We start from the raw sequence: 70279 nt of genomic DNA on the forward strand, positions 1-70279 counted from the left end.
CAGCGGCTCCCCGGTGCCTGGAGCCCCGCGGCCCCTGAGGGGGACGGTGCCCGGTGCCACCGCCGGTTCCCGCCGCTCCCGTCAGCTGCGGCCAGCCGGGACCTGGGGCTGAAAGCGCTGCTCGGCCCGGCCCCGCTGCCAGCACGGACCCCAGCATGGAATAGTGCAATTTACTCTAATGCAGCACTGCCAAAACATGATCCAAAAAGGATAAGTTAAGCACTAGACCTAATCATTACTACAAAAGGTTGCCTCTAGTGATTAAGAGGGATACATCACCAGATACCCTAATCCTTTCCCCTTCATCCAGATCTGCACATCAGCTGGGGGAAGCTGTCCCAGCAAAGCCCTGCAGAGCCACGGCTGGGAACGGGGACATCCTGCGGTGCCTCCACCTTTGCCGGCCACGAGGCTTGCGAGGGCGCTGTGAGAGTAGCCCGGCTTGGACAGTGCTGCGGGAGCATCTGACAGAACTTCTAGTGCAGGGACACCTGATTTCATTCTCCTCTTGGTTTTCTCCCCAAGCCTGCCCAGGCCTCAAGGAGGAAGCAAAGGAGTTGTCTTGGATCCTACACCCCCAGACAGGCCCAGGTGTGGCCTTGTCCGGATTCTAAATGCCAAAGGTAATACCTGTTTCCCCAAGGAGCGGATACGTAGATCCTATTGCTAACAATACTTGATTAATGTGTGGATACACAGATCCAATTGCAGCCTGTGTCCTTACAAAGCTGAAGACAAGGCAACAAGATACTGCTTGAGCTCTGCAAAAAGCTGTAGCTATGCAGAAAGAAGTAGTTGGTCTGTAACAGGGTATGTGCATGAAGCACTTGTAGAAATCAGCACATTCAGCAGAACAGGCTAACTGCAAAAGCTAACCACTGGCTATTTGAGCAGACAATCTTAGAGAGCATGCACAGGGAACAGGGGTGAGAAGTTCAAGCCCGAGGAAGACTTAGGAGCCTTCATCAGAAACAACCACCAGGAGGCTGATGACCACCTCATGCAGAAACCACGCATGTGCTGCAAGGGCTTGCATAACCATGTCATTAGAAAATGTGTTGCAATAGGAAGGATAGGAAAGTAGAATGTGCACATTAAGGAAAAAAGTATAAAAGCTACTACTATGGGAACCAGTGAGGACGAGTGAGTTTGTGGTGGAGTTATCCCCCTCACTCCCACCGTTGAATAAACAAATACCTGCTCTGCAGGCCTTATACTATGGAGTACTGTTTTCTGGCCTAGTTTTGGCGCATCAAAGTGCACCAGTAGGGTTGAGTTGCTGAGCACGTGCACAGTTCCCTGCAGTGCCTCCTGTTCCTGGTAGCTGTACATCCCATTGTCTCCTCTGCAAAAACACAGCCCATGAAAACAAGGCAAAGTTCTTACCTACTTCTCTTTTCCCACAAGACTTGTTTGTCCCAATGTTTTCTGAGAGGACTGCATTTCCCTCTCCTCAGCTTTCTTATTTCTCATTCCACAAGAGAGCTGAAGGAGTTTCTGGCGTGTGAGTGCCACATCTCTCTTTCCCTCTAAAGGCTCTGCCTCACGGAGCCCTGGTGACCTGCCAGTGCTTTGGCACGGGAGGCATTCATTCCCTAAACACGAGGGCAGTGGACTTCAGCTGCAAAGCCTCTCTTTGGAACGGCATTGCTGTTACCCTGCAGGCTCCACGGGCACGGGGTTTGTGTGAGCAGGGCGATCACAGCCCGTGTCCTGGAAACAGATCCAGCAAAACGAGCAGATCCTGCTGTCTCCTGGTACTGCTGATCCCAGCAGCAACTGCCCTGGGAGTTCCTTCAGGGCACTTCACTCAAAGGGCTTCCATCACTTTAGCACTTGTGAGAACTTGTTGCTTCCCAGTTCTGCAGCATCCTTCTGGATTTTGGAGCACTTCAGCACTTGGGTCAATGGCCCTTCCCTCATCCCTGCCCTGCAGCAGTTACACTCACTGTTCCCTCGCCCTTGCTCCAGACCCTTTGCCAAAGTGCTGCCAAAGGCAGCGCAGCTGGCTCAGGATCCCTGGTTGCTGCTGCTCTCCAGGATGACTTTCAGAGGGGCACTTGGAGCGCTCCCTAAAGAGCTCCCGGTGGGAGGGGGGTGGATTTCTCCTCGCCGGGTGGCTCCTGGCTGCAGTTCTACGCTCAGGGGAGTCCCGTTTTCTCAGCAGGCCTCTGCAGCGAGTCTGTAGCCAACGTGTGGCTCTGCTGCCATGCCAAAGGTGCCGTTCCCTTGCCCAGCCTGGCTGCAGCTGGGGGATCTGCTGGGCATGGCTGGGGATTTTCATGGCCAAAATCCTCCAGCGTCCTCACGTCTACATCTGCCCATTGCTTTGGAGAGCACAAATCACAGAACACTCATCTCAGTTGACAAACGTCATTTATTGCCGGTTGCTACACCTGCGCTGACAATATAAAATGATACAAATCTCAAGTTAAAAAAACTAATTTATTTGATTATTACAACAATCAAACAAATATCAACTTCTTTAACAAAAATTAATTTATTGCAAACCTCTACAACGTACTATATACAAAGATCAATTAGGTGTTTAACAACTTAATTTATTGCATCATACTACAACTGTACACCCATATATAAATACTAAAATATCATATCGCTCTCTAAATAGTCCTATGCCAAGAACTCAATCAACAGAATTATACAACCACATACATATTTAAATAGAAATGAATACATATCTAAACACCACAATATACAGATGTAAATATAGATTAAATATGACATATTACATACAATACATATAAAAATAGATACATCAAACAAACCTATCTGTAAATAGACAACTGTACCAATCTAAATATCCATACAACTGCATCAATACAAATACACACCTATACATCTCGACACATGTAAATACAGTTAGATACAGAAATAGAATGAGATACATACAAAACTATAAAAATAGACATAATATACCTATACAAATAGCACTATACCTATTTAAAGAGCCATATGTCTACAACTACATCAAGAGAAATAGATACTTAGAAAACTGTATACATATGGAAATAGAACTAAACACAGATATAACAACATACATACAAAGCTAAAGACATATATATAGAAATATGGAACTACAAACATGTATGTATATATCTGTACATACATCTATACATAGTACATCCATAAATATAATCATACACATATAGAATTATACCTATAAAAATATGTATGTATGTAAATATCCATACAATTATCACTCTCTATGTGCAACTCCATACATCTATAAGCAGAACTACAAGCAGAGGGATTCCAGCCGCCCCATCTTCAAAGCCTCTCCCTCGGTTGCTTCCTCCCGTGCAGAGCAGCTCTCCTGGACGGGGACAGCAGATGGGACACCTGGCAAGCAAAGGGAACACTGAGTCCGGATCGGGACGTTTCCCTTGGCAGCACCTGCGCTTCCATCAGGGAAGAGGAAATCTCAGAGCCTCCCCAGGAGGGTTAGAAAGAAAAACCAGGCCCAGTGGGCCAGGCTGTGGCGAGCGCAGCCCCGGCGGGACCGTCCCGCAGCCCCGGCAGCGCGGCACAGCCGGCACCGCTGCCGGGCCCTGCCGGCACAGCTGCCGTGCCCAAGGACAGCCCCTGTGCCGCCCGGGGCAGCCGCGCTGAGCGGCCCCAGCCGGCCAGTGCCCGCTCCTGCCCGGCCGGCCAGTGCCCGCGGCCAAAGCCCACGCCAGCCTCACGCCCACCCTGCCTCAGCAGCCCTGGGGCCTCACCCAGGGTCTCGGGCGGCAGCACCGGGTCCCCGTTCGCTGCTCTTGCTGGCGGCCTTCAGCTTCTTCCTGCTGGTTCTCGTCAGTCCTGGGTCTTCTCAAGGACTTCAGGGCAGCTGTGGCAAAAGTGGAGGCTCTGGAATTGGTTCCAAGGGCTGGCAGAGCCACAGGCCCGGACCCCACTGTGCTCCCTGCTGGCCCCCTCCAGCCCCTCAGCCCCGCCATCCCCTTGGCAAACCCACAGCACCCCCAGTTCCTTCAGCCCCTCAAAGTCCTCTCACCCCTGTCAGTCCCTTCAGACCCACTGAGTGCCCTTAGACCTGCCGTCCTCCTCAGCCTGTGCCACTTCCCTGTCACCTCAGCACACCCACACCCCTCAGCTCCACCATCCCCCTCAGCTCTCCCAGTTCCCTCATTCCCACCACCCTCCTTAGCCTGTGCCACTTCTCTGTCACCGCAGCCCCCACCATTCCCCTCTGCTCCCCCACCATCCCCTCAGCCCCACCAGCACCTCAGCATCACCGTCCCTTCAGTGTCACCTCTCCCCAGCCCCTCTGGCTCACCGTCCTCCAGCAGCTCCTCAGGGCACCGTGCCTGCGGCCACCGGCAGCTCCCACCGCTCCAGGGACACCGGGGCTGCAGCTGCTGCTCCGCCCGGCCCGGCCGCCAGCTCGGAGCCAGCACAGGAAGAGGGGACAGAGGGGGCACAGGGGCAAAAGCAAGAGGTGAGAGAGGAAGCAGAGCAGGGAAAGAGCTTAAAAAGCAGCCTATATTTATTCAAATATCAACCTATCTAAAGCTCCATATACCTATAGCTATATAAATATAATTACGCCCATTTATAACGATATACATATATAAATGTAACTGCACATCTTTAAATGCAACTGTACATCTATAAATACAACTACATATAAAAAAAACCTATATACATCTACAACTACAAATATATATTTAACTACTCAGATCTGTAACTACAACTATCTAGACATTTAAATACAACTACATAAATCTATAAATATAACTACATACCTACAAATGCAGCTAGAGACAGAGGGATTGCATCTGCCGGATGGTCACAAGCTCTCCCTCTGTCTCTTTCTCCCATGCAGGACAGCCCTCTTGGAGAGGTCGATCAGATGGAATCTGGGAAGCAAAGGGAACACTGAGTCAATATCGGCCCTCATGCACGTTTCCCTTGGGCAGCAATTGTCCTTCTATCAAGGACTGTAAAAGACGGCCTGAAAGGGCCATCACTTGGGAATTCACTTGGGAATTTGAAGGTTGCTCTTTAAAGAACAGGGATCCTTTCAAGTTTTCAAAACCTCCAAAGGTTTGAAGTATCCCAATAGAGTCTCAGCACCCGCAGTGCAAATGGCACCCACGAGAGCTTGAAGCACAGACAGTCCCAACTCCCACACAGAAGCCCAGCCTTGCTCTTTCTCTGTGCTGACAGAGACACCTCAGTCCTCACTGAAATGGCTGAAGCTGACGGGTGCTGTGAGCTGAGTTACGAACCAGCACCGTTCCCTGCCATCTACAAACTGCCCTCTGCAGTGAGCAACAGCTCCTCCAACACAACCATCAGCTCTGGCAGGAAGAGCTGGGAGGGAAAGAGCTCCCTGTGAGGCCTGCAGGCAGCACCAGCTTTGCTCAAGAATGCAGATCCAAGGTGCTCCCTCTCTCCTATTAGTTCTCGCTAATCTGGGGTAATTTAAGTTTTTCCTTTCCAAATCATAAATACTTGTGATTTATTATTTGTTTGGCCTCTGCTGCTTGTATTTTTAATGTGTCTCACTAGAGCCATCAGCAGACTGGTACTACATTGATTTAATGCTCTGAGACAAAAAGCTTAGACTTCTACACTGACTTCTTGCTGAGGTTTTGCTCTCTTGATTCAAGAGTCCCTCAGTGTTGCTTCCAGAGTGCTGTCACCCTGCAGCAAACTCATCCACGGACTTCAGGACAGAATTGGGACAGCCAGGTTGGTGACACAACTCCCACAGGTTGGGTTTATTCACTGCTCTCTGGCCACAGCACTCGGTGTCAGTGCCTCTGGAGAAGCGTGGAGGGCAGGGCTCGGCGAGGCTGTGCCAGGGCAGGATTTGACCTAAAGGCACCAGGGAGCACCAACCCTGCAGACAAGAACTCACCTCTTCTCATCTCCCTTCCTGCCAGAGGCAGGCTCAGAGCAGCCGCCTCAGAGCTCTCTAAAGCAGTGTGGGCTCTCTCCTTACCAGGCTCCTCGGGCTCTGGGGAACTGTTCCTGCAGCTCTCGGTGCCAGGTGAAGCTCCCTCTGCTGCAGCCCTGTTCCCAGCCTCTCCTCCTGAAGACTCGGCCGCAACATTAGCATTCCCCTTGAAAGAGAACCAGAAAGAAAGAAACCCAAAGATCACTCCATATTTTCTTGGAATCACATCGGGGATACAACAGCTCTTCTCCACTCCCAACAGCAGGGGAACGCTGCCCAAACCATTCACGTGACAATTGTTTGAAACTCAGGATTCGTGTGACCAAGGTGCAACTGAAGCTCTTACAAAATGACCTTGGAGGCAAACCATGAACTCAGAAAACCAGGAGACACCAAGGGAGGGGACGTGCCCTCACACCCTGAGCCTGGCTTCTCCCACCAGCTGTAAGAAATCAGCCAGCAGGAAGCCAGGGGCCCTCCTGCTTCCCAACACGGCCGTCGGCAGGGGCAGAGCTCGCTGCCAGCACTGCCCAGGGCTGGGTGCTGCCAACCTGCACACAAAGCACACATTTCTGCCTGGCACTCTCACCACCCCCACCCAGCCGCTCAGACCATCAACCACAAGGCGGTGCTTTTTGGAGCCCTCTGCTGCTGTCCCATATGGATGATCCGGGCAAACATTTATGGACCTAGGGTATTTCCAGCATCAAATTTTCCAGTGCCAAAAGTCTGTAAATCTGGAGGGTACAAAAAAAACCAACCCAAAAGACAAGAAAAGCCAGACGACCAAGTTGTGTTTCCTAATTCCACGGAGGAAGGAAATGCCCAAGATTAACCACCTGCAAGTTACCTTTAGACAGAAAGATATTCTCACTATGACCACTTGCAGAATATTCATCTCCTCTGCAACAGCCTGTCCATCAGAATCTTAAAGATTCTAAAGATGGTTCAGAGCCTGCAATGTTTCCTTTTATTAGGGAATAAAATGCCTTTGAAAACTGCTGTGTGGGAGTTTACAGAAGACAGAAGACATCACACTTGAGAATAACATATTGGTAAATCCAAAAAGCCCCACTCCCCACCTTGAGTCTGCCCTTCCTCAACCAGAAATCTACTGCAGGCAGTGGGGCTGCACATGACTAGAAAGAGACATTCTCTGGCCAACATGTAGAACAACCTGCAAAAAGGCCTGTGCCAACACAGACACTCCAGGCAAGTCTGGGAAGAGGCAAGAGTTAAGAGGAATGGGATTCCTAATCCCAAGACTGCATCTGTCAAACAAAAGGAGCAGAAAGCTGCAGCTCCAGCCCATCCCCAAGCACGGCTCTGGCAGCGCCTGCACGCTCGGCACGGCTCACACAGCAGCAGCAGCAGCAGCTGCAGCCCAGCCCTTGCTTTGCCTTGGCCTTCCCAGGCAAAACAGGCAGAGCCCACGTCTGCTGCTCTAATAGAGGCACCTCTCGCATGCCCCTCCCTGCAGGGGACACTTTGCCTTCAGTGGCAATTCTCCCCACACTCTTCTCTTCTTTCCCATCAAACAAAGCCTCTTAGAACCTACACAGCATCACCACAAAGGCCCCTGCACCAGGGATTCTTCCCAGCAAAAGGAGCACCCAAACGTGGCCAGCACAGGATCACACCTCTCATCCTCACTAAGGGGGGAGACTTTGTCATCCCTCTTCTTTTAGAAATCTTGCTTGATCAACAAGAATTCAATCACTAAATAATCATGAAATCAACTAAAGAAGCCTTTGCAGCAACGTTCAAAAGCTCTCAGCCCAGCCCCTTCATTCCCATCCAGTGGGGTTACCTGAGCAAAGGGAGACCTTTCAGCCATGGATCTCCTGATCTCCCGAATCATTGCCTCGACCTGAAGGCCCAGATCCACTGAAGGCAATTCCTCTTGCCCAGGTGCACTCCGTGTCTTGCTGGAGGCCTTCCATGCTGCACAAGCAGCACTGCCAGGAGGAGCACTGGAGGCTGAACTGCCCGGTGTGGCTGCAAGAATCCAAACACATTGGTCAGGCTCCAGAATGTGGCTTTGGGACACAGAGCTCTACTGCTGCCTTGCAGCAAACATCACAGGAAGCACACAGGAAAACCAGACAGAGATTCTTCTGGCTTTCCAGGTCCCCCTTCCTAGTAGGTTTGACAATTTCTGTCTGAGAATGACAGAGCATTGTGGGGAAATACTTCAAACGGTCACTTTTCACGACCTTTTGGAAAAGCAAAGGGAGAACACTTTTCCTACCTGATGGCTTGCAGGCTGGGGACTGCTGCTCCGTTTGGAGCTGCTGGAAGCTGCACGGCGGGATCCTGAGCAGCTCCCGCCCGGCCGGAGGCGGCCGCTCCGTGTGGGGCTGCTGGAAAGCCCAGGGCGGGAGCCCGGCCGGCGGCGGCTGCAGCCCGTACAGCTCCTGGAGGCGGCTGGGCCCCTCCCGCCTGACCGGCAGCAGCGGCTCCCCGTAGAGCCCGAGGAGCTCGCAGCGCGGGATCCTGGGCACCTCCCGCTCGGCAGGCAGCGGCCGCTCCCCGTACAGCTCCTGGAAGCGGCTGGGCCCGTCCCGCCGGGCCGGCTGCGGCCGGTCCCTGTGGAGGAGGTGGAAGCCACAGGGCGGGCGCCGGGCCAGGAGCGGCCGCTCCCTGGGGGGCTGCTGGAAGCGGCTGGGCCGCCGGCTGCGCAGCTCCCGCCCGTCCGGCAGCGTCCGCTCCCTGTGCAGGAGCAAGAAGCCGCTGGGCGGCCGCCCCGCCGGCAGCGGCGGCCGCTCCCGAGGCAGCGGCCGGAACCGCCCGCGCCCCTCCGGCCCCGCCGGCCGCGGCCGCTGCCGGGGGCGCTGCTGGGAGCCGCAGGGCGAGCGCCTGCGCCGCTCCGCCCCGGGCACCAGGCGGTGCTTGTTGGCCGTGCTCCGGCGCCTGATGCGCAGCAGGAGGTGGGGGCGGTCGCGGCGAAAGCAGGGGTTGCGGTAGTGGAGGCAGGCCCCGGCACCGCCCGGCACAGCCGCGCCAGCCCGGCCCGGCACCTTGGAGAAGCCGTAGCGGTTCAGCTGGCGCACGACGCTGCGGAACTGCGTGGCTCTGAAGGTGCGCGGGGCCGGCCCCTGGACGCCGGCCGGGCTGAGCAGCTCCTGCTCAAAGAGGGCGCGGTCGATGAGCAGCCCCCGGCCCTGGGTGTCCCAGCGCACGGAGCGGACGCGGGGGCTGTTGGCCAGGCGCCACAGCTTGGCGGGGAAGGTGCGGGCGTCGAGCCCGGCGGGCAGCGGCAGCTCGGCCATCGCGCCTGTCGCCCACTGGCGCCGCAACGGCCGCAGCGCAACGGCCGCAGCTGCAGCGGCGGCGCGCGGCCTGAGGGGGGCGCTGCGCTCGGCCCCGCGCGGGAACGAGCGGCACAAAGCCGGGGCTGCGGGCACAGCGCGGGCGGGGCGTCCCGGGGCGCTGCCCGGCACGGACCGGACCGGCACGGACCGGCACGGACCGGCACGGACCGGCATGGACCGGCACGGACCGGCATGGACCGGCATGGACCGGCACGGACCGGCACGGACCGGCATGGACCGGCATGGACCGGCACGGACCGGCATGGACCGGACCGGCACGGACCGGCACGGCACGGACCGGCACGGACCGGCACGGACCGGCATGGACCGGCACGGACCGGCATGGCATGGACCGGCACGGACCGGCACGGACCGGCATGGCATGGACCGGCATGGCACGGACCGGCACGGCATGGACCGGCACGGACCGGCATGGCACGGACCGGCATGGACCGGCATGGACCGGCATGGCACGGACCGGCATGGACCGGCATGGACCGGCACGGACCGGCACGGCACGGACCGGCACGGCACGGACCGGCATGGACCGGCATGGACTGGCACGGCAAGGCACGGCACGAACCGGCATGGCACGGCACAACACGGACCGGCACGACACGGACCGGCACGACACGGACCGGCACAGCACGGCACGGACTGGCATGGCACAGCACGGACCGGCACGGACCGGCACGGCACGGCATGGCATGGCACAGACCGGCATGGCACGGACTGGCACGGCACGGACCGGCACGGACCGGCACAGCACGGCACAGACCGGCACGGCACGGACCGGCACGGCATGGACCGGCACGGCATGGACCGGCACGGCATGACACGGGAAGCCCCTGGCGAGGGCTCTGGGAGCAGCGGCGGGCTGTGTCCCCACGCTGCATGCCGTGCCTGGGTCAGCATCGGTGCCAGAGGGAAAGGACATTGCTCTGTGTTGGCTAAAGAAAGGATGAAAAAGGGAGATTAGAAAACATTGGTTTTGCCTCCTTTTCAGCAGACCCGCTGTTGTGTTCTCGCCATCTCTGCCTGTTGTTGGCAGATTTGGCACATTTCTCATGATTTGGGGTCAGCAGCAGCAGCAGCAGCAGCAGCAGGAAGGGGCAGCAATTTTGTCAGCATTGTCATCAAAGCTGAAGTGCTGCGCCATGGACGGATGGTGCTTTCCCCAAGGGATTAATAGCCTGCAGCTGGAGTGAACTCATGCCGGTGTCTTCCCAAAGGGAATCACATTTTCTTTTCTCTGGAATCACTTCTTTTTTTTTCCCCAGTCTGGGGAGAGTTCCAATGCAAACCCCTCCTGCAGCCAGCTCTTGTCAATGCAGACACAAAGGAGATCTTGCAATGGACAGAGCCTCCCTAGAGCTGGTGTGGAGAGGTGAAGGGGGAAGCGTTGTCCTTTGGTCACTTGAAGTCTTGTTGGGGAGCTGCTTGTGCTCTGGGGGACGGACACAAATGATGTGTATCCAAGCCTTGCAGGTTCATTCATGAGCTTCCTGACACACCACAGAGACTTAGGGGTTTTTGTGTTGAGGCAGAACTTTGTGTCTGGGAACGTTTTGAAATGCTTCCATTCTTTTTTTTTTTCTTTCTGCACAACTATTGCCATAATCTTTTGCTTCCAGAGAATCTTTTCCTTCTTTTTCGGGCACTTGCCTCTGCTGGGCTCCCAAATCAGGCCATTTCCCTGGGTTGGGTTCCTTCCCAAGCAGAGGAGTAGCCCATGGCCTCCGTCCTCCAAGTGGAACTTAAGGAAGCGCAGGGTTTGCTGTTGTGGGAGAGGAGCTCCTCTTTCCTGCCTGCTTTCCCTTTGGGACAGGCTGGGCTGCGTTCAGTTGATAAAGGGAGGTTTAAACTCTGAAGGAGCTGCGTTTCAGACCGCTCCATCCTCGAGCTCTTCTGCGGGTGTCCTTGGACAAAAGGCCTCTTGGTGCGTGAGCTCCCAGGGGGCAGGTTAAGGAAGGAGGTTGGTATTTCAGGACTGGCGCTGCTGAAAGCAGTTGGTTTGCGGAGGAGCCCGGAGCTGGGAGTGGATCCTTTTCTCACCTGCGGGCAGAAAAGGAAGCTGCAAAGTGGGAATTTCATTGGCAGAGATGGTGAACAGGAGTGTTTTCCAAGAAATGGGCTGGCAGAGAGGCAGGTCTTGTGCTGAACTGGCTGTGTGTTTGTTTGGATGATGGGGAGGGTCAGAGACACAGACACAGACACCAGCTGAAGGAACAGTGTCATTTACTCTAATGCAGAAGTACAAGGAAACAATCAGGAAAGGACAAGCTAAGCAGTGGAGCTCATCATTGTTACAAAAGGTTGCCTCTAGTGATTAAGAGGGATACATCACCAGATACCCTAATCCTTTCCCCTTCATCCAGATCTGCACATCAGCTGGGGGAAGCTGTCCCAGCAAAGCCCTGCAGAGCCACGGCTGGCAACGGGGACATCCTGCGGTGCCTCCACCTTTGCCAGCCACGAGGCTTGCGAGGGCGCTGTGAGAGTAGCCCGGCTTGGACAGTGCTGCAGGAGCATCTGACAGAACTTCTAGTGCAGGGACACCTGATTTCATTCTCCTCTTGGTTTTCTTCCCAAGCCCAGCCAGGCCTCAAGGAGGAACCGAGGCCAGATGTGGCCTTGTCTGGTTTCTTGATGCCAAAAGGTAAAGACACGTTCCTTGAATGAAGGGATGCACAGATCCCATTGATGGTAATGCCTGCTAAGGAGCAGACCCGAAGAACATTTGGTCGGAAGGGCCATCTAGAGGGCAACTTTGGCTCAGGGCCTGTTGTTGAGGCCTCAGTCCTTCAGTGTTTTTGTGTTGCAAATGAATGCCCTGGAGGGCTGGAAACGAACAAGTCTCTCTTGAGCACGTTGCAGACAGGGAACGGGATTAGCCCTGCCAGGCCGGGCTGGGGCCAAGAGCAGAAGGCCGGCACGCTGCGTTTGCCCACAGGCAGCCGTGCAGAGCAAGGAGGCCGCTCCTGCCCAGGGGCTGAGGTGCCCGAAGCTGCCTCCCTGCTGCGCAGCTCTGCGGGGCCCGTGCTGCGCAGCGTCCTGGGCAGCCAGGGCAGCCCGGCTGCCTTGGAGCACCAGGAGCGTCGCAGAGAAGCTGCGGCCCTTTGCTTTGGAACTATTTCTCCCAGTAGTTCTTCCGAGTTCTTCTTTGGACTATTTCTTCGAGTCATTAATCCATAGATTCTGACGTGTTTTCCTTTCTTCTTGCAAATTTAAGACATCTTTTTGAGAGAAGTGACTGACGTAGCTTCTGCTGCTGCTGGTGCTTTAGTCTGCAGGTCAGGGCAGGTGATTTTAACCAAGGATGGAGTCCAAAGGTAACGTTCCAGTTTCGCCAAGTCAATAAAACCATTTACAATGGGGGTACTGATGCTGAGCAGCTTTCCTAGTTTTTGGAAAGTTGCAACCTTAAAAAACCCAACAGGTTTTCCTACCTGAGGATACCAGCAGTAGTAAGATGCCAATTCTTTGCAGCTCTTTTCTGTATCTTTGGTGCTTTTAAGAGTTCCTCAGTCCCCAGCAGGAAAGAGAGCACGTGAGATAATGTAAGTGATTTGAGAGCTGTGTGTTGTGCCTTGCCACATCAGCGTTTGTGACAAGCTGGACACCCCACTCGTAGGTCTGTCGAGTTGAATTCACCCTAATTGTGTGCAAAAAGCAGCCCAGAGGTGCCGAGAAGAGTGGGCTGATTGCTGTGTGGGCAGAAGACTTTGGACAGCAGTACATCTTCACTCTCCCAAGTTGGAAAAATATTTCAAATCTACATTAATTGAAAATATTTCTCAAAATTTATCAAAAGGTATCAAATAATACATACTAATTTATCATCTATTCAATTTATCCTATATAGTATGATATACTATATATTTTAATAGATATAATAAATAGAATATGTAAAATATATACTTGATCTTTTCCTAAGCCATTGCCTGTGGGGCTTATAGACCATCTCCTAGCAGTGCTACATTTTTGCCTTCTGGTCCTACTTATTATAGCATCAGTTCCCCTGCGAGTTCCTTCAGGGCACTTCAAAGGGCTTCCATCACTTTAGCACTTGTGAGAACTTGTTGCTTCCCAGTTCTGCAGCATCCTTCTGGATTTTGGAGCATTTCAGCACTTGGGTCAATGGCCCTTCCCTCATCCCTGCCCTGCAGCAGTTACACTCACTGTTCCCTCGCCCTTGCTCCAGACCCTTTGCCAAAGTGCTGCCAAAGGCAGCGCAGCTGGCTCAGGATCCCTGGTTGCTGCTGCTCTCCAGGATGACTTTCAGAGGGGCACTTGGAGCGCTCCCTAAAGAGCTCCCGGTGGGAGGGGGGTGGATTTCTCCTCGCCGGGTGGCTCCTGGCTGCAGTTCTACGCTCAGGGTGATGCCTTTTTCTGGTCTTAAAATCAAGAGTCATACATGGTTAGAAGGGAAAAAGGGAATTTACCTCAGTATTTATTTTAAGCATCCTTAGGTGCACACGTCCAGGTCATATGCATCGAGAATTACAGCAGTGGAAAAACTCAACTGGGAAGTACAGGGACAACCCAGAGAAAGTAGCTATGTGTGTAGAAATGGGACCCTCAAAACCCAGATTTGCAAGATTTGTCAAGAGACATCCATGACGTGGGTTCAAGCCCTGCCTGTAGCCTTGCTGAGAGTCCGCATACAGCCAAGGCGAAGGGACAACATCAGTCCCTATGAAATATTATATGGCAGGCCGTACCAGGTTCCACATATCCCAGGGGAAATTCATACGAGAGGTAAAACTGATTTGCAAAAGTATTTAATGGCTCTGAGTTCCACTTTGCAGAAGCTCCAGCGATTCGTTGTGTTATCCAAACCAATAGGATTGGACACAGCTGCTCATCCGTTCCAGCCTGGAGACCGGGTCTGCATCAAGTGCTGGGACAGCGACCCCTTGCAAGCCAAGTGGAAGGGACCAGTCCAAGTTTTGCTGACCACTTTTACTGCGGTCAAGGTTGCTGGCAAGGGACCGTGGATTCACTACTCCAGGGTGAAGAAAGCTTCTGCTCCCAAAATCACCAAGAAGACAGAGACTGATTCAAATCAGAAAGATGCAGTCTAAACTGTTTTTTACATGTTTGCTGTTTGCCCAACTGGTAACCATGGTTCAGGGTTCACCCCATGATTTACATAAGACTGTGGTCCAAAATGTGTCCAAAATTCTTAATAAGAGCGATTGCTGGATCTGTACTCAGTTACCACCCCTAGATGGGAAGGGTCACTGGCCATTGATTGGCATTTTAATGGAAGAGAACCGCACTGAAACGTGGGAACCAATGAATAGCACCCTTCTGCCCCCATTACCCTGAGTGGCCTGGTAGAGCGTGCAGACTATAAGGCTCCTTGTGCAATTGTAAACGCCACAGGAAAAGCCGTTCTTCCTTCATATTGTCATCAGACCCATTTCAGGGAAATAACAGACCCAAGAATTGCAGCAAAGATGAAAGTGACAGGGTGGAGACTGGCTCAGCCATTTGGGATGGGGTTGTATTGGATATGTGGTGATAAGGCCTGGAAAGTTACACCCGTGAACAAAGACCAGGCTTGTGCTATTGGGGCTGTGGTCCCAAATATTACAATATTTGACCATCTTGAAAAACCAAATGAGAAGAAAAAAAGATCTCTTAATCCCCTCATTGAACGTCCCACACTTTTTCATAGCATAATCAGAGCCCTTGTACCCGCTTATGGAGTAGTTGAACTGGAGAGAGCAATTGTAAACATCTAGGCTGTCATTGAACGTATTGAGCAGCACACTGCAGCTGCAATTTCAGCCTTACAGGAGGAAGCTGACAGTCTGTCCCGTGCAGTTATGCAAAACAGGATAGCTCTCAATTTCATACTTGCTGCACAAGGAAGTGTATGTGCTATTGTCAATACCTCTTGTTGTTCTTATGTGGACCAAGGTGGAAGAATTAAGAAAGATTTAGATGAAATTTGGAAGGGAACTCAAATTCTACATGAAGTAGTTTCTAGAAATAACACCTTAAAATTTGATCATATTTTTGATACCCTCACCTCATGGTTACCAAACTGGGCCTAGGTAAAAGAAATATTCATAATAGTTGTAATTGTAGTTATTATCTGTGTAATTTCCTGTGGAGCAGCCGGTTGTGTAAACCGGTTCTGTGGTTAGAAAGGTAGAGTAGAGTAGAGACTAGACAAGGTAGAGTTTTGTTAGTCTCTAAAAGGGGGGAAATGATGCCATGAAGATTTTTGCCTTTTCTTTTTTACCCGTTATACCTTTTTACAACTTCTGTATTCCCAGTGCTTTTTGCCTACATTCTTGGACTTGTTAGTCAAGCTAAGAGGCTAAACATTTTAGAAGCTTTGTAGCCAGGGATCAGTGTGCCCCAGACCCCAAGGTCCTCTCCAGAACATATTCTGTAAACCAAGATAGAACCATCCAGGGGAAGGTTCCTTGGGGAGGGGGGGCTCACTTGAGTCTCTCATTGGGGAATCTTTGATAGATCTGCTAATTAATAACACCTATAATGTTATACCCAATGTTGGGGGGAGAAGAAGAGGAGGAGAGACACAGAGACACAGGAAAGACTCGGCGGGGTGCATCTCGATGCATATGACCTGGACGTGAACACCTACGGATCCTTAAAAATAAATACCAAGGTAAAATCCCTTTTCCCCTTCTAACCGTGTATGACTCTTGATTTTAACACCAGGGAAAGGCATCACGGCCTGCGCTGTTGCCTGCTGTGCTCTGAGGCTGCTGCTCCCCACAGAGGGAACTGCACTGCCGTGCCAGAGGAGACAAAGAAGCTCCAGCTTAAGCCAAACTGAGCTGGGTGGCTGGGCTGGCAGGAGTGGCGAGGGTCAAGGGGATTCCCAGAGCTCATCCTGCTGCAAGGACGAGCAAAAGTGGCAGTGGGAAGCCAACAGTGAGGAGAGCTGAGGCCTGGAGGGCAGCTCTTGAATGACGCTCAAATCTCACCGGACCTCTGAGACATTGCTGTTCTTCTGCCAGCGAAAGGATGAGTCCCTAAACCTGGGGCTCGCTCCTCCTCGTGGTCAGGGGCATCAAGGAAGGCTACAGTGCGACAGAGACTGCCCTGACCTGGCAACTCACTGGGGGAAAAGAGGGAGCACTTGTGAAGTAAAGGCAGGTGGGGCAGAGAACTGTGCAGAGAAGGGCTGAGCTAAAGCTTGAGCAAGATGAAAAATGTCATTTGGGGTCATCCCAGATTGATTTCATTTCACAAGTTATTGAACAAGTTTATTTTGGGCGGGGGGGTGTCATGTTTTCCCCTGGAGGCGTGCACTCTGCAGGCTTGAGCTGCGTTGCCGAAATGCTCGGGCACGTCTCTGCTGCAGCTCACACCGGTTCTTCTTTGGCTTCTTCCGGCCCGGTGCTGAGCCGCAGCAGAGCCCTGGCGGAGCCCAGAGCAGCCTCAGCATCCACAGAGCCCGGCTGCAAGGAGAGAAAGCAGAAACCGCCCGTCAGCTGAAGGCTCCCGTCCCCCTTGTCCCAGCCGCCCGCGGTGCCCAGGCCGTGCTGGCCGTGCTCAGAGCGGTGCCCGAAGCCGCCCGTCCCTGCTGCCTTTGGCAGGAGAGCAGGAGGGCAGGACACGTGCCCAGCCTGCAGCCGGCTGTGGCACAGCCACCTCCTCAGCAGCTGCCCAGAGCGGGATGCTGCTGCGCTCGCTGCCATCTCCCAAAAGCCCTTATCCCAGCCGTGCCAAGAAGACGGGGACCCACCGCACGCCACCCGCCGCCGGAAGAAAAGCTGCTCCCAAGCCATGTCCTCGGCCTTCTCCAAGGCCACGTCCCATCCACGCCGCAGCTGCTCCCAAGCACTTCCCGATCCAGACTGGACACCACCTACAACGCTTCCTTGAAGAAAAACAAACAACAAATTAAAGAAAAGGCATTACAGACAAAAAGGAGAAACAAGAAAAAAGCTAAAAAATCTTCTCTCTGTCGGGGGCCTGAGCAAGGCCCAACCTTCCCTACATGCTGGGGAAAAACCCACCCACGGGCGAGGGAAGCCCACGCTTTCTCCCTTCCCCCCTGCACTGCCCCCCAACAGGCACGGCGAGCCCAAAGCAAACAAGGGGAGGGGAGCAGCCCAAGCCCTTCCTTTCCTGCAAAACAAAGCAGCCCGTGCACAGCTCCTGGAGTGCCACCTCTGCTCCTGCCATGGGGCCTTGTTTGTGTCGGGCTGGCTGCCCCAGCCCCAGCCCCAGCCCAGGGAACAGTGGGTGGTGGGGGCTGTTGGCAGGGCTGACTCCCATTTCGTAAGCACCCCAGCCCATCCCGCCCACCCTGCCAAAAAGCAGCTTGGCAGCCGGCTGAAGGATTGGTTGCCTCCGCCCCAGCAAAGGGAGGAACCTTTGCTTCCTGGCCAGGCCGTGCAATGCCCAAATCTGGGAGCATCCCCCTGGGTGTGGACTCATCTGTAAATTCGCTGTGGAGCCTGGCTTTGAAGAAGGTGCCACAATTGAAGTCCATCATCTTCAGCTTGCCAGGTGGAGGAAGAGCTTGTCATCCTTGATGTCACCCTCCATGTCTCCAGCAGCAGCAGCCGCACCTGGCACAGCTTCTCCAGGGGCTTCTTCTTCCCTGGGGCTGGAGCAGGCTGTCAGTGCTCTGCCCAGGGCCCCGGCTGTTGCTGAAGCAGGACAAGCAAAAGCAGCTGGCACAGGGGCCACCAGAGCTGGGAAGAGCAGCTCAGCTCCAGCAGCAGGGCTGCGCGTGCCCAGCTGAGGAGCCCTGCGCAGCGATTCAGGCAGGACAAAAACTCTGCCTTTCTTTGCTGCTCCTTGCCAAGGCGCGTGTGCAGCTGGAACTCACCGGCTCCCTGGCTCAAAGCGTGCGTGTGGCTCTCTCCCTTCTCCTATGGCACGCGAATATCCTGCATCCAAGGAGCACAGGACAGGTCTTCTAATGAGGGCCTTTCCGAGGAGAGCACGGATAAACACCGTCGGATGAGATCCTGGCACTCTGCGCAGAGAAAGCAGAAAGCACCAGTCAGTTGCAGAAGGCTCCTGTCTGCTTTGCCCCACTCTTGCCATGGCCAGGCCGTGCTGCATGTGCTCAGGGCTTTGCCTAAACTTTGCCATCAGTTCTTTCTTTTGGAGGAGAGCAGGACATTGCCACCTCCTCAGCAGCTGCCAGTGTGGGATGCTCCTGAGCCCGCTGCTGCCTCCCAGCACTGCTATTCCCCCCGTGCTGCAGAGACGAGGATCCACCTGGAGAGAGCCGTCGTGGGAGCGAGAGCCGGCCCCAGGTGCTGTTCCAGCCCCTCCTGAAAGGGTGCTCCCCGCAGACCATCTGGTGCAGCACGATGCCCAGGGACCAGACGGTCGCTGCCTCGCCGTGGTACCAGCCCAGGTGCGTCCATTCCGGGGGGCTGTAGGACGGTGTTCCTATGGAATAGAGATGGAGTTCTTCAGGGGGACGCTGCCTGCTCCCAGAGCCTCGCCCCAGCATCCCCGGGCATGCGGGGGCCGCAGCAGCGGCACGCGGCCTGACCCGCTGCCCTCTCGCCAGCACCTGGGGCTTGTGTACAGACTGGGGGTTGGAAAAGAAGCCGCCGGTGTCGCAAGAGGGCAGCGGAAGCCCTGGCAAGGCCCGAGCATTCCATGCAAAGGAAAAACCCACTTGGTGCTGGGGAAAAACCACGCTTTCATCCTCCCTGCCTGCACTGCCCCAGAAACCATTCTTAAGCCAAGGCAAGCACGGGCAGCAGAGCAGTCTGAGCCCTGTCTCGCCTGCACACCAAACGGGCTGGAGCACAGGTTCTGGCCCCCCCTCTCTGCTACCCCCACCCACGGGTGTTTCTGTGGCGCTGGCTGCCCCAGCCCCAGCGCCAGTCCTGGGCAGAGGGGCTGGCAAAGGCTGCCAGCAGGGCTGGAAGATGGCCCCTCAGCCAGCGCCGCTCAAAAGCAGCAAGGCTGAAGACTCCGGCTGCCATGACTGGCAGCAAAAGGGAGAATCCCCCCTGCCACAGCCGCCTTGGGCTGTGAGCTGTTGGGCTCTGAGATGCCGCTCCCAGGAGCCTCCCCCTGCGTGGGCTCACCTGCAAAGCTGGTGTAGGCTGCGGCTTGCAGGTAGGTGCCACAGCCAAAGTCGATGAGTTTGGCCTGCCCGGTGGCCAGGTCAACCAGGATGTTCTCTGGTTTGATGTCCCGGTGCAGGACCCCGCAGCTGGTGCAGTGCCGCACGGCCTCCAGCACCTGGCGGAACAGGTGCCGCGCCACCTCCTCGCACAGGAAGCCCCGTGCCCGAATGAAATGAAGGAGGTCCTGAGACCGCTCCGGGCGCTCCAGCACCATCACCACGTTGTTGGGGAGCTCCAGCCACTCGTGGAGCTGGACGATGCCAGGGAAGCCAGCGGACACCTTGGCCAGTAGCACGATCTCCAGTGGTGCTCGGGTGCCGTCGGGCTGCGGGAGGAGCACGATGCCGTCAGCGGGGCCCATGCCGTGCCGGGGCTCGGCAAGCCCTCAGCCAGCCGGGGACGCTCTGCGCGCTCCGCTGGCCCCACGGCCGCTCTCCCTCGAGGCGTTCTGGCGGCTTCCACCCTGCCGGGCCTCGGCTCATCCCCGCCCGTCGCGCCCCGGCTTCTCGCGCTGCCCCTCGCTCACTCACCAGCTGGCCCCAATGGTGGATGCGGTTCCGCGGCACACGTTTGATGGCCACCTGCAAGGCAAGGGGAGCAGCGGGCTGAGCTCGCCGCCCGCCCTGCCGAGCCCCATGCTCCTTCTCCTCCTCCTTTGCCCCCCGCCTCCCGCGCCCGCCGCCGGCCCCGCCACTCACCGGGGCTCCGTCCGAGAGCCGCGTCGCCGCCAAGACGCTGCCGAAGCCGCCGCGCCCCAGCAGCGAACCCAGCCGGTAGCGCTCCGTCAGGCCCTGCTGCGCCTTCCGTGCCGGCGAGACGCGGCCGTCAGCGCTCGGCCCGGGGCCAGGAACGGCCCCCGAGCGCCGCTCAACCGCCCCGGGCCGGCCATCCCCACATGTTGCCTCTTTTGAAGCGGACACCGGCGGCTCGGGGCCGGCGGCCGCGCTCAAGAGCGGCGGACTTCGGAGCGGGGAAGACGCTGCCGAGGCGGCGGGAGCGGCCGCGCCGCCTGTGTCCCCGGCGGGCCCCGGGAGGAGCCGAGGCCGGGGCCGGGGCCGGGGTCGGGGTGGGGGTCGGGGTCGGGCCAGCCGGAGCCAGGGGCTGGCGATGGTGCCCAGGAGCCAGGCACTGATGCCCGCCCAGCAGCGCCACAGCCAGGACGGCGAGAGCCGGGCGGAGGCGGGACCGCGGCGGGACGCCCGGGGGCGGGGAGGGGGCAGCCCCGCCCGGGGCCGGGGCCGGGCCGGGGGCATGGCCCGGCCGGGCACGGGGAGAGGGAGGCCGCGGGACGGGGGGGTTGGGGAACGAAAGGGAGAGCGGGAGAGGGTGCGAGACCCTGGGAGAGGGAGAGGAGGAGCAGGAGAAGGGACTTAGCAGAGGGTTCGTGGACTCGCTGCTCTTCTGCTGCTCTTGTGCTGCTGCCGCTGCTGCCGCTGCTGCCGCTGCTGCCGCTGCTGCCGCTGCCGCTGAAGCGCTGGGAGCGTTTGTCCGCGTGTCCGTGTGTCCGGTGCCCGTGTGTCCGTTCCCCCCCGCGCGCCCCACGGCCGAGCCCCGCGCGCCCCGGGGCAGCACGGGCCGCTCCGCTCCGGGGCCGAGGCGGAGTCCCGGAGCATCTCTTCCTCCCGCAGCCACACCAAACCCGCTCGGCCTTTGGGAGCATTTTTGCACACGTTTCCCTTTGAAGGGCTCCTCTCTCCTCCCATTTCCAAGGAGTCTCCCTGGGGTTTTGGCACCTGCAGCGACAGGGTAGCGATTGGGCTTCAAACTTCAAGAAAGACATGGAGGGGCTGGAGCATGTCCAGAGATGGGAATGGAGCTGGGGAAGGGTCTGGAGGACTTCTGAGGGGCAGCTGAGGGATCTGAGGGGGCTGAGCCTGGAGGAAAGGAGGCTCAGGGGGGAGCTGGCTCTCTCCAAGTCCCTGACAGGAGGGGGCAGCCAGGAGGGCTGGGGCTCTGCTGCCAAGGGAAAGGACGAGAGGAAATGGCCTCGGGGGAACCTTTGGGGTGGATGGTGGGGAAATTCTCAATCTCCATGTCTCGACAGAGCGGGAGAGGGGGAGGGGTGGGGCACGAGCTGGGGACACGGGGGTGGTGACGGTGGGCTGGGGACACGGGAAAGGGCACGGGAAAGGGCACGGGAAGCCAAAGCCCCGCTGAGCGCTGGCGCTGCGCTGGCACGGGGTGAGCCGGCAGCAGGGCCCCAGAGCCCTGAGGGACTCGCCCTGACGCCCGGGGAGTATTGATCCTGGTCTCTAAAAAATGTGACTCAATAAAATACCATTAAAAGATGCCTCCTTCTCCTTCTCCTCCTCCCCCATCCCTTCTCCTGCTCCCCCTGGGCCCAGCGCCCACCCTTGGTCCCCCGTTTTCCCAGTGCGGTCGCATCCCGCGGGAGGAGCCGGGATGGAGCCGGGGCAGGTCGGGCTGGGGCAGGGCTGGGCTCTGGGCCCGGCCTGGGAGCCCCCCACGCGCCCCCTCCTCAAACACACAAATGACAGATCATCAATTATTTATTTACTGACATCTTAAAAACCATTTCTAATCTAGCTCTCTTAGCTATTTTAATAAACTCTAGTCCAGCTCAAATTCTTTCTAATTCTAACCAATTTCAACACAGCTAGCCTATAACTAAAATCTTTATGTTTCTTTTAAATCTGTGTTTCAGGGTGTCACCACGGCCACGGGGCTGCCCCAGGGCAGAAATCCCCTGCGGAGATACCGGGACCGCCTGTGTGAGATGGGACGCCAAACACACCGGCTTTAGTCTCTTTGGGATGAAGAAGTGAGTTTTTCAGTCTGTTTGGGATAGAAAACTACTTCTGATTGCATCAGTCTGTTGTACATGACGTTCAAAAGGTATAATAAATACTAAAAAGGAATAATGATAAATACCTGTGGTTCAAAAGGCATAAAGAAGCAGTTGGGCATAATATATCTACTGACAAAAGATTTAATAAAAGAAAAACTATACTGTAATAGAATCTTTCTTCTGCATTTTCATCAGAGGTTGTCCTTGAGTTTTTAAACTTAAATTTCTTGTTTCCTCTGATCTGCTTTGTTTTGCAACCATTGAAGATAAAATGAGCAACATCAGGACCAAATCAACAGCTGGGTGCAAAGCCTCAGAATGAATGTGGAACCAATGGAGGATTCACGGGCTTTACACACGTGTGTGCACAGGCGCAGAAAAGCATCGCTCCTTTTGGAGGCTGCGTTACAGCACACGAGTGGTAAAATCAGATTTACTGCTGTTTTCACAGGCTTCCCGGGCAGCACTTAGCAAGGATCTCCCCAAGGCCAGTGAGTGATCGAGGACAGATGAAGGGCGAGCTTTGCCCGCCTGGCCGCTGCCAGCCAGCCGCGCTGCGAGCAGAAAGGCCGGGGCGGCGGCGGCGGCTTCTCCTTCTCAGCGCCCCGCATGAAGAGAGGCGCTGAACGGCGCCGGCGCCGCGGCGGCTGCGACCGCCCGCGCAGGGGCAGCGGGGCCGCGGGGCCGGCAGGGCAAACACGGCAAACGATTCCCCGGGGCACGACCGAGACCAAATCAACTGCTCCGTGCTGCGAAACCCTGCAGAAACCCTGGAACTGGGGGCATTTGTTGGCAATGGCACTCAGGAGCAGCAGTTCTTTCCTCCTAGTCGTAGAAAGAGGAGGAAGTGAGGACATGCAGAGAAAGACAACTTGGCGGCACCAAGGTCAGTGGAAAGAAAGAGGGGCAGGAGATGCTCCCAGCGTCGGAGTCGGGATTTTCTCTGCAAGCCGTGGTGAGGACTGGGATAAAACAAACTGTCTCCCTGGGATCCATGAAGTCCACGGGGGGATGCAGAGATCCACTCCCAGCCCGTGGGAAAAGGTGCTCACGCTGGAGTGGGTGGATGCTACAAAAGCTGTAATCCAGGGGGAGACCTGAACAGGGAGAGAGGGCTCCTGCTTCCAGAGATAGAGAAAGAGGGCCCTTGCTTCCAAACTGAAGCAGCTGATCCTTAAAAGACTACACCCCATGCACTGATGACCCACGCCTGCAGTTTTGGGAAGGCTGTTCTGCCCGTGGGAGGGACTCACATTACAGCAGGCTGGGCGGGACTGATACTCGTGAAATTAGAAACACGCTGGAGAAGTGCACAGAGAACTGTGTCCCTGGGAAGGAGCCCACGGCAGAGCAGAAGAAAGAGACTCCCCTCCCTGAGGGAACTGAAGAAAGATCTCGAGCGATGAACTGGCTGAAACACTCCCAGGCCCTGTCTCCGTGCGCTGTCGGAGGGAAAGAGGGAGGGGATGGAGGGGAAAAAAGGTGTTTGAAAGGCTTATTTTATTCCTCATTATCCTACTCTGTTAATAATAAATTTACTTTATGCCTTTAAGTTTGAGCCTGTTTTGAACTTAGAATGTTTTTCTCCCAATCCTTATCTCAACTGCTGAGCCCTTCATAACAATTTTCATGGCTACCTGTGGTGATGCAATACCTTTATTGTATTTTTACAGAAGTTTTCTGTACCCCAATGGTTCATCCTTACCTTACCTTCCTATTCCCAGTTGGTTTGCCCCAGACCCAAGCCGCCCCCCCGGTGCTCCCTCCATGGTTGTTCTCCTCCCCTTGTTCTAGCTCTTTCCCTATCAATCACCCAAACCCCTCCTGTTGTTCCCGAAGGTCCAGTGTCCATCATCTGAAAACTCCCAATTTACCCTTATATGGTCCCCATCAATCCCCCGAGACCCTACCCCTCTAGATCCCTCCCCCTTTGGAAATCCCCTAAACCTCGATGCCCCATTGGGGCATGTGATCCCTTTCCCTCCTCCGCTTGAGGCTATTGGCCCAAGGGAATGTCTATCCTCGTCCATATCCCTCCCTTAGAGATTTCTATTGGTCCCCAGTTAAGCCATCCCCATTGTACCACCTCCCTTTATAAGAGGTTCCCTGGAGCTGCTCGAGGCTTGTCTCCTGGGAGTTGCCTCTGATAAGGTTGGATTGTCCCGTGTGGCAAGCGTCCTTGCTGCTTTTTATCCTCTCCCTCGTCCGGACTGCTGACAGCCACCGTGCCTGGAGCTTCAGCTCCCCTGGGCAGAGCTGAACTCCGGAGGAGCAGCTTTAAAGCCGAGAGCCTCCAGCTGCTCCCACTCCTGTCGCACACCGCAGGAGCTGGCCCGGGCAGTGGTCAGTGGCGGTCGTGGCGACACTTTTGTAATTCTCTGCAGATCTGCATTCTATAAATTGCACAATTCCTTCAGTCGGTGTCTGTGTCTTTGGTGCTGACCCTGCCCACCAGCAAATCAGGGCCCCATCCTGCCTGAGTATTACCGGGGAAGACAAAAACCCTCACTCCAAATGTCCCCCCTTCCTCCTTGTTCCCCCCACTTTATGCACTGGCCATGATGTCCTGTGGTCTGGGATATGCCTGGGGTCAGTTGGGGTCAGCTGTCCTGGCTGTGACCCCTGCCAAGCTGCCCCACACCCCCAGCCCCTCCCCAGCGTGGCCGGACGAGGGGCAGGAAAGGCCTTGGCTCTGTGCAAGCTGAGCAAGAACAAAACCATCTCAGTGTGAGCAACGCTGTGCTCAGCACCGAGCCAAACACAGCCCCAGAGAAAGGCCTGGCAAGGAAATTCCCTGTGGCCCAGGCCACAGCAGCACCCCATGGCCACCCAGCATCACCACAGCTCCACGGGTTCCTTTCCATGGCCCCGGCCCTGGCCACGGGACCTTGGGCTGGTGGCCACGGCAGCCGCCTGTGGCCCAGGGCTGCGTGCCCGTGTCCATGGCAGCAGTGCCCGGCCACGGGCCCTGAGTGCAGGTGACCGTGCCAATGCCCATGGCAGCGGGGCCAAGCGTTGGTGTCCGTGGCACCAAAGTGAGGAACGGGTCCCTGTGGCCGCTGCCGTGGCACCTGAGGGCATCAGCGAGTGTCACTGCAATTGTAGCTGGCACCAGCCCGGCACCGCTCTGTCCTGAGGGCTGCCATGGCAGCCGAGGGCAGCCACAGCTCTGCGGGCAAGTGGCCACGGAGCCTGACTGCAGCAATGGGGCCTGGGGGGGTTTCCAAGGGCACTGGAACTGCTGAGGGTTGCCATGGCATCCAACCCCCTGGGATGTCACACAGCCACCCTGGGATGTCACACAGCCACCCTGGGATGTCACAACCACTCAGTGATGTCATAGTCCACTCTATGATGTCAGAGCTCTGCCCTGTGATATCACAGCCATATCTGCAATGTCACAGCTCGCTCTGTGATGTCACATAGCCACCCAGTGATGTCATAGCCACTCTGTGATTTCACAGGTCTCTCAGTGACATCACACATCTTCTCTGTGATGTCACAGCTGACTCCATGATGTCATACAGCCACCCTGTGATGTCACAACCCACTCTGTGATGTCGCAGCCAACTCTGTGATGTCACACAGCCCCTTTCTGACATCACAGCTGCTCTGTGGGTCTGTGACACAGGCACAGAGGTGTTCCCAAAACTTCAGTGAAACAAAACCTCCTCAGCACCAGCGCAGCACGAAGCAGCAGCATTCTTTATTGGGCCGGATGCACGAGGGGAGAGCCCCTCCCAAAGCCGTGGGTGCCGAGTTCAGGAATGTTCCTGTTTGCAGACTGTGCTTCACAGACACATTCCCAGATTGTCCCACCAGAAACACACACACGATCATCATTGCCCCAAAATCATTGCAGATTTCCCCCACCCCTTTGCACATCCCTTCTTCTGCCCTGGGGGTCTCCTTGGGGGTCCCTGGTGGTCGCTGACCCCAAAGCCAGCCCTGACTGCCCGGTGAACTGGTGAAAGTTGGCACACCTGGGCTGGTTGCTGCCCACAGAATCAGCCTTGGGCGGGTCCATGGCCAGTGGCTTTTGGAGAAGAAGCATTGTATGAACCCACCAGGTGCAAACGGTTTTTCATCTGGCAAATTTCCCCCCCTTGGAGGGCTGTGAAGCTTCTCTTCCCTTCAAGCCTTCAGAAGCCTCACTCTGCTCCTTTACTCACATCCCACGAGTTCCTCAGCTGCTTTCACAGCCATGTTCTTTACACAGCTCAAAGCAAGTGTCATAAGCACAAGTAGTGCTGTGATCCCAGTTAGACTTTGCAAAAGTGAGGCCAACCATCAGTCAGGGAAAATCCAAGTCCTCTAAATATTTTATCCAAACAGTTACTGTCTAACCCTCCCCTTAATTCCCTGCTGGATGCAGCAGCCGATTTTATCCTCTCTACCTGATCATCCAATCCAGCATCACATTTGGAATGTGCACACAACAAGTGTTGCTGTTTCAGTTCAAGAATCCACACACTCCCTGTCCATGTAGCAGCAATAGGGCTAAAGCCAATCTGCTCTGGAAGGTCATTTTAGCTGGGGCTGGCAATTGTTCCTTTATTTCAGCAAACCCCAAAGGAGCTGCATTCACTGAAGTTCCCATTTGCAGAGCCCAATGGTGTGGGGCTGGTCTGTTCCTAAAGGCAGATCTTTGCGGAGCAGAGATGGATTCTAAAATCCATCCTGCTGGAGTTCCCGCACTGGGATGTTTCCCAGTTCCATCCCCTTTAACCTTTCCCCACAGTCGGGTTCCCGGTGGTGACTCCTTGCACGAGGGACGGAACGTTCATACCCCCAGTGTCCGTGGTGCTCCTGATTCTCCCAGGGGCAAACGTGTGCTCCAAATTCCATCCCTTCCCACCCATCCTGGGGCTCCTAAGGATCTGACCGTGTCCTGCTGACACTCTGTGCCTCTCCAAGGCTCCTTGTTTGTTGGCTCAGCCCACGTGTCCCTGAGAAAGGCAGAATCATTTCTACAAACACAGCCCAGCCTCAGAGCCTGGGCCACAGCCAGGAGCCGCTGGACCTCAGCATTCCAAACAGCTCAAGTGTCTGTCCCAGGGCAATCCCACTTTTCCTTGGTCCTGGGATCCTTTGGCCTTGACCTTGTTAAATCTGGATATTTTATACCCACCTCTAAGGGGTCCTGTGGGAGGCCTGGGCTCCCTGCCCAGCCCAGACACCCCTGAACTGGCTGGAAACATTCCCAGTGTCCTGTCTGAGGGCCATTCCATACTGCTGGAATTTGACAGCCCCAGGGGGTATCAGTGCAATCTGTCAGCTGATCAATATTTCCTGAGGTAATTTCCAGATCCGCTTTGGAGATGTTACAATTCTCAGCACTATTGTTCTGATGTGTCCATGGTAAGGAATATTCTCCTTCCATCCCTGTCCAGGTGCCCTGGGTGCTATTTCCTTCCCACACGTGTTCCCAGATTTTTGTCAAATTGCTGACTGAAGCTCCCCATGGCACTGGATTTTCTGCAGAGGTTGGTGTTGGCAAACAAGCTGTTACAGGGGTTACATTCTGTCATCTGCCAACACCTTGAACTGACTTTGAAAACCGCATTTCCCTTCCCAGAAGTCGGGAGCATCGTTTCTATTATTATTCTAGATACACAATGATTGATCATCTCCATCTAGATCCAATAAATAGTATCCCCTTAGAAAATCAGATTCAATACCTAAAACAATAGGATTTATGTAAAACCCCAAACCCCACGGTGTCAGTCAGTCTTGTTTCTGCTGTGTTTAATGTGTGCTCGCTGGTTTTACCCACATGTGATGAAGCCCGAGTTGGATTCCTTCTACCTTGAGTGCAGGGTAGGTTACCAGGAGGACTTGAGATGGTCCCTTCCACTTTGGCTGGATTGTTCCAAAATTCCAGGTTCTGATGCACACCGCATCTCCTGGTTGGAAAGGATGTACAGGCGAGTCCAGCCCCAATGATCTGTTGAGAACCATGCACCTTTTAAGGCTTACAAGAGTTAGTCCCAGTGCTATTAAATATTCATTTCTGCAAAACTTCTGAGCCTTCCCTTGGCTTGTTGGTGCCACATGGGAAAGCTTCTGGCCATCCAGAAAAAGGATCCATCAATGCCAAAATGTGTCAGTCCCCTTCTGCCTGGGCACTTCTGCAAAATCAGTTGGCCAAAATCACCTGGTGATTCCCATTTAACGAGCCCTGCAGGCAGCCTTCTTCCTTCAAAACCAATCCCATCTTTCTCAACAACTGATCTATCATTTTTTGCCATTTTGGTGCTTACTAGATGCCTTTGTAAACTGGCCACCATATTCTCCATTTCCTCATGTGGTTCCTGATGTTTTAGTTCCGTTCTACATTAATTGTGGAGCTACAATTACCTGCCCACACGGGGTTACCAATCACCTGCTGGGATTTTCTGTAGCTGCTGCTGCTGCTGGGGCTGACTGCCTGTCCTGATCACTGGAATCTGGTTGTTGCAGAACATTCCAGTTTTTGCTAGGTATTAGTGCAAGGAGAGCTTTTGCAGCACCCTCTAGAGCTGTTTGGTCAGCCAATGGATTCCCTGGATTACCTGGGGAGTCTCCAAACCCATGGGCTTTACAAGGGCAGCAGGGCCACTTCTTTTGGCTTTGGCACACTCTGCAGTAGGGGACTGATTTCTTTTTGTACTCACTGGAGACCTCTGTGCCCTTTCCTTCCATGTGGCTCCCTGGGCGTGTATTATTGCAAACCCAGAGTTCAAATCAGTCCATATGGTCACCCTTTGTCCTTCAGGGATTTCTAGGCAAGGTCATTCATTCTGCTTTTTGTGCTGCTCTGTTCAAAGCTAAAGCCTGGCCTTCTAGGACCTGGCTCGAGGTTCCCACTGCACACCCAGCTGCCCGTTTCCCATCCGCACCACGCTGCTCCCACCAGGGTGCAGGGCCAGTGCTGGCTCCTGCATGGGATTGCTCTCGAGGTCCCAGAGTCTGCCAGAACACACTTGTTCCATGCATCCCAGGCAGTCATGGCACAAAAACTCCAAGCCTTCTCTTAGAAGGGACTCCAACACTTCCCTGTTCCCACCTTGGGGACCTTGAACCAAACCCTGCAAAGCTTTTGCTGCACCTTACAGGCAGGTCAACAGTTTACACCAGGAAAGGAAAAGGAAAAGGGAAAGGGAAAGGGAAAGGGAAAGGAAAAGGAAAAGGAAAAGGAAAAGGAAAAGGAAAAGGAAAAGGAAAAGGAAAAGGAAAAGGTGCCTTGATCTGAGCAGGGCTCTTTCTCTGATTTCCTTTGGAGCAGGGATCAAAGGCTCTCCCCAGAATCCTTCCGTGCTGCCTGCAGGTGCTGCCATCCCTCAGATGTGTTGGAATTCCAGAGGATGAGGCCACGGGGTGTCCCAATGGTGCCTTGGTTCCATGGCCCCGCAGTGTAACCATGGTGTCCTTGGCTCTGCAGTGGCACCATGGACCCTTCATTCCATGAGGCCCCACAGTGTGGCAATGGTCCCTTGAGTCCAGGAGGCCCCACAAGGTCCCAATGGTCCCTTGGTTCCATGGCCCTGCACTCTCACAATGCTCTCCTTGGCTGCACAAGGTCCCGCAGTGGCACAAGGGTTTCATTTTCTCCTGGATTTCTTTTAGCTTGCTTTCTTTCTTCATTTTTCCTATTTTTTCTTTCTTTTTCCTATTTTTTCATTGCTTTCTTCTTTCTTTCTTTCTTCTTTCTTTTATTTTTTCTCATGTCTTTCTTTCTTTTTTTTCTTTTCTCCTTCTTTTTTGGTTCTTTCCTCTTTTTTTTTTAAAGTTTTTTTGTTTCACATTACTTAGTCTTTCTTTCTTCTTCTCTTTTTCTTCACTTTTTAAATTTTCTTGTGGATTTCTTTTCGTTTTCTTTCCTTCTTTTTTCTTTCCTTCATTTTTTTACCTTTTTTCTTTTTCTTGTCTTTGTTGCTTTCTGTTTTTCATCTTTCTTTCTTTTTCTGCTTTCTTTGGTTCTCTTGTTCTTTTATTTTTTCTCATGTCTTTCTTTCTGTCATTTTCTTTCTTCCTTGTTTCTTTCTTCTTTTTTTGACTTTTCTTAACATTTATTTTCTTGTTGGTTTCATGTTTTCAGTCTTTCTTTTTTTCTTCCTTTCCTTCTTTCATTTTTATTACCTTCTTGCTTTTTTCTTTATTTCTTCATTTTTCAATATTTCTCTTGGTTCTTTAATTGTTTCTTGCTGCTTTCTTCATTTTATTTTTTCATTTTTCTTCTTGGTCTCACATTATTGAGTCTTTCCTTTATCTTTTACTTTCCTTTGCTTTTTAAATTTTCGTGTTGATTTCTTTTAGCTTGCTTTCTTCATACTTCACTCTTTTATCTTTTTTTCTTTCTTTTAAAGTTTTTTTGTTGCTTTGTGTTTTCCTTCATTCTCTTTTGGCTTTCTTTCTGTTCTTCTTTTGTTTTTTTCTTGTGTCTTTCTGTTCTTTTTTTCTTTCTTCCTTGCTTCTTTCTTTCTTCTTTTTTTTTCTTTTCCTTTTATTTTTCTGTTGGTTTCATGTTATGTACTCTTGCTTTCTTTGTTTATTTCTTTGTTTCTTTCTTCTTTTCTAATTTCTTCACTTTTTTCATTTTCTTGTTAGTTTTTCTTTTCTTTCACTTTCTTTCTTTCCTCTTTTCTTCCTTTCTTTCATTTTTATTATCTTTTTGCTTCCTTGCTTCATTTTTTTAATGATTTTTCTTTTCTTTTTAAATAATTTTTCCTTGTTGGTTTCATGTTATTTAGTCTTGCTTTCTTTCTAATTCTTTTCATTTTTAATCACTTTCATTTCCTTTTTTATATGTCTTTTGATCTTCTTCCTTTCTTCTTTTCTTTTTTTTCATTTTTATTATATCTTTCTTGCTTCCTTTCTTCATTTTTAATTTTTTTCTTTTTTTTTTCTTTTTTATTATTTCTTGTTGCTCTCTTTCCTTCTTTCTTTTTTTCTTTCTTCTATTTTTCTTTTCTTCCTTCCTTTCCTTGTTCCTTCCTTCCTTCCTTCCTTGCCCAATTCTCACCCCACTTAAGGGGTGCAAAGCAGCAGGACCCCCTCCCAATTGGGATCCCCTCACCCTCCCAAAATGTGGGGACTTCACCTCAGCCCCCCAAATTGCAGGGGGTTTCGGCACCTTCCCCAAATTCACTGCAACCTCCCAGAAGCCACTTAGAGGCCCCAAAATTGTCAAAAAGCAGCAGGAGCCTCCCCAAAAGCAGCTCCTTCTTTCCCTTCCTGAAATGCCCCACTCCAAGTGCCCAAACCACCCCATCAATCCCAAACTTCATCCCACCCCCACAATGCCACCCCCATCCCATCCCATCCCATCCCATCCCATCCCATCCCATCCCATCCCATCCCATCCCATCCCATCCCATCCCATCCCCACCCCATCCCATCCCATCCCCACCCCATCCCATCCCATCCCATCCCATCCCATCCCATCCCATCCCACCCCTCCTGGACACCAATTCCCCTTCTGTGCTTCCTGACTCCCCACAGCCGGGCCTTGGGGCTGACGGATCGAGCCATTTGGGGCTGCCATCGACACATTGGGGCTGGCATTGAGTTGATTGGAGGCACCCGCTCAATCCCTCCATCCCAAATGGGAGCTTGGAACCTCTCCTCAGGCCTTGCTGTGCCCATGGGCTCACCTCAAGTCCCAAAATGAGAGCCAGGGCCCCACTGGCCATTCAGAACCTCTCAACATTGCCACAAACAGCAGCATCCTTCCCAAAATGGGCTCCCCACATCCCTGACCATAGATCCCCCTTCCAAGTACCAGAGCCCCCCTCTCAGAACCTCTCCCGAAGCATTGGGGGGACCCCAAAACTGCCTCAGGAACGGGACATACCCTGACATCCCTTCAGGAATGTGGGATACCCCAGAACCCACTGAGGAACGGGGTCCCCCCGGCCTCATCATGCGCAGCCTTCAGCTGTCTCAGGCAGAGCCCATCCCGCCCTCAGCAGCCCCAGCCCAGCCCAGCCCAGCCCTCCTGGGCAGGAAGCCCCAATGGCCGAGCCGGCCTGGGACACTTGCAGGGATGCGGGGGCAGCCGCAGCTTCTGGGGCCAGCCTGGGCCAGGCCCTGAGCGCCCTGCCAGGGAACCATTGCTGCCCCACATCCCATCTCAGCCTGCCCTCGGGCAGCGGGAAGCCGTTCCCTGGGGCCCGGCCCCGCAGGCCCTTGGCAAGAGTCTCTCTCAGCCAGCAATTGCTGCTCCTCCCTGCTGCGGGGCCCAAGCTGCAAGTTGATTTTCTGCCGCTGGCCCCAGCCCAGCCCCGAGCCAGGGCCAGGACCTTGCCCTGGAGCTCTGCGGGCACTGTGGAAAGCTGAGAGGCAGCTCTGGCTTCTCCACTTTCCATGTGCTAAAGCTGCCTGGCAGAAGAAATGGAGGGACAGCTCTGGTGGCACAATCCCTCCCGGCCCAGGGCCCAGCGCTGGGAAGGTCTTTCCGTGCCGAGGCTTTGCTGCGGCCAAGGAAAGCTCCTGGCTCAGGGTCACCTTTCCTGCTGGGCCAGAGCCCCCGAGTGGCCCAGCAGCAGCAGAGAATTCCAGCACAGCCCCGGCACGGGCAGGGCGGCCCTGGGCGGGCTGTGGGAGCCGGCAGCGCCTGAGCTCAGAGCAGCTGAGCCCGGGGGCTCTTGGCCAAGGCCGAGGCCCAGCGAGCATTTCTCAGCTCGCAGGGCGGCCTGGAAAGGTGCTGGGGGGGATCATTCACCCCCCAGGGCGGTCCCAGTGGCTCCCAGGATTTCCATGTCCGTGCTCCCAGCGCTGCTCCCAGCCCTGATCCCTGGGGATGGCAATGTCCCGCTCCCTTCCCGGGGCAGGCTCACACCTGAGCCAGGTGTGCAGGGCAGGACCTTGCCCTGAGCCCAAGCCCTGTCCCCCCTGCAGGATCTGCTTCCCATCGGCCTCTTCCTCCTGCGGCCCCAAGCCCAGCTCGGTGCTGAACGAAGGGCGCTGGGCCGGGGTCATCCCCCGGCGGGGGCTGCGCACCCCCTCTGCTCCCTCCCCAAATTCCCTCCCGGGGCAGCAGGGGCTGCCTCAGGAGCCCTGTGGGCAGGGAAGAGGGGGTGACACCGGGATGGGGGAGGTCACACACGCTCTGGGGGGACACACACGGCCCCTGGGGACCCCCCCTCACCTTCTCGTGCAGTGCCAGGAGGATGAACCCCAACATGGAGCCCCCGACCCATGGCAGCATCTTGGGGGTGGGGTCTGGTGGCAGCTTTGGGGGTCTGCGGGAGAGAGCACAACTGCCCTAAAACCCCCTCCCAGCCCCACAGCCATTCCCAGACCCCTCAAATCACCCCACAGCTCCTGGCCAGGAACCCCCCAACCACTCCCTGCATCATAAATGACCCCAAGAACCACAAAATTCTCTCCAAGCCACACAGCCCAGCCAAGATCACCAAAACTCTCTCAGAGACCACCCCAAAAGGCCCCTCCAAGCACCACCAATGCCCTCAAGAGACACAAAAGCCCCTCCCAGTCCCCCAAGGAGCCCCCAGACCCCCTTCCATCCCCCATGGCACTGACCAGGACAGGCTGGGGCACAGGAACATCCACAGCCCAGAGCAGCTCAGGCACTTCAGCAGTGATTTGGGCACTTTGGAGGTCACACCCCAAAGGGGGAGACCCAGGCCAGGGACTGGGACAGACAACCGGAATTCCTGGAGAACAGACGGGCTCAGGTGAACATGTTCTGTCAGCACAACTACGAGACTGTGGCCCCAATCTGCCCAGCTTCAGACCCCACAACACTCAGATCCTCCCGAATATTCCCCTGAACAGCAAAGTCACCCCCAAATTCCGGTAAAATGGTGCTGCTTTAGATCTCTTTGTTTAATTTCTTTATTTTTACCCCAATTTTGGTTGTTTCAGTAGGATTAACACAGAAGTTACTTAGGCTGCAGAAGATCTCCAAGATCATCCAGGGTTGCTTGATACCACCAGAAAAAACAATTGGACAGAGTAGATGAAAATTTAGGGTGTAAAGGTAAAAAATCAGCTCTTCCCAATGAATCTCCAATGTTGATCTGAGTCCCGATGGATGTTCCTGCCCCTGCATTCACCCAGGTGCCTACAGGGATCCAGGAGAACGTGGAGAGCACCAGCCAGGGCTCTTCCCAACCTGGATCACAGGGAATGTGGGTCACCAGGGCTCTGCCAAACGTGGCTCCTCTGATGGGAGATGGAGTTGGAGCAGAGGACAAAGCTCTTGCCACAGTCGGGGCACTCGCAGGGCTTCCCTTAGCGGTGCCTCTGTTGGTGTTGGGTCAAGGTAGAGCTCTGTGAGAAGCTCTTCCCACACTCAGGACACTCGTAGGGCCTCTCCCCGGTGTGGATGCGCTGGTGCCTGACGAGGGCGGAGTTTTGCTTGAAGCCCTTCCTGCAGTTGGGGCAGCGGAAGGGCCTCTCATCCGTGTGAATCCGCTGGTGCCGGAGGAGATGGGAGCTGCTCCGAAACCTCTTCCCACACTGGGGACACTCGTAGGGCCTCTCCCCGGTGTGGATGCGCCGGTGCTTGATGAGGTCAGAGTTTCGTTTGAATCCCTTCCTGCAGTCGGGGCAGCGGAAGGGCCTCTCATCCGTGTGAATCCGCTGGTGCAGGAGGAGACTGGAGCTGGTCTGAAACCTCTTCCCACATTCCCCACACTCGTAGGGCCTCTCCCCTGTGTGGATGCGCTGGTGGACGATCAGGTGGGAGCTGTACCTGAAGCTCTTCCCACATTCCCCACACTTGTGGGGCTTCTCCCCATCGTGAAGCTGCTCATGAACCACCAGCTCTGACCTCTGGATGCATCTCCGGCCGCCTTCCCGGCACAGGGTGGGTCTTTCCTCCTCAGAGCACCCTGGGCTGCATTTGCAGCCCCTCCTCCTGCGGGATCTCCGGGGCTTTTCCTCCCCGTTGGATTCCTGCGCTGCGGAGCCGCTCAAAACGGCCTCTTCCACCAGGTTCTGCCACGGGGATTTGTCCTCCCTGGGCTCCATGCTCAGCTCCTTGTCTGGGGAGGAAGGACAAGGATGAGCACTTTGACTTTACAGGTCCTTCTGCCAAGTCCATCTCTAGAAATCACTGGGCACTGTGTGTCCAACCAAAAATCTGCTCTGAAAAAGCATCTCAGGAGTTCCCCCTCTCTGGCCTCTCTGTTTTGGGGTTCTGGGGCTCCCGCCTGTCCCAGCTGCTGGCGGTCCCTCTTTTATTTGAGTCCCCCTCTCTACTTGGTCCCCGCTCTCCCCAGGCTGCTGGGAGTCCCAGGAATCCAAAAGCTCCCCCCTTTGGTCTCCCCACTTAGGGATGCTGGGGGTTATGGGATCCCCAGGTTCCTTCTCCCCTTATTCTCTGCTTCGGGGTGCAGGGGGTCCAAGGAGTCCCCCCTGCCCCTCTCCAGGCTGTTGAGGGTCCCGCGAATGGCGGCGCTCCCCCCTCTCTGGGCTCCCCACTTTGGGGCCCTGGGGGTCACAGGGGTTCGCTCCTCCAGACTGCCGGGGCTCCCCTGCTCCCGGTACTGCCCCTCTCTGCTCGTCCCACTCTGGGGCTCCCGAGGTTCCCCCTCCGGCTCTCCCAAGGGGTCCCGCAGCCCCCTGGCTCCGGGCTGGAGGTGGCCGTGCCTGACCCACCAGCATGGGGTGGACCTGACATCCCACCACCCCCCACTGAGGCTCTGCCAGCAGCCAGCACAGGGACCCCCCAAAAACACCGCCTGGGGACCCCCCAGTATCCCCTCAAGGGGCACCTACAGCTCAGCTCTGGACTCCTGCAAGATCCAAACATCCCCCCCACAAACACTGGCCCAGGGACTCCCCAGGATATTTGGGCCAAGCTCCCCCTCCCCATCACCTGTGGGATGGGGGGGTCGATGCTCCTTGGGGTGAGGGGCCTGCAAATTCTGGGACCGCTGGACCCACGAGCTCCCTCCTCTTCCTCCACCTTCTTCTCGTCTTCCTTCATCCGTCCTCCTCCTTCTCCCTAATCCCACCTCCTGCTCCTCCTCTCTCCATCCTTTCTCCTGCTTCTTCCCCCTTTCTTGTCTTCCATCCCTCCTCCCCTGTTCCCCAAGCCCCTCACATCCCACGGGAGGAATGGGAATGGAGCCAGGACAGGTCGGGATGGGCAGTGCAGGGCTCTGGGCTGCTCCCAACCCCTGGGGTAACCTGGCCAAGGGAAAAGATGCAAAATTGGTGGGTGGAGATAAAAACTTGGTGTTGTGGTCACCCTGGGTGGGGACTTCCACCCCTCTGGTCTCATGTCAGGATGGAGAGGGGAGCAGGGAATGCAGAGACTGATGGGCAATCCCAAGGGATTTTAGGGGCAGGACGAGGGCTGCTGTGAGTTCTTGTTGGGAGAGGTCAGCCCGGAGACCCCAGAGTGTTCCCAGGGCCCTGGGATGGAGAGTTGTCACCACCTTCTGCTTCAGGTGGTGGTTCTGGAGGGACCTGGGCTCCTTGGGGCTCTTCCTGCAGCTGAGAACTTGTAGGGAACCTCCTCCAGGTGGCTCCTACAGGTGTTCCAGGGGCTTGGGGCTCACGGTGAAGCCCTTCCCAGAGTCTGGGCATCCATAGGGGCTCCCCAGTGTGGATCCCCTGGTGTCTGGGGAGGCTGGAGCTCCTATGAAAGCTTTTCCTGCCCTCCTGGCCCCTGTAGGGTCTCTCTCCTCTGAGATGGCACCTCTGGGCAAAGCTTGGGCAGACACAGGACTTCTCCCCCACTTGGATCCTGTGCTGGGAGATCAGCTCCGTGCTCCGGCCAAAGCTCTTCCCACAGGAGATCAGTCCCCTGCAATGATGGCAACTTTGGGCTTCTCCAGAACCCCTCCCACTCCTCTGGAGGTCCCACCCCCCATCTTTCCCCTCCTCCACCCTTTTCCCATCATCCCCCAATCCTCATCCACCAACGGACCCCACGAAGGGGAAGGGTCCCACTCCCTTTTTCCTCCCTCTCTCCGATATCCCCCTCTCCTTTCTCATCCTCCCCCAAAGCCTCCGTGTCCCACGTACCTGGTTTGGGGCTCTCAGTTCCCTCTCCCACTCAGTCTGGGGAGTCCGATCCCCTTTTCACTGCTCTTCCCCTCTTTAAAACGGGTCTCCCTTCCCCCCCCCCGCCCCTCACCCCAGAGCTCCTCGCCCGCGGCCGGGGGGCTCCCAGCACCACCAGTGCCACCAGTGCGGCCCCAGCTGCCCCCACACGCCCCATGCCCAGCGCCGGGCGCTGCCCACAGCCCCAAAGCAGCCGCGCTGTGCCCTGGGGGGTCCCCAGAGCGGCCCCGCCCCGCACGGCACTGGGAGCACCAGTCCGGACCAGTGCGGAGCGCGGGCGGGCGGCATCAGCCGTGCCCGGGCAGGGCCGGGCCCCGCGGGGCTCCCGCCCGCACTCGGCCCCCGCCGGGACAGCGCGGGGGGGCCCGGCCTGGCCGCCCCCACCTCCCCCTCCCCAAATTCCGCTCCGGGGGGCGCTGGCGGCGGGGGGGGCTCAGCTGGGGCCAGAGCTGCCGGAGCCACGTGTCCCCCGCTGCCGGCACCACCCCCTCAGGATTAGGGGTGCCCCAAAACTCCCTCCGAGCTGCCGGATACCCCGCACGCCCCTCAGGAGTGGGGTCCCCCCGGCCTCATCATCCCCAACCTTCGGCTGCCTCAGCCCAGGCCCCATCCCGCCCATCCCCCTCCGCCACACTTCATCCCACCCCCCAATCCACATCCCACCCTTCCCGGGCCCCATCCCGCCCCATCCCATTTCTCCCGGCAGCCGCCACCGGGACCCCAAAAACCCCGCGTGCCGGGGGCTCCCCAATATCCCCCAAGGGGCATTTCCGACTCACATTTGGAGCCCTGTAAGATCCAAACATCCGCCTCCCCCCCCGCCCCACCAAACCCCCTTCCCCCAGGAACCAACAAAGATATTTGGGGCTCGGTGCTGGAGTCCTCCAAGCTCCAAAAATCCCCTCTCCCAAAAATAACACCAGTGATCGCCCAAGATATTTGGGGCGAGCTGTCCCTACCCGGTCACCTGCGGGATGGGGGGAGCTGAGAGCTGCGGACACAGAGAGCGATGGATGCACGTGGAGGCTCCTCTTCCTGCCTCCTCTGTCCTGCCTCTTCCTCCCGCTCCTCCCCTTTTATCTCTCCTCTTCCTCCCGCCCCTCCCCTTTTATCTCTCCTGTTCCTCCCGCTCCTCCCCTTTTATCTCTCCTCTTCCTCCCGCCCTCCCCCTTTTATCTCTCCTCTCTTCCTTCCGCCCCTCCCCTTTTATCTCTTCTCTTCCTCCCTCTCCTCCCCTTTTATCTCTCCTCTTCCTGCCGCTCCTGCTCCTCCATCCGCCCTCCCCCCTCGCTCTTCCTCGTCCTCTCCTGCCCCTCCCCCCCCCCTCCCGTTGTTTGTGGCTCCCATCCCGGCTTTGTCTGGCATCAGCCCTGGGGCCGTCCCGTGCTCAGCAGCAGCAGCAGCAGCATCCTGTGCTCTGGCAGCACTCGCTGCTCCTTAGGGAAGGCTTTGGCATTTCTGCCGGGCACAGACACTGAAGCTCACCCCGACCTGCCCCGCTCCCATTGCTGTCCCCTGGGCGCTGGGCAGCTGCTGTACCAGGGCAGCCAGAGACACAAAGGAAGCCAAGTCCAGCCCAGCTGCCCGGGCTGATGCAGACGAGCCCCAGGGCCGAGGTCCTGCAGAGCCCCACGGAGCCCTGGGCTCCTCGCTGGGAACGGGCTGTGCTGCGGCTGCCACAGCGGCCACAGCGAGTCCTGGGGCTCCCCCGGCGCCGCTGCAGCAGCACCCAGGTTCCACCTCCTGTGCCAGGCCCTGGCCAGGGGCCATCAGATCCATGGGCTCCGTGCCGAGGGGGAACACAACAACAGTGGATCGGATGCAGCCCCCAAGGACCTCGAGCAAATCGTGCAGGAACATCCAGACCTGGACCTGACGTTTGCAAAGCTGCAGCCGGCAGAGTTCTGTGGCGCAGGAGAGACGGCTCGGGGAGAGGAGACCTGCAGGGAGCTGCAGGAGAAACGCCCTGAGCCTCAAAGGCCGCCACAGCCTGAATCTGTGCTGGGGAAAGCTCTTCCTGTCCGGGAAGAGATCCCGGGATGAGGCAAAAGCCAAGTTCATGGCTGGTGACACGATTGCTGTGCAGGGAGGGCAGAGGAGGGACTGCGGGCGGAGACTGGGAGCCCGGGAAGGAGGGAGGGGTGGGGAAGGTGTTTCTTTAGGATTTGTTTTAGTTCTCCTTGTCCTGGTGTGATTGGTTTGGAAATAAATTCCATTAATTTCCCCAGTTTGGGTCTGTTGTGGCCCTGGCAGTGAGCAGTGAGTGAGCTCTCCCTGCCCCGATCCCAGCCCACGAGCCTTTCCTTCAGTGCTCTGTGTGCTGCAGCTGTGAGCAGAGTGCCAGAGCGGCTTTGGTGGCCCCGGGCACCCGGCCAGGGCCAGCCCAGCGCAGCGGTGCCTGCAATTCATTCCCTCGGCTGCAGCGCTGAGCGGCCGCAGGGCGGGTCCGGCTGCGCGGGCAGGCGGCTCCAGAAGCACCAACTGCGCCCCACGGGACAGGAGGAGGAGGCAGGGGGTGCCGGGGGAATCTCCTTCCTCCGAGCCGGCAGGGCCAGGCGGGAGAGACTGGAGAGAAGGAAACGGAGAGGAGGGACGAGGCTGGAGCTGTGGAGAGCTGCAGGGATGCCGGGGCAGCTGGGAATTTTGTTTTCCAAATCTCTGGGGCGAAAGGAAGCGCTGTGAAATCCGTCATGGAAAAGAGAGGAGAAATAGCGATTGATGGAAACCGACACCCCTTGGGACTCAGTTTCTCCCTCTGCATTGCAAAAGCTGACAGACCCCAGCGCCGACGGACACCCGTCCCCAGCGTCACGGCCCAAGGGATCGGAGCTGCGGCTGGCGGGGCTGGAAGCTCCGTCCAGCAGCTCCGCTGCCGCCCCCAACCCTCGGGCTGGACCGTGGGGTCTGGGACACAGCCCCGTGCTGGGGGGCGGCAGCGGGAGCCGCGGGGCCCGGCCCGTGGGGGCGGCCGGGCTGGAAAAGTGCGCGGGGCCCCAGCGCGGTGTCCCGGTCTTGTTCCTCACCTTAACACAATGTCTTCAACTCCCTGCGTGCCCTTCATTTAATCAGCATTTCCTAAATGCTGACCCATCCCATCATCAGCTCTACCCGGAACAGAATTTCCCAGGCCATTCCAAGTCCTTTATAGTTCTGAAAATACTGGGGCCAAGCCCTACCCGTGATTTCCCCCACCCCCGCCTCCATGCAGACCTTGTTGTCTGCCAGCACCAGGATAGTTCCCACTGGCCCAGGTCTGCGTTTAGCAAAGCCAACAGTACTTCTACCACTGCTTTCTGCAAGACCCCAATTGAGTCTTTACATTTCAACATAACCAGATGATGTCTACTTAGTATGAAATGTAGTTCCTGTCCAAGAGTTGCATGTCCCAAGCAATTTCTTAGCAGAATAAATTTTAAATCCTTTGGGTTTCAGTGTTTGGAAATCATCTGCTAGCGTATATAGCAACTTCACTACATTATTATTTTCATTATCTCTGTAGAGCTAAGGAATTCCGATTATGAAAGGCTCTATTCTGTAAGCTCATTAAAAGTTAATATTCACCACAACACTGTCTCTCTATTTCATTGGTTCTTTGCAATTGCTTAGCAAAGATAACAAGCACCAGGCTTTTTAAGAGAGACACACACACACTTTCTTACATAGAAAGACACAATCTTGTTCCCACCAAAGCACTCACACAGGTGAAAGTCACAATTTTCCTGCCTCTTCCTTCCTTTCCAAACCAGTGCAGCATGAGAGAAAGCAGCTGTTTCCCGAGGCCGATGGGTCACAGACAGGTAAGGTGACATTGAGGCTTGTTCCTCAGAGGCAGTCAGCAAGCAGCAGATGATGATCTCAAGGATCCAGGTGACACCATCACCCTCTCAAGGGAGGAATCCTTTAAGCAAGCACATTGCTCATCACTTCCATCCTGCTTTGGTTTAATGAACCAGCTCTTCCTGGCAATGAGCAGCAAGGGGATCTAATTTGACTGTTGCTATCCTTTTACATTTTATTCAATCATTCCATCAGAACAGGCATTTTACTTTTGTTTCAGTTACTCCAGAGGACCTTGGCACAAAGCAAAATGAAGTCAAATGAGAAATAGCTAGCTTAAATTTATATACACCAACAAATCATGCTGTGTTTCAACAAGTGTAAGAGAGACGTGGGACTTTCCTTCCCTCTGAGCAGCTGCAAGCATAAAAAAAGCAATGATGCAACGTTCATTAATAAAACTTTCTTAGAAATCTCTTCTTATGGCCAGATTCAACATCTGCAGGAGATACCCAAAACACACTCATTGTGCTGCACTTCCCCTTTTCCATTCACGTGTTATATATACTGAAAATATGTTACCGAGTAGCTATGAACACACCATGCTCCCAGATTTTCCCTAAGTAAAACATGTATCTGTGTATGTTATAAAAGATCAAACACAAGGGAGAAAAGCCTGGCACAGACACTGCAGCAAAGGAAATTCATCACATTACAGATCTCCCCTGATACTGAGATTGGCCAGGACTTTGATCAGTGATGGGAGTGGTAACAGACTGAACATCTCAAGGGTTGTCTTTTCACATTGTCAGTGGGAGAAGGGAGGAAGGTGGGAGGAGGAGGAGAGTTCTGAAGGTGGTATAATTTTTTTTTTTTCCTTCTTCCCTCTTTTAGATTTGTTAATAAACTTCTTTATATTCTTTCAAGTTTGGTGCCTGCTTTGCATTTCTCCTAATTCTTATCTCACAGCAGATAAACAGTAATGAGTATTTTGGACCAAACCACTACACTAAATTGGTGTTTCTGCCCGGTTACAAACCGAACCCACGACACCATATTATAGTCATTATTATCCAATCGCAAGAGTAAGTAAGTTACAATTTAAGCTTACAGTGGAAACTTCTCAGACCTCTCTTCTTGCTACATCAACATTTCTTGTTTGCCTGCCATATCTTTCTTTTTGGTAAAAACCTGTTTTCTATTTACTTATGCTCTTCTTGAGACTCATTTACTTGGTGAAAAACACATCTTTGTTCGTAGTCACATGCCTTTGTCCTATTTCTAAAAATCTCCTTCCAACTCATCTCCAACCTTTGCCTTCTCAGCTATTCAGTGATCACTGGTTCAGCAAAACATCTTTTACTCTATATCAAAACTTGCTTTCATTTCTACATTGGGAGATCCTTCTGCCAAGCCTACATACCTGTGAAACTTTCTTACCAAACTTTCATCCTCTCCAACAAGAGAAAAAGAGAGAGAAAGAGAAAAGAAAAAAAAAGGCAACAAGAGAAAAGGAAGGAGGGAGGGACATGGCAGGACATCCTCCTGCCAGGGCTGACGCTCCTCTCAGCCCCTCTCAGCCCCTCACGGCCCCTCTCAGCCCCTCACAGCCCCAGGCACGGGGCTCCTCCCAAGGAGAAGGGGTCAGGCCCTGCTTGTTCTCCTTTTATTTCGGGCACTTCACAGCAACGAGCACAGAAAGGCTGAACCGGAGCCTTTCCGCAGCGTTTCCCTCGGGGTTAATGCCGAGGCCGAAGCTCTGTGCCGGCGCTGGCCCGAGCGCGAACATCCCTGCAGCCCCCGAGCCTTTGCTGTCCCCCGGGCCCGTTCCCTGTCCCCGAGTCCCGCCCGGCTCTGGCAGCAGCAGGAGCCGCAGCGCAGCGGGCGCCGGCCCGGCCCGGCCGGGGCTGCCGGCCACGAGCAGCAGCAGCGCCGGCCCTTCCCGCCCGCTCCCGCCTCGGCTTCCCAAGGGCTTTTTCCAGGGGAGTTCTGGAGCAGAGCAACCATCACCCCCAAACAGCCCCGATTCCTCAGGGCCCGGCTGTGCTGCCCTGAGCCAGCCTTCAGAGAAAAAAGGAAGGATCGGCTTCCAGCGCTGCTCTCAGCACGGTTTTACTCCCCCTGAGCTGACAGCACGGGGCTGTTGTTGCCTTTGCCTTGGGAACTGGAGATCGCGGCTGCTCTTGCCCCTCTTCTGGTTGCCACCTGAATTTTATCAGAAAACCGCAATTGCCTCTTTCGATCAGCGCTACCCACGGTGCTTTCGTGACAGTGAACTCAGTATTTTTGTCACAGGCATCATGATTAGCAGAGATTGAAATGCTCAGAAGCCTGGAGCCCTGGGCACGGCCGCCAATTGCGGGGCAGCGGCGCAGAGGGAACGTCCTGCGGCCCAAACCTCCTGCTCCTCCCACACAGCGCCCATCCCATCGCTCTCCCCCTCCTGCTCTCCCAGCACGGCACAAATTCCAGCTGGGAGGAGGCTTCCCAAGAAAGGGCTCGGCTCCTGTTACAGCCTGAGTGTCCCTGCAGAAGAACAGGGCATCTTTCAGGCACTTCCACAAGCTCAGGGTTCTCATTTGATCTGGGATGCAAATGGCCTTGTTAGGAAGGATAAAAGGAAATGGATTAGAAATTATTAGAAAAAAATCACCCTTCTTCAAGACAAAGTTCACAAAATCATTCCCTGCATTTCTCCTTTTCAGATTATTTCAGTGTCTGAGAGGTCCAGCTTGCATGAACTGATTGTGCTCTTGATTTATAGCAGTGCAAGAGATGTAGACTGATCTAAACTGAACACAGAAACAAAGTACCTCTGTCAGCCCATTTTCATGTTCTAGATCACTTTCCAGATGTCCACGGAGATGTGGGAATGATTATCACACAGCTCTCCATTTCTGGCTGCAGGCTCTGGGGATTCTTTCTCTGAGTTCAGCCAGGGTTGCAGTGCCTAACAATTCCTGGTTCCACCTCCTGATTTCTTAGGTTAGAACAGCCACGATGAAAACCTCACCAATGGCACAACTGCCCAGCCCACAGGGAAAAGAAAGGACAATTTGTAAACTTCTCCCAACATTTGTCCTGCTTTGCTGCAGCACTCGTGCTGCACTCACAGTGTGGGAAGCCAAGAGAAGCTGCAGTTGGTGGCACATCTTGTGACAGGGGCTGCACCTCATTCTCCCAGAAAGATTCTTGAAAAGAGCAGACAGGACTGCAGAGAAGATTCCCAGAAAACTGAAACAGCTTTCCAGAAGTGAAATGAAAATGGAAAGAAACAATCCGAGGTGTTTTCCTCTCTATTTCTGTGCTCCCCTTTTTCATGTTGCACTGCTTCTCCATCCCATGCATTCCAAATGGATCTCACCTCTAAGATCTGTGCCTTAGCAAGTTTTAGACACTCTGAAGTACCGTGAGCTGCACACAGTTTGCCTTCCCCTGGTTTTATTGGAAAGCAATGCTGGAGACAAAAGTGCAGAGCTTGGGTGGGGCACGAATTCTACAGGCAGGGAATGTGGCCCGGCAGTGTCTGACCCTCAGCAGGGACAAGGCACAGCAGCAGCCGAGGGGATTCCTCTGCCACCGTGCAGGAGCCAGGACTCTGGATCCGGGCTGGACACGGCAAAGTTCCCGTGTTTGCCCAGACTCAGGGGCTGCCCCCGGGGCGAGCGGGGCTCGGCCGTGGGGAGCGTGGGGCGAGCGGGGAACGGACACGCGGACACTCGGACACGCGGACACTCGGACACGCGGACACTCGGACACGCGGACACTCGGACAAACGGCCCCGGCGCTTCAGTTGCAGCGGCAGCAGCGGCAGCAGCGGCAGCAGCGGCAGCAGCGATCACAAGCGACTCTACACTCTCTCCGTTTCTTGCTCTTGCTCCTCCTCTCCCTCTGTTTCGCACCTTCCCCGCGCCTCCCGTTCCCGCTGTCCCCCTCCTCTCTCGGTGTCCCTTTCCCGGTGTCCCCCTCCTCTCCCGGTCTCTCCCCCTCCCCCTGCCGGGCCGGGCCATGGCCCAGGCCCGCCCCAGGCCCCGGGCGGGGCCGCCCCCTCCCCGGCCCCGGGCGTCCCGCCGCGGTCTCGCCTCCGCCCGGCTCTCGCTGTGGCTGTGGCGCTGCCGGGCGGGCATCGGTGCCCGGGGCTGGGGCGGCATCGCCACCCTTTGGCTCCGCCTGTCCCGAGCCCGGCCCCGGCCCCGGCCCCGACGCGGAGTCCGGCTCCGCCCTCGGCTCCGCCCTCGGCGCCGGCCCCGGCTCCTCCCGGGGCCCGCGGAGGACACACGGGGCGCGGCCGCTCCCGCCGCCTCCGCTGCGGCTTCCCCGGCCCGAGCTCCGCCTCTCGGCAGCGCGGCCGCCGGCCCCGAGCCGCCGGTGTTCCGTTCGGATGGGGATGCCCGGGCCGGGGCGGTCGGGGGGCGGTCGGGAGCCGTGTCTGGCCCCGGGCCGAGCGCTGACGGCTGCGTGTCGCCCGCAGGGAAGGCGCAGGAGGCCCTGCAGGAGCGGTACCGGGTGGGTTCGCTGCTGGGCAGCGGCGGCTTCGGCAGCGTCTTCTCGGGCACGCGGCTCGCGGACGGCGCCCCGGTGAGTGGCGGGGCCGGCGGAGGAGGAGGAGGGTGCAGGAGGAGAAGGAGGGTGCAGGAGGAGGAGGAGGGTGCAGGAGGAGGAGGAGGAGGGTGCAGGAGGAGGAGGGCGGAGGAGGAGGAGAAGGAGGGTGCAGGAGGAGGAGGGCGGAGGAGGAGGAGAAGGAGGGTGCAGGAGGAGGGCGGAGGAGGAGAAGGCCGGGGCGCAGCGGGGCGGGCGGTGAGCTCAGCCCGCTGCTGCCCCTTGCTCGCAGGTGGCCATCAAATGCGTGCCGCGGGACCGCGTCCGGCACTGGGGCGAGCTGGTGAGTGAGCGGGGCCAGCGGCAGAGCCGGGGCGTGCCGGGCGGCGAGGAGCCGGGGCCCGGCGGGGTGGGAGCCGCCGGGAGCCCCGGAGGGAGAGCGGGCGGGGGCTGAGCGGGGGGCGCAGAGCGTCCCGGGCTGGGTGAGGGGTCCCAGAGCCCTGGCACGGCCTCAGCCCCGCTGACGGCACCGTGCTCCTCCCGCAGCCCGACGGCGCCCGTGCGCCCCTGGAGATCGTGCTGCTGGACAAGGTGTCCACTGGGTTCCGTGGTGTCATCCGGCTCCTGGAGTGGGTTGAGCTGCCCAGCAGCTTCTTGCTGGTGCTGGAGCGTCCGGAGCGGTGTCAGGACCTGTCGGGTTTGCTGGCGGAGCGGAGGTTCCTGCCCGAGGAGGAGGCGCGGGGGCTGTTCGGCCAGGTGCTGGAGGCCGTGCGGCACTGCACCAGCTGCGGGGTCCTGCACCGGGACATCAAGCCCGAGAACATCCTGCTCGACCTGGCCACCGGGCAGCTGAAACTGATCGACTTTGGCTGCGGCGCCTTCCTCCAGGACACAGCCTACACTCAGTTTGCAGGTGAGCCCTCCCAGGGGATGCTCCTGGGCATCTCATGGCCCAGCCTGGGTGTGGCACCGCGGCTTCCCCTCATTGTTGCCGGGATGGGATTAATTCTTAAGCCAAGTTGCTTTGGGGTGGGGCTGGGAGGGGGCAGTTCCCAGCCCTGCTGCCAGCCTTCAGCACCCACTCTGCCCTGGGCTGGGGCTGGAGCGGGGGCAGCCAGCCCAACAAAATCTCCCGTGGGAGTAGCAGAGAGGGGGGTCAGACCCCGTGCACCGGCCGGTTTGGTGTGCAGGCGAGGAAGGGCCTGGACTGTTCTGCTGCCCTGGTTTGCCTTGGCTTCTTGATGTTTCTTGGGGCACTGGAGGCAGGGAGGAGAGTGGGGTTTTGCCACCACTGGGTGGGTTTTTCATTTGCATGTCATGGTTGGGCCTCCCCAGGGCTTCCACTGCCCTTTTCCAACACCAGTGGCCTCTTTTCCAACCCCAAATTTGTACACAAGTCACAGGTGCTGGCAGGAGGGCAGCGGGTCACCCCATGTGCCACTGGTGCAGCCCCTGCGTGCCCAGGGATGCTGGGGCGAGGCTCTGGGAGCAGCAGCATCCCCTGATGGACTCAGTCTGTGTTCCACAGGAACCCTGTTGTACAGCCCACCCGAGTGGATCCACCACCAACGCTACCACGGCGAGGCAGCGACGATCTGGTCCCTGGGCCTCCTGCTGTACCACCTGGTGGTGGGGAAGCACCCGTTCAGGAGGGGCCAGGAGATCATCAGGGGGCGGATCCTGTTCCCACGACGGCTCTCTCCAGGTGGCTACCTCATCTCTGCGGCATGGGGGGAATAGCAGTGCTGGGAGGCAGCAGCGGGCTCAGGAGCATCCCGCTCTGGCAGCTCTGAGCAGGTGGCACATGTCCTGATCTCCTGCTGCCCTCCAAAGCACAGAATGCATGGGCAAGTTTAGGCACAGCTCTGGGCACAGCCAGCATGGCCTGGGCACGGGAACGGGGGGCAAAGTGGGCGGGATCCTTCTGCAGCTGACTGGTGGTTTCTGCTTTCTGTGCCCAGAATGCCAGGATGTTCTGAAGAGGTGCTTGTCCATGCAGCCCTTGGCCAGGCCGTCCTTGGAAGAGCTCTTCCGTGACCCTTGGCTGCAGGGTGTTCATGTGCCCTAGAGGATGGCAGAGAGCCACAGGCACAGTGTGATCCAGGGGCCTGGCAGGGAACAGCCCCACCCATCTCTTGGCAATCAGTGGCAAAGCAAAGCAGACTCTTTTGTCCTGCCTGTAGCTGTGAGCAGGGAGCATCAGAAGGGAACACGCAGCTCTTGAGCTGCAGCTGAGCTGGAGGCCTGCTCTGGCAAGCCCTGGTGGCCACCATCCCCCCTGGTTTTGCTTGTCTGGTTCACTGATGGCTGGGGCCCTGGGCAGAACGCTGAGAGCCTGGTGTGGCCCCAGGGAAGGAGAAGGAGCCCCTGGAGAAGCTGTAGCAGGTGGGGCTGCTGCTGCTGGAGCCACCAAGGCCGAGCTCAAGGCCGACAACCTCTTCCTGGAGCTGGCCAGCGGCAGCTGAAGATGATGGCCTTTGATTGTGGCACCTTCTCCAAAGACACGCTCCACGGCCAGTGTGCAGGTGAGTCCAGAGCCAGGGGGATGCTGCCAGAGCTGGGCATGGCACGGCCTGGCCGGGCACCAAAGGTTCCCCCTTTGCTGGGGCGGCTGCAGGGAATTCTTCAGTGGCTGCCAAGCTGCTTTTGGGCTCTGGGCAGCTGCTGAGGAGGTGGCTGTGCCATGGCTGGCTGCAGGCTGGGCACATGTCCTGCCCTGCTGCTCTGCTCCCAAAGGCAGCAATGCTGGGCAGCTTTGGGCCCAGCTCTGAGCACGGCCAGCACGGCCTGGGCACTGCGGGCGGCTGGGACAAGGGGACAGGAGGCTTCAGCTGACGGGTGGGTTCTGCTTTCTCTCCTCACAGCCGGGCTCTGCCGATGCTGAGGCTGCTCCGGGCTCTGCCAGGGCTCTGCTGGGGCTCAGCCCCGGGCACGGCTGGGCCCGCTCTCCCCTCACAGGGCTCTGACAGCTTTGCATCAGACGAGCCCCTTGCGAGCACAGCGACGGAGCTTTCTGCTTTTGCAGGTGAGTGAGACTCTGGTGCAGGCCAAGAGATTGCAGTCAGGGACACACATCCCACTGGCAAGAACCCAAACTCTGCACAGTCCCAGCTGAACGCCTGGATCTGCACAGGGTGTTCTGTCTGTCCCACTCTTCCTTCCTTTTGGGCTGGAATTGTGCCATTGCACTTTCTTCCTCCTCTGGAAGTGCCACGAGTGGGCCCAACCTGGCGAGTGGGCCGTGTTCCTGAGGCAGTGCAGTCTGGAGCTGATGGATGAAGAATCGCCCTTCTCCACGACCAAAGCAGAGCAAAAAGCCCTGAGTGGGACTTGGTGTCTTTAAGAACCCCCTGACAATTTCCAAGGGAATGTGCAGCTCATTGCAGGGTGAGAAGGAAGGGCATCTTCTCCATGAGTTGGGGTGGGACAGAGTTTAGATCGCCAGTCCTGCTCAGAGCTGGCAGGGCACAAGCAATTTCCTATTGCTTCAACCACAATTTAAAATAACAATGTTGGAAACAAAGCCCAAAATCTTTAACAAAGGACTGCTGAGGTCAGTAAGATGGATCAATGCCCTCAGCATATTTACAAATACCTGAGTTGTCTTTTTGAAAAGATCAGTTACCTCTTAATCTAGAGTTACAAAAGACTTTTCACTCCACATTTGGGTTTTGGTTTTATGTTTCATAATATTTTCTGGGTTTTTTCTTTTTTGTTTTTCTAATTATTTAAACAGAAAACATATCCTAAATGATGGAGCAGCACTGCTGAACATGGGGACATGCAGAGGGAGCAGAAGCAGCTGCCTTTGTCCCCCTGCAGCTCCAAGGCCCAATCTCTGAGCAGACAGGGCTGGCAGAGACTCGCAGGCTCCCTGTTTGCTGTGCTGCCCCACTTGTGAGCGGCCCAGCTCTGCGTGAGGCACAGGGAGAACAAGGGGCAGCTCCCTGCCAGCCCCGCAGCCCAGGCACCCCTCGGGCCCCGGGGCTCGGGGCACTGTCAGCACCCGCTGCTCCAGCGCCCGCTCCTGCTGGCACTGACAGCAACACCCAAACTGTGCCTGATCCCGAGGGAGCAGCAGCAGGGCCTGGATCTGATCCCTGGCTCTGGGGCAGGGCTGGACAAATGACCCCCACAGCAGCAGCAGCAGCAAATGGAGCTGACTTTCAGCACAGCCCCTGCCACTGTTCCCTCCCATTGGCAGCGGTGTCACAGCAGCCTGGGGCACCTGGGAGCCCTCAGTGCCAGCAGGGACTGCAGATGGCAGCCCTGGGCTCCTGGAGGGTGTGCAAGGAGCAGAGGTGGGCACTCCCTGTCCATGTGGAGCTTCCAGGTGGAAAAGGCTGCTGTGAGCAGGCAGCTCCGAGGGCAGAGAAAGGAGGGTCTCGAGCACTGGATCTGTGCCAGTGCCACAGCCCTGGGCAGCAGCCACCGAGCCCCGGGGGCACAGAGGGCACAGCAAGAGGGACAAAAGCAGCCAAGGGCAGAGACTGGGAAGGGCGAGAGCTGGGAGCAGGAACAGCTGCTCCATTGCACTCTTGGAGAAAGCTCTTGGCTGTTTCAAAGCGCTGAAAGGCGTGAAGGGCACAGAGGAGGCCACAGCAAACAATGCTCCTGTTTTCACAGCCTCCCCTCTCCATGTGCCAGAAGGAATTGGATGAACTGTATTCTTCTCTCCGAGTCATCTCGTTCAGCATGAGCAGCTCAGCACCAGGAGCTGAAGGAGCTGAAGCCTTAGGCCACAAGAGCTGAGCCAGAGGAGACTTTTGACCAAAGTAATGCTGGTGCCATGGACCTGGCTGAATGCAGCAGACAGAATCCTGGAATGACAGAATCCTTCCTGTTGGAAAAGACCTCTGAGCTCATCGAGTCCAACCATTAACCCAGCACTGTCAAGCCCAGCACTAAACCACATCCCTGAAGTGCCAAGGCCTGGACAAGAGGCCCTGAGCCAAAGGTGACCTCTGGATGAACCTTCCAACCAAAGGTTATCTTTGTATCTGCTCATTACCGAAATATGCATGATCATTAGCGTTGTGATTGATGTATCCTCTCATTAGTGAAACATGTATTGACCTTTCTGTGTTTAGACACCAGACAAGGCCATGAAATCCCACATCTGGCCTTGTCTGGGGCTGTATGGTCAAAGGCAGCTGCCTTGGCTCCTCCTTGAGCCCTGGCCAGGCTTAGGAGGAAGCCAAGAGGAGGATGAAAGCAGATGTTCCCGCTCTAGAAGTGCTGTCAGTTTGTTTCTCCAGCACTGTCAAAGCTGGGCCCTCTCCCAGCGGGGTTGGAGCCTCAGCTGTGGCTGGAGGCAGCTGCAGGAATTCCCAGTGTCCGCGAGTGGCTCTCCAGTCCTTGGCTGGGACAGCTTCCCCCAGCTGATGGGTGGCTCTGGGTGCTGGTAAAGTCTGAGGGGAACTGGGGCTGCATCTTGGTTAATCACTGCAGGCAATCTTTGGCAGGGATGATTGGGGGCATTGCTGAGCTGCTCCTGCTGTGATTCTTTGCTGCTTTGAGCTGTAGCAAATGACACAGTTCCTTCAGTTGGTGTCTGTGTCTTTGGTGCTGGCCCTGCCCACTGGTACAACAAAACTGGCGTAGTCTGGCCGGATCGCACCAAAATGTCACTTTTTAAATGTAAATGTAAGGAATCAGTCCTGTCCAAAATCCCAGATGGGAAGAGCTTCCCTGGAGTTCGCTGGCTCTGGAGTGGGCTGCGGTCGGAGCACCGTGCGAGCAGTGGGGCAGTTGGTTAAAAGGAGCTGAAGCGCTGGATGTCTTAAAATGCATCCAAAAATTGGATATGAAAAAAGGAAAAGAGCTTGTGGGTTTGGGAAGAGGAGGATGGATTTTGTTAACAGCGTATTGGAAGCAGCACCAACAGAAGGAACAATTGTTGTTGGAATGCTCCCACATGGAGCAATAGAAGAAGTTTCTAATCTTGAGCTCAAATGTCTTTGTGCAAGTGAACTAATAATAATATCCTAGTTGATATATATATAAAAGAATATTTATATTGTATATAAATAATAATGTGAAATAGTGCTGACAATACGAATTCTTTAGATGTAACACTATTATTATTATATAATACTACTATATAATTAGATGTAACACTAAATACCCTCCAGAAAATGGTTGGCCAGGACCCAAAGGTTACTGGTAAACTCTGTGAGATTGCATACAATGAATAAAGGAGGAAGGGATGGAATTGGCTGTTTTTATAGGGTTTGCTGATACTGTGATCTGGAATGCTTTGTCTGTTCCTGTGAAAAAGAGAGTGATGAAGACTGCTGGGTTTTTCATATCCCAGGCTATGCACAAGCTGCAGGATTGGTTGAGCAGATGAAGGGGTTGTTAAAAGAGCAGCTGAAAAAATGCGGAGATGGGAACCCGTCCTGATGGAGAACCCATCTCCCAGATGTGCTCCATAGCCTTAACAATGGGCCCGCTGGGGAAATGGAAACCCCTGGGTGTGCCCGGCTGCACCCAGTCTGCAAATCCACCCATGGACAGGGAGACTTGGACTTCCTGGGAAATCGTTCTGGGTGCGATGGGCCCTGACAGGGCCACCCCAGAGGCTGCAGGGCTGGGCCTTCCTGCATTAGGATTAATTGGGATAAATCAGGAGCAAGGGAGAGTTATCAATGCAGGAATAGGAATTCAGATTCCTCCGGGACACTTTGGTTTGATAACTGCTTGCTGGAGCTTGGCCTTGCAAAGTGTTCATGTCATGGGAGGAGGAATTGATGCAGATTATCAAGGAGAAATCAAAGGAATTCTGGTAAACAATAGTGAACAAGATTGGATTATTTAACTCCATGACAGGCCGGCACAATTACTGATACTGCAGGTTTATAAACAATTGTGAAAAAAGGAGATCCACCTCAAATGACCACTGTTGGTGGAGAGAAAGGGTTTGGATCCAGCAGTCCTAATAATGGAGCCCGAGTGTGGGTCCAGAGGCCCAATGGCCCTCCCGAGGCAGCTGAAGGAACAGCTCCGGGGAAAGACAGCACTGTTTGAACCCTGGAACCCGGGCAGGAACGATGGGAATGTGTCCCTGCAGCCAAGTGTTCTGTGTGAGAACAAGGAGATGTTACAGGATATTGTTTCACAGATCCTGCCAGACCCAATCTCCCTGTTTGCCCCCATGGCCCCTCTGGAAAATGCTCTGATCCACGGGGCTCCATGTGAAGGCTGATGTGACTCTGAGTGACTTCCACACGGATTCCAGCCAGGAGCCTGGGTGCCCCTCAGGGACTGGGACCCGGCACCTCTCCAGCCGAAGGGGAAAGGGCCCCACCAAGCCTTGTTACCCCCAGACACGGCAGTAAAGCTGAACAGCAAAGGACCTTGGGGGCATTATTCTGGAATTAAAAAGGTGCCAGCTCCATGGACAATGGAATTATTGTTCCTAACCCCAATGAGACTGAGGAAAAAGAGTGATGCCTCCCTTTAGGGTGCTTCAGCAACAACTGCAAGGAAGAGTTATATGTTAAGAGAACATTTTCCACCCAAAGAGTGCCTTGGATTTCAGAAAGCCAAAGATTCTGGTTCACCCTGTGCCCCACATGCGCTGCCTCGTCCTGTGGAGTTCACATTAACGAGCTGAATCGATTATTAGAAGAAGCAGCAAATGATACTGTTAAAATATCCAACAGCACATCCTGTGAGCTCCAACAAACACGAACGGGGGCTCTGCAGACCCGCATGGCCTTGGATTATCTGCCTGCTGGCCAAGGAGGAGCCTGGGCTATTCTAGGACAGGAATGCTGCACTGGTATCAGTGATGGGTTTGAAGTCCAACAGTCAGGAATCACCTTGATGGGAAGAGCAGTAGAAGAGTGGCAGAAAGAAGAAAATTCTCCTTGCTGGGATTGGCTTTGGGGCTGCCAAACTGGAGGCTGCTGCGAAATGTATTTGTGGCAGTCACTGTAATCACTGCAGTGTGAGCACTTGGTGTGTTATGTTTCCATGTTAGAGCTGTTGTGACACTTTGTGCTGGGAAATGGAGCACTGAGACTTGTCTAAAAAGAGACACAGTCTCACGAAAAAGGGGGATTTGATAAAGAACAGAGAATAGCAACTAATGAGGCATGTTTTAAAAGGAATGTGAATTATAGCTCTGAGTGATGACCTTGAGCAGCACTTCATTGGAGAACAAGAGGTGATGCCTTTATGCCTGATACCTAAATCTAAGACTCCATTATTAGAAGAATTGTTATGAAGGTTGCAGTTCATGTCTAGGTCAAAGCACTGATTGAAATTCCAAGGCCTGAACACCAGGCCCTGAGTGAGGCCTGAACAACAGGCCCTGGGCCACAGCTGACCTCCTGATGAACATTCGAACCAAATGTTATATTTGTATCCCACTCATTAACTCATTAACAAAGTACTTTTAACAATATGTTCTATGTAACCAGGCATTGGTGAAACACAGATTTACCTTTCTGTATTTAGAAACCGGACAAGGCCACATCTGGCCTTGTTTGGGGCTGTATGGTCAAAGGCAGCTGCCTTGGCTCCTCCTTGAGCCCTGGCCAGGCTTAGGAGGAAGGCAAGAGGAGGATGAAAGCAGATGTTCCTGCACTAGAAGTGCTGTCAGTTTGTTTCTCCAGCACTGTCAAAGCTGGGCCCTCTCCCAGCGGGGTTGGAGCCTCAGCTGTGGCTGGAGGCAGCTGCAGGAATTCCCAGTGTCCGCGAGTGGCTCTCCAGTCCTTGGCTGGGACAGCTTCCCCCAGCTGATGGGTGGCTCTGGGTGATGCTAAAGTCTGAGGGGAACTGGGGCTGCATCTTGGTTAATCACTGCAGGCAATCTTTGGCAGGGATGACTGGGGGCATTGCTGAGCTGCTCCTGCTGTGATTCTTTGCTAATGATTATGTGCTTTGCTGAGCTTATGCTTTTGTGACTTTTTGCAGATTTGCATTTTATAAATGGCACAACCCCTTCAGTTGGTGTCTGTGTCTTTGGTGCTGACCCTGCCCACCAGCAAAACAGGGCCCCATCCTGCCTGAGTGTTACCTGGGAAGAGAAAACCCCTCACTCCAAATGTCCCCCCTTCCTCCTTGTTCCCCCCACTTTATACACTGGCCATGATGTCCTGTGGTCTGGGATATGCCTGGGGTCAGTTGGGGTCAGCTGTCCTGGCTGTGACCCCTGCCAAGCTGCCCCGCACCCCCAGCCCCTCGCCAGCGTGGCCGGACGAGGGGCAGGAAAGGCCTTGGCTCTGTGCAAGCTGAGCAAGAACAAAACCATCTCAGTGTGAGCAACGCTGTGCTCAGCACAGAGCCCAACACAGCCCCAGAGAAAGGCCTGGCAAGGAAATTCCCTGTGGCCCAGCCCACAGCAGCACCCCATGGCCACCCAGCATCACCACGGCTCCACGGGTTCCTTTCCATGGCCCCGGCCCTGGCCACGGGACCTTGGGCTGGTGGCCACGGCAGCCGCCTGTGGCCCAGGGCTGCGTGCCCGTGTCCATGGCAGCAGTGCCCGGCCACGGGCCCTGAGTGCAGGTGACCGTGCCAATGCCCATGGCAGCGGGGCCAAGCGTTGGTGTCCGTGGCACCAAAGTGAGGAACGGGTCCCTGTGGCCGCTGCCGTGGCACCTGAGGGCATCAGCGAGTGTCACTGCAATTGTAGCTGGCACCAGCCCGGCACCGCTCTGTCCTGAGGGCTGCCATGGCAGCCGAGGGCAGCCACAGCTCTGCGGGCAAGTGGCCACGGAGCCTGACTGCAGCAATGGGGCCTGGGGGGGTTTCCAAGGGCACTGGAACTGCTGAGGGTTGCCATGGCATCCAACCCCCTGGGATGGCACACAGCCACCCTGGGATGTCACAACCCATTCTGTGATGTCACAGCCACTCAGTGATGTCATAGTCCACTCTATGATGTCAGACTTCTGCTCTGTGATATCACAGCCATGTCTGTGCTGTCACAGCTCACTCTGTGAGGTCACACAGCTCACTATGCGATGTCATTGCCACTCTGTGATGTCACACACCACCTGTGATGTCACAGGCCTTTCTGTGACATCACACAGCTGACTCCATGATGTCATACAGCCACTCTGTGATGTCACAGCCTGTTCTGGGATGGCCCAGCCCTCTCTGTGATGTCACACCAATACCCTGTGATGTCACAGCCCACTCTGTGATGTCACACAGCCCCTTTCTGACATCACAGCTGCTCTGGGGTTCTGTGACACAGGCACAGAGGTGTTCCCAAAACTTCAGTGAAACAAAACCTCCTCAGCACCAGCGCAGCACGAAGCAGCAGCATTCTTTATTGGGCCGGATGCACGAGGGGAGAGCCCCTCCCAAAGCCGTGGGTGCCGAGTTCAGGAATGTTCCTGTTTGCAGACTGTGCTTCACAGACACATTCCCAGATTGTCCCACCAGAAACACACACACGATCATCATTGCCCCAAAATCATTGCAGATTTCCCCCACCCCTTTGCACATCCCTTCTTCTGCCCTGGGGGTCTCCTTGGGGGTCCCTGGTGGTCGCTGACCCCAAAGCCAGCCCTGACTGCCCGGTGAACTGGTGAAAGTTGGCACACCTGGGCTGGTTGCTGCCTACAGAATCAGCCTTGGGTGGGTCCATGGCCAGTGGCTTTTGGAGAAGAAGCATTGTATGAACCCACCAGGTGCAAACGGTTTTTCATCTGGCAAATTTTCCCCCCTTGGAGGGCTGTGAAGCTTCTCTTCCCTTCAAGCCTTCCTAAGCCTCACTCTGCTCCTTTACTCACATCCCACGAGTTCCTCAGCTGCTTTCACAGCCATGTTCTTTACACAGCTCAAAGCAAGTGTCATAAGCACAAGTAGTGCTGTGATCCCAGTTAGACTTTGCAAAAGTGAGGCCAACCATCAGTCAGGGAAAATCCAAGTCCTTGAAATATTTTATCCAAACAGTTACTGTCTAACCCTCCCCTTAATTCCCTGCTGGATGCAGCAACTGATTTTATCCTCTCTACCTGATCATCCAACCCAGCATCACATTTGGAATGTGCACACAACAAGTGTTGCTGTTTCAGTTCAAGAATCCACACACTCCCTGTCCATGTAGCAGCAATGGGGCTAAAGCCAATCTGCTCTGGAAGGTCATTTTAGCTGGGGCTGGCAATTGTTCCTTTATTTCAGCAAACCCCAAAGGAGCTGCATTCACTGAAGTTCCCATTTGCAGAGCCCAATGGTGTGTGGCTGGTCTGTTCCTAAAGGCAGATCTTTGCGGAGCAGGGATGGATTCTAAAATCCATCCCGCTGGAGTTCCCGCACTGGGATGTTTCCCAGTTCCATCCCCTTTAACCTTTCCCCACAGTCGGGTTCCCAGTGGTGACTCCTTGCACGAGGGACGGAACGTTCATACCCCCAGTGTCCGTGGTGCTCCTGATTCTCCCAGGGCAAACGTGTGCTCCAAATTCCATCCCTTCCCACCCATCCTGGGGCTCCTAAGGATCTGACCGTGTCCTGCTGACACTCTGTGTCTCTCCAAGGCTCCTTGTTTGTTGGCTCAGCCCAGGTGTCCCTGAGAAAGGCAGAATCATTTCTACAAACACAGCCCAGCCTCAGAGCCTGGGCCACAGCCAGGAGCCGCTGGACCTCAGCATTCCAAACAGCTCAAGTGTCTGTCCCAGGGCAATCCCACTTTTCCTTGGTCCTCAGATCCTTTGGCCTTGACCTTGTTAAATCTGGATATTTTATACCCACCTCTAAGGGGTCCTGTGGGAGGCCTGGGCTCCCTGCCCAGCCCAGACACCCCTGAACTGGCTGGAAACATTCCCATTGTCCTGTCTGAGGGCCATTCCATACTGCTGGAATTTGACAGCCCCAGGGGGTATCAGTGCAATCTGTCAGCTGATCAATATTTCCTGAGGTAATTTCCAGATCCGCTTTGGAGATGTTACAATTCTCAGCAGTATTGTTCTGATGTGTCCATGGTAAGGAATATTCTCCTTCCATCCCTGTCCAGGTGCCCTGGGTGCTATTTCCTTCCCACACGCGTTCCCAGATTTTTGTCAAATTGCTGACTGAAGCTCCCCGTGGAACTGGATTTTCTGCAGAGGTTGGTGTTGGCAAACAAGCTGTTACAGGGGTTACATTCTGTCATCTGCCAACATCTTGCACTGACTTTGAAAACCGCATTTCCCTTCCCAGAAGTCAGGAACATAATTTCGATTATTATTATAAATACACAATTATTGATCATCTCCATCTAGATCCAATAAATAGTATCCCCTTAGAAAATCATATTCAATACCTAAAACAATAGGATTTATGTAAAACCCCAAACCCCATGGTGTCAGTCAGTCTTGTTTCTGCTGTGTTTAATGTGTGCTCGCTGGTTTTACCCACATGTGATGAACCCCGAGTTGGATTCCTTCTACCTTGAGTGCAGGGTAGGTTACCAGGAGGACTTGAGATGGTCCCTTCCACTTTGGCTGGATTGTTCCAAAATTCCAGGTTCTGGTGCACACCGCATCTCCTGGTTGGAAAGGATGTACAGGCAAGTCCAGCCCCAATGATCTGTTGAGAACCATGCACCTTTTAAGGCTTACAAGAGTTAGTCCCAGTGCTATTAAATATTCATTTCTGCAAAACTTCTGAGCCTTCCCTTGTCTTGTTGGTGCCACATGGGAAAGCTTCTGGCCATCCAGAAAAAGGATCCATCAATGCCAAAATGTGTCAGTCCCCTTCTGCCTGGGCACTTCTGCAAAATCAGTTGGCCAAAATCACCTGGTGATTCCCATTTAACCAGCCCTGCAGGCAGCCTTCTTCCTTCAAAACCAATCCCATCTTTCTCAACAACTGATCTATTATTTTTTGCTATTTTGGTGCTTACTAGATGCCTTTGTAAACTGGCCACCATATTCTCCATTTCCTCATGTGGTTCCTGATGTTTTAGTTCCGTTCTACATTAATTGTGGAGCTACAATTACCTGCCCACACGGGGTTACCAATCACCTGCTGGGATTTTCCGTAGCTGCTGCTGCTGCTGGGGCTGACTGCCTGTCCTGATCACTGGAATCTGGTTGTTGTTGCAGAACATTCCCGTTTTTGCTAGGTATTAGTGCAAGGAGAGCTTTTGCAGCACCCTCTTGAGCTGCTTGGTCAGCCAATGGATTCCCTGGATTACCTGGGGAGTCTCCAAACCCATGGGCTTTACAAGGGCATCAAGGCCACTTCTTTTGGCTTTGGCACACTCTGCAGTAGGTGACTGATTTCTTTTTGTGCTCACTGGAGACCTCTGTGCCCTTTCCTTCCATGTGGCTCCCTGGGCGTGTATTATTGCAAACCCAGAGTTCAAATCAGTCCATATGGTCACCCTTTGTCCTTCAGGGATTTCTAGGCAAGGTCATTCATTCTTTTTGTGCTGCTCTGTTCAAAGCTAAAGCCTGGCCTTCTAGGACCTGGCTCGAGGTTCCCACTGCACACCCAGCTGCCCGTTTCCCATCCGCACCACGCTGCTCCCACCAGGGTGCAGGGCCAGTGCTGGCTCCTGCATGGGATTGCTCTCGAGGTCCCAGAGTCTGCCAGAACACACTTGTTCCATGCATCCCAGGCAGTCATGGCACAAAGACTCCAAGCCTTCTCTTAGAAGGGACTTGAACACTTCCCTCTTCCAACCTTGGGGACCTTGAACCAAACCCTGCAAAGTTTTTGCTGCACCTTACAGGCAGGTCAACAGTTTACACCTTGAAAGGAAAAGGGAAAGGAAAAGGAAAAGGAAAAGGGAAAGGAAAAGGAAAAGGAAAAGGAAAAGGAAAAGGAAAAGGTGCCTTGATCTGAGCAGGGCTCTTTCTCTGATGTCCTTTGGAGCAGGGATCAAAGGCTCTCCCCAGAATCCTTCCGTGCTGCCTGCAGGTGCTGCCATCCCTCAGATGTGTTGGAATTCCAGAGGATGAGGCCACGGGGTGTCCCAATGGTGCCTTGGTTCCATGGCCCCGCAGTGTAACCATGGTGTCCTTGGCTCTGCAGTGGCACAATGGACCCTTCATTCCATGAGGCCCCACAGTGTGGCAATGGTCCCTTGAGTCCAGGAGGCCCCACAAGGTCCCAATGGTCCCTTGGTTCCGTGGCCCCGCACTCTCACAATGCCCTCCTTGGCTGCACAAGGTCCCGCAGTGGCACAAGGGTTTCATTTTCTCCTGGATTTCTTTTAGCTTGCTTTCTTTCTTCATTCTTTCATCTTTTTTCTTTCTTTTTCCTATTTTTTCGTTGCTTTCTTCTTTCTTTTTCTTTCTTTCTTTCTTTCTTTCTTTCTTTCTTTCTTTCTTTCTTTCTTTCTTTCTTTCTTTCTTTCTTTCTTTCTTTCTTTCTTCTTTCTTTTATTTTTTCTCATGTCTTTCTTTTTTTTCTTTTCTCTTTCTTTTTTGCTTCTTTCCTCTTTTTTTTTTAAAGTTTTTTTGTTTCACATTACTTAGTCTTTCTTCTTCTCTTTTTCTTCACTTTTAAAATTTTCTGGTTGATTTCTTTGCGTTTTCTTTCCTTCTTTTTTCTTTCCTTCATTTTTTTACCTTTTTTCTTTTTCTTGTCTTTGTTGCTTTCTGTTTTTCATCTTTCTTTCTTTTTCTGCTTTCTTTGGTTCTCTTGTTCTTTTATTTTTTTCTCATGTCTTTCTTTCTGTCATTTTCTTTCTTCCTTGTTTCTTTCTTCTTTTTTTGACTTTTCTTAACATTTATTTTATTGCTGGTTTCATGTTTTCAGTCTTTCTTTTTTTTCTTCCTTTCCTTCTTTCATTTTTATTACCTTCTTGCTTTTTTCTTTATTTCTTCATTTTTCAATATTTCTCTTGGTTCTTTAATTGTTTCTTGCTGCTTTCTTCATTTTATTTTTTCATTTTTCTTCCTGGTCTCACATTATTGAGTCTTTCCTTTATCTTTTACTTTCCTTTGCTTTTTAAATTTTCGTGTTGATTTCTTTTAGCTTGCTTTCTTCATACTTCACTCTTTTATCTTTTTTTCTTTCTTTTAAATTTTTTTTTGTTGCTTTGTGTCTTCCTTCTTTCTCTTTTGGCTTTCTTTCTGTTCTTCTTTTGTTTTTTTCTTGTGTTTTTCTGTTCTTTTTTTCTTTCTTCCTTGCTTCTTTCTTTCTTCTTTTTTTTTCTTTTCCTTTTATTTTTCTGTTGGTTTCATGTTATGTACTCTTGCTTTCTTTGTTTATTTCTTTGTTTCTTTCTTCTTTTCTAATTTCTTCACTTTTTTCATTTTCTTGTTAATTTTTCTTTTCTTTCACTTTCTTTCTTTCCTCTTTTCTTCCTTTCATTTTTATTATCTTTTTGCTTCCTTGCTTCATTTTTTTAATGATTTTTCTTTTCTTTTTAAATATTTTTTCCTTTTTGGTTTCATGTTATTTAGTCTTGCTTTCTTTCTAATTCTTTTCTTTTTTAATCACTTTCATTTCCTTTTTTATATGTCTTTTGATCTTCTTCCTTTCTTCTTTTCTTTTTTTTCATTTTTATTATATCTTTCTTGCTTCCTTCCTTCATTTTTAATTTTTTTCTTCTTTTTTCTTTTTTATTATTTCTTGTTGCTCTCTTTCCTTCTTTCTTTTTTTCTTTCTTCTATTTTTCTTTTCTTCCTTCCTTTCCTTGTTCCTTCCTTCCTTCCTTCCTTGCCCAATTCTCACCCCACTTAAGGGGTGCAAAGCAGCAGGACCCCCTCCCAATTGGGATCCCCTCACCCTCCCAAAATGTGGGGACTTCACCTCAGCCCCCCAAATTGCGGGGGGTTTCGGCACCTTCCCCAAATTCACTGCAACCTCCCAGAAGCCACTTAGAGGCCCCAAAATTGTCAAAAAGCACCGGCAGCCTCCCCAAAAGCAGCTCCTTCTTTCCCTTCCTGAAATGCCCCACTGCAAGTGCCCAAACCACCCCATCAATCCCAAACTTCATCCCACCCCCACAATGCCACCCCCATCCCATCCCATCCCATCCCATCCCACCCCTCCTGGACACCAATTCCCCTTCTGTGCTTCCTGACTCCCCACAGCCGGGCCTTGGGGCTGACGGATCGAGCCATTTGGGGCTGCCATCGACACATTGGGGCTGGCATTGAGTTGATTGGAGGCACCCGCTCAATCCCTCCATCTCCTCAGCCCTTGCTGTGCCCATGGGCTCACCTCAAGTCCCAAAATGAGAGCCAGGGCCCCACAGCCCATTCAGAACCTCTCAACATTGCCACAAACAGCAGCATCCTTCCCAAAATGGGCTCCCCACATCCCTGACAATAGGTCCCCATTCCAAGCACCAGAGACCCCCTCTCACAACCCCTCCCAAAGCATTGGGGGGACCCCAAAACTGCCTCAGGAACGGGACATACCCTGAGATCCCTTCAGGAATGTGGGATACCCCAGAACCCACTGAGGAACGGGGTCCCCCCGGCCTCATCATGCGCAGCCTTCAGCTGTCTCAGGCAGAGCCCATCCCGCCCTCAGCAGCCCCAGCCCAGCCCAGCCCAGCCCTCCTGGGCAGGAAGCCCCAATGGCCGAGCCGGCCTGGGACACTTGCAGGGATGCGGGGGCAGCCGCAGCTTCTGGGGCCAGCCTGGGCCAGGCCCTGAGCACCCTGCCAGGGAACCATTGCTGCCCCACATCCCATCTCAGCCTGCCCTCGGGCAGCGGGAAGCCGTTCCCTGGGGCCCGGCCCCGCAGGCCCTTGGCAAGAGTCTCTCTCAGCCAGCAATTGCTGCTCCTCCCTGCTGCGGGGCCCAAGCTGCAAGTTGATTTTCTGCCGCTGGCCCCGGCCCAGCCCCGAGCCAGGGCCAGGACCTTGCCCTGGAGCTCTGCGGGCACTGTGGAAAGCTGAGAGGCAGCTCTGGCTTCTCCACTTTCCATGTGCTAAAGCTGCCTGGCAGAAGAAATGGAGGGACAGCTCTGGTGGCACAATCCCTCCCGGCCCAGGGCCCAGCGCTGGGAAGGTCTTTCCGTGCCGAGGCTTTGCTGCGGCCAAGGAAAGCTCCTGGCTCAGGGTCACCTTTCCTGCTGGGCCAGAGCCCCCGAGTGGCCCAGCAGCAGCAGAGAATTCCAGCACAGCCCCGGCACGGGCAGGGTGGCCCTGGGCGGGCTGCGGGAGCCGGCAGCGCCTGAGCTCAGAGCAGCTGAGCCCGGGGGCTCTTGGCCAAGGCCGAGGCCCAGCGAGCATTTCTCAGCTCGCAGGGCGGCCTGGAAAGGTGCTGGGGGGGATCATTCACCCCCCAGGGCGGTCCCAGTGGCTCCCAGGATTTCCATGTCCGTGCTCCCAGCGCTGCTCCCAGCCCTGATCCGTGGGGATGGCAATGTCCCGCTCCCTTCCCGGGGCAGGCTCACACCTGAGCCAGGTGTGCAGGGCAGGACCTTGCCCTGAGCCCAAGCCCTGTCCCCCCTGCAGGATCTGCTTCCCATCGGCCTCTTCCTCCTGCGGCCCCAAGCCCAGCTCGGTGCTGAACGAAGGGCGCTGGGCCAGGGTCATCCCCCGGCGGGGGCTGCGCACCCCCTCTGCCCCCTCCCCAAATTCCCTCCCGGGGCAGCAGGGGCTGCCTCAGGAGCCCTGTGGGCAGGGAAACGGGGGTGACACCGGGATGGGGGGGTCACACACGCTCTGGGGGGACACACACGGCCCCTGGGGACGCTCCCCCACCTTCTCCCGCAGCACCAGGAAGATGAACCCCAACATGAAGCCCCCGACCCCCAGCAGCATCTTGGGGGTGGGGTCTGGTGGCAGCTTTGGGGGTCTGCGGGAGAGAGCACAACTGCCCTAAAACCCCCTCCGAGCCCCACAGCCACTCCCGGACCCCTCAAACCACCCCACAGCTCCTGGCCAGGAATCCTTCCCCAACCACTCCCTGCATCATAAATGACCCCAAGAACCACAAAATTCTCTTCAAGCTACACAGCCCAGCCAAGATCACCAAAACTCTCTCAGAGACCACCCCAAAAGGCCCCTCCAAGCACCACCAATGCCCTCAAGAGACACAAAAGCCCATCCCAGTCCCCCAAGGAGCCCCCAGACCCCCTCCTACCCCCCATGGCACTGACCAGGACAGGCTGGGGCACAGGAACATCCACAGCCCGGAGCAGCTTGGGCACTTCAGCAGCGATTTGGGCACTTGGGAGGTCACACCCCAAAGGGGGAGACCCAGGCCAGGGACTGGGACAGACAACTGGAATTCCTGGAGAACAGACTGGCTCAGGTGGACATGTTCTGCCAGCACAACTACGAGACTGTGGCCCCAATCTGCCTGGCTTCGCAGCTCCACAACACTCAGATCCTCCCGAATATTCCCCTGAACCCCAAATTCACCCCCAAATTCCGGTAAAATGGTGCCGCTTTAGATCTCTTTGCTTAATTTCTTTATTTTTACTCCAATTTTGGTTGTTTCAGTAGGATTAACACAGAAGTTACTTAGGCTGCAGAAGATCTCCAAGATCATCCAGGATGGCTTGATACCACCAGAAAAAACAACTGGACAGAACAGATGAAAATTTTAGGGTGTAAAAGTAAAAAATCAGCTCTTCCCAATGAATTTCTGATTTCAATCAGAGTCCCGATGGATGTTCCTGCCCCTGCGTTCACCCAGGTGTCTACAGGGATCCAGGAGAATGTGGAGAGCACCAGCCAGGGCTCTTCCCAACCTGGATCACAGGGAATGTGGGTCACCAGGGCTCTTCCCAATGTGGCTCCTCTGATGGGGGATGAAGTTGGAGCAGAGGACAAAGCTCTTCCCGCAGTCGGGGCACTCGCAGGGCTTCCCTTAGCGGTGCCTCCGTTGGTGTTTGGTCAAGTGAGAGCTGTCTGAGAAGCTCTTCCCACACTGGGGACACTCGTAGGGCCTCTCCCCGGTGTGGATGCGCTGGTGGACGACCAAGGTGGAGCTCTGTGAGAAGCTCTTCCCGCACTGGGGACACTCATAGGGCCTCTCCCCTGTGTGGATGCGCCGGTGGGTGACGAGGTGGGAGTTTCGTTTGAAGCCCTCCCTGCAGTCGGGGCAGCGGAAGGGCCTCTCATCTGTGTGAATCCGCTGGTGCAGGAGGAGAGTGGAGCTGGTCTGAAACCTCTTCCCACACTCGGGACACTCGTAGGGCCTCTCCCCGGTGTGGATGCGCTGGTGGGTGATGAGGTGGGAATTGTACCTGAAGCCCTTCCTGCATTCGGGGCAGCGGAAGGGCCTCTCATCCGTGTGAATCCGCTGGTGCAGGAGGAGATTGGAGCTGGTGTGAAACCTCTTCCCACACTCCCCACACTCGTAGGGCCTCTCCCCGGTGTGGATGGGCTGGTGGCGGATCAGGTGAGAGCTGTACCTGAAGCTCTTCCCACATTCCCCACACTTGTGGGGCTTCTCCCCATTGTGAAGCTGCTCATGAACCACCAGCTCTGACCTCTGGCTGCATCTCCGGCCGCCTTCCCGGCACAGGGTGGGTCTTTCCTCCTCAGAGCACCCTGGGCTGCGTTTGCAGCCCCTCCTCCTGCGGGATCTCTGGGGCTTTTCCTCCCCGTTGGATTCCAGCGCTGTGGAGCCGCTCAAAACGGCCTCTTCCACCAGGTTCTGCCGCGGGGATTTGTCCTCCCTGGGCTCCATGCTCAGCTCCTTGTCTGGGGAGGAAGGACAAGGAGAGGATGAGATTTGCCTCCGTGCCACAGGGAAGGGGAAGGAGATCCCCCCAGTCCGTCCCTGGCAGGACGGCGTCGGCAGCGGGGTTGTCCTGCAGCCGGGGGCGATGCTGGGCTGGGAGATGGAGCAGGAGAGAGGGGAAAGGGGCACTGACTTCCTCCTCACCTGCCTGGGGCTCCCGGGGCATCTTCCTCTTCCTCACAGCCTCCTCCTCCATCTGGCCAAGGGTTGGGAATGGGAAATCCTGGTTTGGGGAGAACAAGGGATGAGCACATTGAGTTTAAGGTCCCTCTGCCCAAGTCCATCTCTAGAAGTCACTGGGCACTGTGTGTCCATAAAAATCTGCTCTGAAAAAGCCTCTCAGGAGTTCCCTGTCTCTGGTCTCTCCCCTTTGGTGTTTGGGGGTTTCCCCCTGTCCCAGCTGCTGGGGTCCCTCTTTCATTGGGAGTCCTCCTCTCTCCTTGGTCTCCACCCTCCCCAGGCTGCTGGGAGTCCAGGAATCCAAAAGCTCCCCCCTTTGGTCTCCCCACTTAGGGACGCTGGGGGTTATGGGGTCCCCAGGTCCCTTCTCCCCTTATTCTCTGCTTCGGGGTGCAGGGGGTCCAAGGAGTCCCCCCTGCCCCTCTCCAGGCTGTTGAGGGTCCCGCGAATGGCGGCGCTCCCCCCTCTCTGGGCTCCCCACTTTGGGGCCCTGGGGGTCACAGGGGTTCGCTCCTCCAGACTGCCGGGGCTCCCCTGCTCCCGGTACTGCCCCTCTCTGCTCGTCCCACTCTGGGGCTCCCGAGGTTCCCCCTCCGGCTCTCCCAAGGGGTCCCGCAGCCCCCTGGCTCCGGGCTGGAGGTGGCCGTGCCTGACCCACAAGCATGGGGTGGACCTGACATCCCACCACCCCCCACTGAGGCTCTGCCAGCAGCCAGCACAGGGACCCCCCAAAAACAACGCCTGGGGACCCCCCAGTATCCCCTCAAGGGGCACCTACAGCTCAGCTCTGGACTCCTGCAAGATCCAAACATCCCCCCCACAAACACTGGCCCAGGGACTCCCCAGGATATTTGGGCCAAGCTCCCCCTCCCCATCACCTGTGGGATGGGGGGGTCGATGCTCCTTGGGGTGAGGGGCCTGCAAATTCTGGGACCGCTGGACCCATGAGCTCCCTCCTCTTCCTCCACCTTCTTCTCGTCTACCTTCATCCGTCCTCCTCCTTCTCCCTAATCCCACCTCCTGCTCCTCCTCTCTCCATCCTTTCTCCTGCTTCTTCTTCCCCCGTTCTTCTCTTCCATCCCTCCTCCCCTGTTCCCCAAGCCCCTCACATCCCACGGGAGGAATGGGAATGGAGCCAGGACAGGTCGGGATGGGCAGTGCAGGGCTCTGGGCTGCTCCCACGCCCTGGGGTAACCTGGCCAAGGGAAAAGATGCAAAATTGGTGGGTGGAGATAAAAACTTGGTGTTGTGGTCACCCTGGGTGGGGACTTCCACCCCTCTGGTCTCATGTCAGGATGGAGAGGGGAGCGGGGAATGCAGAGACTGATGGGAGATCCCAAGGGATTTTAGGGGCAGGATGAGGGCTGCTGTGAGTTCTTGTTGGGAGAGGTCAGCCCGGAGACCCCAGAGTGTTCCCAGGGCCCTGGGATGGAGAGTTGTCACCACCTTCTGCTTCAGGTGGTGGTTCTGGAGGGACCTGGGCTCCTTGGGGCTCTTCCTGCAGCCGAGAACTTGTAGGGACCCTCCTCCAGGTGGCTCCTACAGGTGTTCCAGGGGCTTGGGGCTCACGGTGAAGCCCTTCCCAGAGTCTGGGCATCCATAGGGGCTCCCCAGTGTGGATCCCCTGGTGTCTGGGGAGGCTGGAGCTCCTATGAAAGCTTTTCCTGCCCTCCTGGCCCCTGTAGGGTCTCTCTCCTCTGAGATGGCACCTCTGGGCAAAGCTTGGGCAGACACAGGACTTCTCCCCCACTTGGATCCTGTGCTGGGAGATCAGCTCCGTGCTCCGGCCAAAGCTCTTCCCACAGGAGATCAGTCCCCTGCAATGATGGCAACTTTGGGCTTCTCCAGAACCCCTCCCACTCCTCTGGAGGTCCCATCCCCCATCTTTCCCCTCCTCCACCCTTTTCCCATCATCCCCCAATCCTCATCCACCAACGGACCCCACGAAGGGGAAGGGTCCCACTCCCTTTTTCCTCCCTCTCTCTGATATCCCCCTCTCCTTTCTCATCCTCCCCCAAAGCCTCCGTGTCCCACGTACCTGGTTTGGGGCTCTCAGTTCCCTCTCCCACTCAGTCTGGGGAGTCCGATCCCCTTTTCACTGCTCTTCCCCTCTTTAAAACGGGTCTCCCTTTTCCCCCCCCCCGCCCCTCACCCCAGAGCTCCTCGCCCGCGGCCGGGGGGCTCCCAGCACCACCAGTGCCACCAGTGCGGCCCCAGCTGCCCCCACCCGCCCCATGCCCAGCGCCGGGCGCTGCCCACAGCCCCAAAGCAGCCGCGCTGTGCCCTGGGGGGTCCCCAGAGCGGCCCCGCCCCGCACGGCACTGGGAGCACCAGTCCGGACCAGTGCGGAGCGCGGGCGGGCGGCATCAGCCGTGCCCGGGCAGGGCCGGGCCCCGCGGGGCTCCCGCCCGCACTCGGCCCCCGCCGGGACAGCGCGGGGGGGCCCGGCCTGGCCGCCCCCACCTCCCCCTCCCCAAATTCCGCTCCGGGGGGCGCTGGCGGCGGGGGGGGCTCAGCTGGGGCCAGAGCTGCCGGAGCCACGTGTCCCCCGCTGCCGGCACCACCCCCTCAGGATTAGGGGTGCCCCAAAACTCCCTCCGAGCTGCCGGATACCCCGCACGCCCCTCAGGAGTGGGGTCCCCCCGGCCTCATCATCCCCAACCTTCGGCTGCCTCAGCCCAGGCCCCATCCCGCCCATCCCCCTCCGCCACACTTCATCCCACCCCCCAATCCACATCCCACCCTTCCCGGGCCCCATCCCGCCCCATCCCATTTCTCCCGGCAGCCGCCACCGGGACCCCAAAAACCCCGCGTGCCGGGGGCTCCCCAAAATCCCCCAAGGGGCATTTCCGACTCACATTTGGAGCCCTGTAAGATCCAAACATCCGCCTCCCCCCCCGCCCCACCAAACCCCCTTCCCCCAGGAATCAACAAAGATATTTGGGGCTCGGTGCTGGAGTCCTCCAAGCTCCAAAAATCCCCTCTCCCAAAAATAACCCCAGTGACCACCCAAGATATTTGGGGCGAGCTGTCCCTTCCCGGTCACCTGCGGGATGGGGGGAGCCGAGAGCTGCGGACACAGAGAGCGATGGATGCACGTGGAAACTCCTCTTCCTGCCTCCTCTGTCCTGCCTCTTCCTCCCGCTCCTCCCCTTTTATCTCTCCTCTTCCTCCCGCCCCTCCCCTTTTATCTCTCCTCTCTTCCTCCCGCCCCTCCCCTTTTATCTCTCCTCTTCCTCCCGCCCCTCCCCTTTTATCTCTCCTCTCTTCCTCCCGCCCCTCCCCTTTTATCTCTCCTCTTCCTCCCGCCCCTCCCCTTTTATCTCTCCTCTTCCTGCCGCTCCTGCTCCTCCATCCGCCCTCCCCCCTCGCTCTTCCTCGTCCTCTCCTGCCCCTCCCCCCCTCCTCCCGTTGTTTGTGGCTCCCATCCCGGCTTTGTCTGGCATCAGCCCTGGGGCCGTCCCGTGCTCAGCAGCAGCAGCAGCAGCAGCAGCATCCTGTGCTCTGGCAGCACTCGCTGCTCCTTAGGGAAGGCTTTGGCATTTCTGCCGGGCACAGACACTGAAGCTCACCCCGACCTGCCCCGCTCCCATTGCTGTCCCCTGGGCGCTGGGCAGCTGCTGTGCCAGGGCAGCCAGAGGCACAAACGAAGCCAAGTCCAGCCCAGCTGCCCGGGCTGATGCAGACGAGCCCCAGGGCCGAGGTCCTGCAGAGCCCCACGGAGCCCTGGGCTCCTCGCTGGGAACGGGCTGTGCTGCGGCTGCCACAGCGGCCACAGCGAGTCCCGGGGCTCCCCCGGCGCCGCTGCAGCAGCACCCAGGTTCCACCTCCTGTGCCAGGCCCTGGCCAGGGGCCATCAGATCCATGGGCTCTGTGCCGAGGGGGAACACAACAACAGTGGATCGGATGCAGCCCCCAAGGACCTCGAGCAAATCGTGCAGGAACATCCAGACCTGGACCTGACGTTTGCAAAGCTGCAGCCGGCAGAGTTCTGTGGCGCAGGAGAGCCGGCACGGGGAGAGGAGACCTGCAGGGAGCTGCAGGAGAAACGCCCTGAGCCTCAAAGGCCGCCACAGCCTGAATCTGTGCTGGGGAAAGCTCTTCCTATCCGGGAAGAGATCCCGGGATGAGGCAAAAGCCAAGTTCATGGCTGGTGACACGATTGCTGTGCAGGGAGGGCAGAGGAGGGACTGCGGGCGGAGACTGGGAGCCCGGGAAGGAGGGAGGGGTGGGGAAGGTGTTTCTTTAGGATTTGTTTTAGTTCTCCTTGTCCTGGTGTGATTGGTTTGGAAATAAATTCCATTAATTTCCCCCGTTTGGGTCTGTTGTGGCCCTGGCAGTGAGCAGTGAGTGAGCTCTCCCTGCCCTGATCCCAGCCCACGAGCCTTTCCTTCTGTGCTCTGTGTGCTGCAGCTGTGAGCAGAGTGCCAGAGCGGCTTTGGTGGCCCCGGGCACCCGGCCAGGGCCAGCCCAGCGCAGCGGTGCCTGCAATTCATTCCCTCGGCTGCAGCGCTGAGCGGCCGCAGGGCGGGTCCGGCTGCGCGGGCAGGCGGCTCCAGAAGCACCAACTGCGCCCCACGGGACAGGAGGAGGAGGCAGGGGGTGCCGGGGGAATCTCCTTCCTCCGAGCCGGCAGGGCCAGGCGGGAGAGACTGGAGAGAAGGAAACGGAGAGGAGGGACGAGGCTGGAGCTGTGGAGAGCTGCAGGGATCCGGGGCAGCCGGGAATTTTGTTTTCCAAATCTCTGGGGCGAAAGGAAGCGCTGTGAAATCCATCATGGAAAAGAGAGGAGAAATAGCGATTGATGGAAAGCGACACCCCTTGGGACTCAGTTTCTCCCTCTGCATTGCAAAAGCTGACAGACCCCGAGCGCCGAAGGACACCCGTCCCCGGCGTCACGGCCCAAGGGATCGGAGCTGCGGCTGGCGGGGCTGGAAGCTCCGTCCAGCAGCTCCGCTGCCGCCCCCAACCCTCGGGCTGGACCGTGGGGTCTG

The 70279-nt window shown here is 55.7% G+C and overlaps 1 protein-coding gene across 1 annotated transcript; it reads left to right on the forward strand.

Moving 5' to 3' along the window:
- Window positions 1–12559: 12559 nt before the first annotated feature.
- LOC309583708 (serine/threonine-protein kinase pim-1-like) lies at window positions 12560–48838 on the forward strand (the record flags this gene model as incomplete). The annotated part of the gene is made up of 6 exons (XM_082299497.1): window positions 12560–12572; window positions 45428–45534; window positions 45788–45838; window positions 46042–46408; window positions 47024–47124; window positions 48704–48838. The coding sequence occupies 6 exons, from the start codon at window positions 12560–12562 to the stop codon at window positions 48836–48838; spliced, it is 774 nt and encodes a 257-aa protein (XP_082155623.1).
- Between the last annotated feature and the right edge of the window lie 21441 nt (window positions 48839–70279).

The sequence above is a fragment of the Coloeus monedula genome, assembly GCF_965178545.1.
Source record: "Coloeus monedula genome assembly, chromosome: 32".
NCBI lineage: Eukaryota > Metazoa > Chordata > Aves > Passeriformes > Corvidae > Coloeus > Coloeus monedula.